General features: G+C 39.3%; 1 protein-coding gene and 1 non-coding gene across 5 annotated transcripts; one reads left to right on the top strand and one right to left on the bottom strand.

Annotated features, from left to right (window-relative positions):
- The first annotated feature begins 28,259 nt into the window (after window positions 1–28,259).
- LOC118492097 (protein PNS1-like) lies at window positions 28,260–34,729 on the top strand. 4 transcript variants are annotated; one of them, XR_004892522.1, is made up of 6 exons: window positions 28,260–28,418; window positions 28,495–28,869; window positions 29,552–30,466; window positions 31,115–31,348; window positions 33,346–33,561; window positions 34,421–34,729. XR_004892522.1 is itself a non-coding variant. In XM_035989882.1 (5 exons), exons 1-5 carry the CDS (start codon window positions 28,401–28,403, stop codon window positions 33,457–33,459), a joined length of 1,656 nt encoding a protein of 551 aa, XP_035845775.1. In that variant the 5' UTR covers window positions 28,260–28,400; the 3' UTR covers window positions 33,460–34,729. The 4 variants fall into 4 exon arrangements, 2 of the variants coding, with proteins under 2 accessions (XP_035845775.1, XP_035845773.1); XR_004892521.1 differs by lacking the exon at window positions 34,421–34,729 and adding an exon at window positions 31,945–33,199 and having other exon boundaries at window positions 33,346–34,327; XM_035989882.1 differs by having other exon boundaries at window positions 33,346–34,729.
- Window positions 34,730–44,448: 9,719 nt separating this feature from the next.
- LOC118482870 lies at window positions 44,449–44,555 on the bottom strand. The gene has a single exon (XR_004869092.1). It is a non-coding gene; the product is annotated as a small nucleolar RNA R71 (small nucleolar RNA).
- Window positions 44,556–72,089: the final 27,534 nt, after the last annotated feature.

Genomic DNA, 72,089 nt, shown 5'->3' with positions numbered 1-72,089 from the left:
AATTGAAAGACTCGCAAGAAGAAACCTAGCAAGCCGGTTAGAAGCAACTCTTGCTTCTAATCAAACCAACCAAACACCACCACTTACACCGACCATTGAAACCGATTCAATGGCAAACCACAATTCCAACCAAGAATTTAACCCAAACCAAAACCTCCACCCAAATCAATTCCAATCCCGAGGAACCTTTTATCCCGCTCAAGAACAACCGGGTGGTAACACCAATGCAAGACCACCCACTCCACCTTTCCGAAACCAAAACACCAACAACACCCAACGAACACCTCAACAACAACCTCTTCACCGACAAGCATCGTTACCTATTCACCTTGATGATCGGAATGTCAACTCCGATCGAAGAGGTAACCGTGATCGCGGCAATCCCGTAAATGAAGACCCGCTTTTCAACATCGACGATTTAAGGAATGCAATTCCCGATGACGAACCGTATAGTGTTCCCGGTTATCAATCGCCGGAACACGTAAGCATTCATACGGAAAATTCGGACGATGGGGGATATTACGATGATCGAGCTAATGATGATGAAGATTGGGGCTACGTGAATAGGGGAAACGTATACAATGCTCGAAGGTACGACGATGAGGAGTTTGGGTCTCAAAACGCCAATTATGTTGGGGAAGATGATTATGGGTACGGAGGTGGAAGAAACGATGGTTATGGGAACAACCGTCAACCACAAAACAACAACCAACGAAACCGGAATGAAGGGTTTTACAACAACAATAATAACAACAACAATGTAAACCCTAACCGGATTCCTCGTTTTGTGGGAGGTGGTAACCCGAGGGATAATCGAAGAGAGGAGCGAAGGGATGAAAGACGGGATAATCGAAGACCGGTCGATCAAGAAGTTAATGGGCCACAACGTCGTCAACAACCTCCACGGGGAGTAAATGACCGTTTCCGACCAATAGTGACCGAGAACAACTCTCCAATAGTATGCGAAAGGAGGATGTTTGATTGTAAGCCGCATTACATCAACATCCTTCCTCATTTCAATGGGAGGTCCAATGATGAGCCGTACACCCATTTAACGGAGTTCTCATCTATTTGTGATACTATTGGAGGACATAATTTCGCACTAGAGGAAGTGAAGCTTCGGCTATTTCAATTTTCATTGAAAGATAAAGCAAAACAGTGGTTCTTTACACTTCCGGCCAATAGTATTCGAACTTGGGAACAAATGCAACAAGCGTTTTTGGATGAGTACTATTCCATGGCCAAGACCGACGATGCTAGAGATGAAATTCGGTCATTTCGTCAACCTTCAAGTGAGCCTCTACATGAAGCATTCACCCGATTCAAAGAACTCATGAGGAGATGCCCACATCACCAAATAGAAAAATGGGAATTGGTGAAATGTTTCGTACGGGGTTTGGATGATGCAACTTGGAATCGGCTTGAGACGACAAGCAATGGTACACTCTTGAGCAACCATGAGGATAACGATTGGGAATTTTTGGAGAGGATGAGCAAATGATCCAAACAAAAAGAATCGGCCGATAGAGCAAAAAGGCATCCGGTTTCCCGATCACTTCCCGATCTCGATTCCAAGGATAGGATCTCCACTTTAGAGCGGGAAATAGCTCAATTGAAGAAAAAGAAAGAGGTGAACGCGGTTCAATTTGAAGTGTGTGAAGATTGTGGTGATATTGGGCATAGCACCAAGCAATGCCCAACGGGATCGAGTGACTAGACCGAGGAGGTAAATCAAGTGTATGGGGATCGAAAGCAATACGATATGAATTCCAACACTTACCATCCGGGTTTGAGAAATCACCCTAATTTCCGGTATGGTAACGCCTCAAATCAAATGAATCCGAATTTCCAATCGGGTAATCAAGGTGGTCAAGGCGGGTCCTCATACAACAATCGTCAAGGTGGTAACCAAGGGGGTTACCAAAGGAATTACAATCAAGGGGGTAACCAAGGGTATCAAAACCGTGAAGGTAATTATCAACGTGGTTACAACCAAGGCGGAAATGGGGGTAATGCTTCTAACTCCCAAGGTGATGATTCGATTAGTTCGAAATTTGATGCTATCATGAATGCTGTGAGTACTCTTACCAATTCACACCATGAGTTCAAAGCCGAAGTGAAGAAAGAGTTTGAAGTGAGGGATAAATCTCAAAAGGCATTGGAGAAGCAAGTGGGGCAACTTGCTCAAGAGATGGCTCAAATTCGTGGAAGTGGAGGAGGACTTCCAAGCGACACCACGGTGAACCCTAAGCATCAAGGGTCGAGCTCGAAAAACACACGTGAGGTACCAATAAACAAAATTTCTTTACGTAGTGGTCGAGTGATAGATAACGGTGTTGAGCCACCACCACCCAAGTTTGTTGAAGGGGTGGTGGAAGATGCGAGTGATGATGAAGAGAATAACGGTCAAACGGGTCAAAACAAAAATGATTTAAAATTTAATAAAGATACACCCGTTGCGACCGTTCCCATCCCAAAGGCTAAGGACAAGGGTGTGGAGGGTAATACCGCCCCTTTTCCTGAAGCTCTTTTGGGACCATCTAAGAAAGTGGTAAACAAAAGAGGCCCACATCAAGAAGAGATGTGGGAAATTTTTAAACAAGTTAAAATTAACTTACCACTCTTAGATGCTATCAAGCAAATTCCTTCATATGCTAAATACTTGAAAGATTTATGTACCCAAAAGAGAACTCACAAGTTTCCTAAGAAACTTGATTTAACCGAAAATGTGAGTTCAATTCTTTCGGGTGCACTTCCGCCAAAACTTCAAGATCCGGGGGCGCCCATTATTTCAATACAAGTTGGTGAATTTAAAATGACAAGGGCACTTTTGGATCTTGGGGCAAGTGTGAGTATCTTGCCGGGTAGCTTATATGACCAATACGATTTTGGTCCACTTCAAGTGTCTAACACCACCGTGGTGTTAGCCGATTTGACTCCTAAACTACCCCGTGGGATAGTCACGGATGTAATAGTCAATGTCGAGGACTTTTACTATCCGGTGGACTTTCTTGTGTTAGATTATGTATCTTTGGACCGAACCAAGCAACCAACGGTGATCCTAGGTCGACCATTTTTGGCAACATCATCACCATCGAGGGGGCAGCCGTAGAAGATAGACTTTGGGGGCTCGAATCAACACATCATCATCGATCTTCTACCACTCAACCAATTCGATCATACATTCAACCTCAGCTCGAGCCTGTGAAGATCAACCCACCAACATGCGCGGTTAACCCTCCAGTGGACACTTCGGGCGAATGATTCTTGTGAGACACTATTAATTCTAGTTTCTGTTTGTATTGAGATTTGGATTTGTAGTCGGGTGACAGCCGGCTATTTACATGATTATATTATTTGTGTGACAGACAAATCCTGAGTGACAGTCAGAGTTATAATTATGTGTTGAATCCAATTATGCTTTTGTTGATTGAATGATTCCTATGTATGCTTGTTTTAATATTTATCTGATCAATTAATATTAAGATTTTGAACTGCATAGGTAATTGGTAGATGTGACAGATTTACTATTCAATCAATAGCATCCAATAAAATCAGAACTAGGTTATTAGTAATTACAGAATCTGAATCCCGGAGTGGTCACGTTCCTATCTTTGTTTTCTCATTTTCACAATACTTATTCATAAAAATTACAAAAATAGATAAACTAGCAAATTTCATAAAGTAAATTTAGATTAGTTAAACGGTATTACACTGACCACATGCTCCTCTGGATTCGATACCTGACTTACCCTGTCTATAGGTAATTTTAGGTTTTTGCATAGACCCGACGACAGTCTATCAAAATGGCGCCGTTGCCGGGGTCGAGTGACTACACCGAGGAGGTAAATCAAGTGTATGGGGATCGAAAGCAATACGACACGAACTCCAACACTTACCATCCAGGCTTGAGAAATCACCCTAATTTCCGGTATGGTAATGCTTCAAACCAAATGAACCCGAATTTTCAATCGGGTAACCAAGGAGGTCAAGGTGGGTCTTCGTACAATAATCGTCAAGGTGGTAACCAAGGGGGTTACCAAAGGAATTACAATCAAGGGGGTAACCAAGGGTATCAAAACCGTGAAGGTAATTATCAACGTGGTTACAACCAAGGCGGAAATGGGGGTAATGCTTCTAACTCCCAAGGTGATGATTCGATTAGTTCGAAATTTGATGCTATCATGAATGCTGTGAGTACTCTTACCAATTCACACCATGAGTTCAAAGCCGAAGTGAAGAAAGAGTTTGAAGTGAGGGATAAATCTCAAAAGGCATTGGAGAAGCAAGTGGGGCAACTTGCTCAAGAGATGGCTCAAATTCGCGGAAGTGGAGGAGGACTTCCAAGCGACACCACGGTGAACCCTAAGCATCAAGGGTCGAGCTCGAAAAACACACGTGAGGTACCAATAAATAAAATTTCTTTACGTAGTGGTCGAGTGATAGATAACGGTGTTGAGCCACCACCATCCAAGTTTGTTGAAGGGGTGGTGGAAGATGCGAATGATGATGAAGAGAATAACGGTCAAACGGGTCAAAACAAAAATGATTTAAAATTTAATAAAGATACACCCGTTGCGACCGTTCCCATCCCAAAGGCTAAGGACAAGGGTGTGGAGGGTAATACCGCCCCTTTTCCCGAAGCTCTTTTGGGACCATCTAAGAAAGTGGTAAACAAAAGAGGCCCACATCAAGAAGAGATGTGGGAAATTTTTAAACAAGTCAAAATTAACTTACCACTCTTAGATGCTATCAAGCAAATTCCTTCATATGCTAAATACTTGAAAGATTTATGTACCCAAAAGAGAACTCACAAGTTTCCTAAGAAACTTGATTTAACCGAAAATGTGAGTTCAATTCTTTCGGGTGCACTTCCGCCAAAACTTCAAGATCCGGGGGCGCCCATTATTTCAATACAAGTTGGTGAATTTAAAATGACAAGGGCACTTTTGGATCTTGGGGCAAGTGTGAGTATCTTGCCGGGTAGCTTATATGACCAATACGATTTTGGTCCACTTCAAGTGTCTAACACCACCGTGGTGTTAGCCGATTTGACTCCTAAACTACCCCGTGGGATAGTCACGGATGTAATAGTCAAGGTCGAGGACTTTTACTATCCGGTGGACTTTCTTGTGTTAGATTATGTATCTTTGGACCGAACCAAGCAACCAACGGTGATCCTAGGTCGACCATTTTTGGCAACATCGAATGCCCAAATTAATTGCAAATCGGGCACGGTCGACATGACTTTTGGTAACCGTCGGTTGCGGTTAAATGTCTTTTCAGGATTAACGGATCCTCTAGTTGGCGATGAATGTTACATGGCGGACATCGTTGACGAGTGTATACCTCTATGTGACACTAGTGTCGAAGAGGAAAACACAATAGAGGAGTGTTTCATGTTTGACAGGTTGCAAGGAGAAACAAATCGTAGCATGGATGAAGAGATGAAAGAGTTGGAGGTTATGGCGGTAAAAGAAGGAAGACCCACTTGGACACATCAAGTGGAAAGTCTTCCGGAAAGCATAGACACGAAGTTGAAGCCGTCATTGGAAGAACCTCTGGCATTAGAGTTGAAGGTGCTACCCAAGCATCTTAAAGATGCTTATGTGGGTGAAGGTAGCACGCTCCCGGTCATTATTGCATCCAATTTAACCGGGGAGCAAGAAGAGAAGTTGATAAAGGTATTGGTCACCCATAGAGCCGCTATCGGGTGGACCATTGCGGATTTGAAGGGAATTAGTCCCTCGGTGGTGATGCACAAGATCATCACGGAAGATGGTATGAATCCTTCTCGCGACACACAAAGAAGACTAAATCCAAATATGCGAGAAGTGGTGAAGAAGGAAGTATTGAAGTGGCTAGATGCGGGTATTATATACCCTATATCGGATAGCCAATGGGTGAGCCCGACACAAACAGTTCCTAAAAAGGCGGGTATTCAAGTCGTCACAAATGTCACACCCCCAAAATCCACCTGCGGAGTATCACCGCTTGGAGGCGTGACATGACCAGGATCCTAACCACCAATCATATTGAACATGTAATATAGTTAAGTATAGCGGAAGCATTTTAAGTAACCCAAACAATAGCATGCATGATTTATCATAAGTGTTGAAATATCATTCACGACCCTTTGCCCACAACGACCTGCTCCTCCCTGTGCAAGCTCCATAATGTACCTAAGGTCCTGCAAGGCATGCAGCAAATAATCAACAAACTAGTTGAGCGAGTTCACAGAAAGTAAGTTCAGTAATGGAGTAGTATAGCAAGCATTGCGTTCGTTTATCTAATCATGCATCGTACTAGTTCGTTCATTGTTCATGTATAGTATTGGTTCGTATCGCGGGCCATTTCGGCATGTATGCGAAGATTGGGGAAGTTCTCAAGTATTCTAGACTATGTATATTTGTATCGCGGCCACCCTGGCATGTGTGCGAAGTTTTAGTATATAGTCGCGGCCTTTCCAAGGCATGTGTGCGAAGATCAGTCATAATATCGCGGCCAACCCCTGGCGTGTATGCGAAGATCAGTTCAATTGGTATACTAGTCTAGCCGTATCTTATCATTCACCACCCTCACCCTGAGGACTCATATCATTATGTTCTGTTAACTAAGTATGTACGTATAGTTTATTCAATCCCATTCCCACCCTGGGAACCCCATGCCTTGGCTGTGTGAACTCACCTTGGGTTGCTCGGTAGATACACAAGGAGTACAGGTAGCAAGTAAATGGTCAACCACGTCCTATCATGATTATCACATAAGTCAGGTTCGTATATAGCACGCATATTGTATCACATAGGTTAACACGTTGCAAGCATGCAAGGATTCATGGTAAACACGTACGCGTATCAGCAATCCGATAAGCAGTCTATGTATTCGGCCCAAACATAACCCGGCCCAATAATATTCACCCAACCTATCAGCCCAATCAGATAAGTAGTCCAAATAACAGAGGTGTAAACATGTCCAGTTATCCGGCCCAATCATTTGGGCTCGTGTCAGTGTGTAAGTCCAATCATGTGCACGTGCATGGTCCCGACTCGCAACAGAGAATACGAGTCGCAACAAGGGAGATCTCGACAGATGCATATCCTTCGAGACTAGGGTGGTCTCGAGTCAGGTCTCGAGTCGCAACGGGGTTACGAGTCGTAACTACTGGTCTCGGCTCATCATGGTTTGATTACGAGTCGCAACCGGGACTCGCAACCATGGTCTCGGTTTGGCATGGTCTCGTTACGAGTCGAAATCATGACTCGCAACCGTGATTCCGGTTGATGCTGATGGGGTCTCGACTCGCAACTGGAGGTGCCGAGTCGTAACCGTGTGTGCTATAAATTTTGTAACAAGTTTCCCTGTTTCATGCAATCATACATAATCAATTATCAGTTTCCAACTAACATCCCGTAATATCAGCAATTAGATCAAACAGTTTCGGAAACAGATCAAACACTGAAATTACCAGTTTCATGACAATCTTCAAACATGTTCATATGCTTAAACAAAACAGCCTAGATAACAATCAATCGGATCATCAAACAGCCTAAACCGAATCATGCAAAAACGTGTTGATTAACAATTTCATGACAGCCCATAACCATACACCAACCGGTTCGAATCAATCAATAAGTCGAGCATATAACGTAACCGTACATGTTATCCGATTAACAAACATCACTATTATAAGTACCCGCATCCAACATCAACAACCAATCAATTTTACTAACATACACCCTAGTTACATCACATAACAGAATGATAGCAATCATGGCATCACATATAATCGAACATGAATTCAAACAAACATACTAACCGGTTACAAGTAACGAGATGTGATCCGAACAAGAGGGTGATCGGATGGCCTTGTGCCGTCGGTTCCTAAACAAGCCGAGAGAGAGAGAGAGACGAGATAGAGGAGCTAGGGTTATGTGTGTGTATGATTTGCCAAAGTGTGTAAACAAAACCCTAAGGATGTGTGCATGTATATACGTATAAGAGAAGTGGGCCGAAACTCCCCACTTGGGCTACCTCATGGTCTCGAGTCCAACCATATGGACCGAGTGGGTTCTTGTAAAGGTTTTACTAATCGGTTCAATTAGTAACATATGAAATCACATTAAGTCACGTAACATGCAACATTCATTCAATCAATCAATATAATCACATAATCATGTAACACATAACATATCATGTATTCGTTCAAGTAACATAGTTCACGTGAGCATATAACGTCACACAAGATAAGTCTAAAGTACGGGTTGTCACATTATCCCCAACTAATAGGAAATTTCGTCCCGAAATTTGGTATGCACTCACTGAGGAAGCTAGGTAAGTTCAATCGTTTACTGGTTTTTCCTGGGGTGTCACATCCTCCCCCCGTTGATCTGGAATTTCGTCCCGAAATTCCGAAGTAGTAGCTTCAGCCTCAGTAGTGGTAGCATTGGTTTCGAGTAACTGGGGGTACTTTTCTGTCATCCTGTCTTCGCGTTCCCAGGTGTACTCTGGGCCACGTTGGAGTTCCAACGAACTCGAACAAGAGGGATTCTCTTGTGTTTGAGGACCTTCACATCCTGGTCCGTGATTTCAACTGGTTTCCCGACGAACTGCAACCGCTCGTCGATAGTTCGATACCTGAAAGACATTGTGAACTGCCCCGAGTTCAGCTGGTAGGTTCAATCTATAGGCTATCCTGCCTGTACGTTCTATGATCCCGAATGGTCCCCGACCTGATATTCCAATGGCTTTCTACGCTTGTCCGCGTAGGCTTTCTGACGGTCGCGTACTGCCGCCATGCGTTGTCGTATCTGTGCAATCTTTTTCCGTGGCATCCATTACAATCTCTGGACCCGTACTCTGACTATCCCCCACCTCTGCCCAACAAAGAGGTGACCGGCATCTACGCTCGTACAATGCCTCGAATGGAGCGGTTTGTATGCTGCTGTGCTCATGTTTAATCGTGAGTTGGATGGTTTGTGCATTGCTTGCCAAAGTTCTGGCGTGAATCGTGCATCGTGGTCCGAAATGATGGACGTGGGCACCCCGTGCCTCGAACAATCTTCTTTAAGATAGATGTCTGCGAGAGTGGAGAACTTGTCTGTTTCCTTAATCGGTAGGAAGTGTGCAGACTTGGTGAGTCGATCCACGATCACCCATATGGTATCGTTCCCATGCTGGGATCGAGGTAGGCCTGTAACGAAATCCATGGAAATTTCTTCCCATTTCCACTGAGGTATCTTAAGCTGCTGAAGTAGGCCCGTTGGTTTCCGATATTCAACCTTGACTCCCACACAGGTCAAGCATTTTCCAACGTACGTAGCGATGTGGGCCTTCATACTAGGCCACCAATAAGTAGTGCTGATGTCGTAGTACGTTCTATCCGACCCTGGATGTACTGAGTGGTAAGACTTGTGAGCTTCATCCATCACAAGTTCGCATAGACCGTCGTTAAGTGAGACCCAAATATGCCCCGTTACAGAGTAGGCGCCGTCTGCCTTCTGTCCTAATCGTTGTTGTGTGCCGCGTAAGGCTCCAGCCTTGACGTTTTCGGGCTTCTGTGCTTCTATCTGAGCAGTTCGTATCTGTGCTGGAAGGCTAGATTGGATCGTAGCAGTAGCGCTCGCACGCGCTAAGGTAGAGTGTCCTTCCGACTGAGGGCGTCCGCCACAACATTGGCCTTGCCTGGATGGTACTTGATGGCGCATTCGTAGTCGCTATGTAGTTCAACCCATCATCGTTGACGCATGTTCAAATCCTTCTGCCTAAGGATATGCTCGAGACTCCTGTGATCGGTGTAAATCGTGCACCTGGTACCGTACAGGTAGTGTCGCCATATCTTAAGCGCGAAAACGACAGCTCCCAGCTCTAAGTCGTACGCTGTGTAGTTGCGTCTATGAATCTTAAGTTAACGTGAAGCAAAAGCGATAACCTTGTCGCGCTGAAAGCAGTCTCCTGGGGCTCTCCCAGCAATAGGTGACACCCTTCTGTGTCAGTAGCGTAAGTGGCTGAGCAATCTCTGAGAAATCCCTGCATAAACCGTCTGTAGTATGTGGTGTAGGCTTGATTTCTGGTCGAGTCTACCTTGGATGGATTGACACGGATCCCATCCTTGCTCACTATATGGCCTAAGAAGTGGACTTCACGAATACTATGACGAACTTGTCTAGGTAGGGTTTGCACACCCTGTTCATGAGGTTCTCAAATACAGCAGGTGCGTTCAAATAATATCAAACCATCCATCATATCAAACACAAAGTATAGTAACTAAAATAGTCCATAAAACCCAGTACGAATCAGGTTCAAACCAAACTTTGTTTGAGTAACAGAGACATAATAAAGAAAATCCCAAAACGAGTTATAACTTCAAGCAGCGTCTCCTTGTCCTAGCATGAAAGCTCGACCCCTTGCCTCGTTGCCATTGTTGTTGTTGTTGTTCCCATTGCCCTGGTTATTATTGTTGTTCAGATTCTGGTTCAACTGTGGGCAATCGCGCTTGTAATGACCTTCTGCCCCACACTGGAAACATCCCCGATTTCCACGCTGTGGCTGCTGCTGCTGCTGTGGGTTCTGAGGAACTGGTGGTGGAAGTTGCTGATTCTGGTTTGCAGGTCGTGAGCTCCTGCAATCTTTGGCTTCGTGCCCTATCTTGAAACATCTCTGGCAACGTTCCTTGCGACACCTTCCACTGTGGTGCTTGTTACACTTATTACATAGTGGGTGTACTCCCCTGTATCCACCCTGCTCCTGACTGCCAGATGATTGCTGACTCGGGTTCTGGTAGTCGTTGGTTCTGCGCTGCTGTGCTTGAGACTGTTCGGAATCTCCATCCCATTTCCGTTTGTTGTCGCTGGGTGTAGCAGAAGTAGCAGTTGGAGTGACTGTAGCAGTAGCGTTGACACGCTTTGGCAGCTTATTCTGATCCACTGCCTGGTCGGTAATGCGATGAGCGAGGCGCTGAATTTCCTGAATGTTTTCAAGGTTAGCCGACGTCACGTGGCTCTGAATCTCTGGCGCCAATCCCTTGAGATACAACTCAATGCGCTTGTATGGAGGGTCCACCATAGTTGGACACAGAACTGCCAGCTCGTTTGACCGTTTCGTATACGCTTCGATCTCTGACCCAATCATTTTCAGATTGTACAGCTCGTCTTCCAGCTTGTGAATATCTTCACGCGTGCAATACTCACGCTTGATGAGTTCCTTAAAGTCGTTCCAGGGTGTGGCGTTAGCAGCTGCCAACCCTAAGATTTGAACTTGGGCGTTCCACCAAGTCAGTGCTATTCCCTCTAGCGTGCCAGTGGCAAACTTGACCTTGTGAGCCTCAGGGCACTCGCACATTTCGAATACGGATTCTAGCTTCTCAAACCAGTGGAGGAGTCCCACTGCCCCCTCTGTGCCGCTGAAGGAATTTGGACGACAGTCCATGAAGTTCTTAAAGGTGCAAACTTGCTGCGCTGGTTGACCTATTGTGTACGAAGAGGGCAAAGTTTAAATACAGGGCTAGCTTAGGAATGTAGGATCTAAAGATCCTAGTGTAAGTTATGACTACAGGGTATACTACCTGCTTGAGCAGCTGCAAGTGCCGCAGCAACTTGAGCTTGAACGAGAGCCCCTAGCTGGGCTTGAGTCATGTTAATCCTTCCAGACATGATCTTCATAGTAAGAGTAACGTAAATGAGAGTGGCTCGCGAGTAGGGCGATGACAGAAAAGTGTAAGCACGTAGGTGTTCTCATGTAATCAAAGCATGTGTATCTAAACGTAATGCGAGCAAAGTTCTAAGCAGTTCTAGCAAACAGGCAATAAACATAAACCTTATTACCTAAGATGTCGAGTCTTGCACGTGGAGCGAAGCGTCGTTGTGGATCGTTGAGAGCACTGTTCTGGTTATAGTCTGGTTTTAATAAAAACGTTTTCCCACATTAAAACCTAGTTCTCTATAACCAATGGCTCTGATACCAATCTGTCACACCCCCAAAATCCACCTGCGGAGTATCACCGCTTGGAGGCGTGACATGACCAGGATCCTAACCACCAATCATATTGAACATGTAATATAGTTAAGTATAGCGGAAGCATTTTAAGTAACCCAAACAATAGCATGCATGATTTATCATAAGTGTTGAAATATCATTCACGACCCTTTGCCCACAACGACCTGCTCCTCCCTGTGCAAGCTCCATAATGTACCTAAGGTCCTGCAAGGCATGCAGCAAATAATCAACAAACTAGTTGAGCGAGTTCACAGAAAGTAAGTTCAGTAATGGAGTAGTATAGCAAGCATTGCGTTCGTTTATCTAATCATGCATCGTACTAGTTCGTTCATTGTTCATGTATAGTATTGGTTCGTATCGCGGGCCATTTCGGCATGTATGCGAAGATTGGGGAAGTTCTCAAGTATTCTAGACTATGTATATTTGTATCGCGGCCACCCTGGCATGTGTGCGAAGTTTTAGTATATAGTCGCGGCCTTTCCAAGGCATGTGTGCGAAGATCAGTCATAATATCGCGGCCAACCCCTGGCGTGTATGCGAAGATCAGTTCAATTGGTATACTAGTCTAGCCGTATCTTATCATTCACCACCCTCACCCTGAGGACTCATATCATTATGTTCTGTTAACTAAGTATGTACGTATAGTTTATTCAATCCCATTCCCACCCTGGGAACCCCATGCCTTGGCTGTGTGAACTCACCTTGGGTTGCTCGGTAGATACACAAGGAGTACAGGTAGCAAGTAAATGGTCAACCACGTCCTATCATGATTATCACATAAGTCAGGTTCGTATATAGCACGCATATTGTATCACATAGGTTAACACGTTGCAAGCATGCAAGGATTCATGGTAAACACGTACGCGTATCAGCAATCCGATAAGCAGTCTATGTATTCGGCCCAAACATAACCCGGCCCAATAATATTCACCCAACCTATCAGCCCAATCAGATAAGTAGTCCAAATAACAGAGGTGTAAACATGTCCAGTTATCCGGCCCAATCATTTGGGCTCGTGTCAGTGTGTAAGTCCAATCATGTGCACGTGCATGGTCCCGACTCGCAACAGAGAATACGAGTCGCAACAAGGGAGATCTCGACAGATGCATATCCTTCGAGACTAGGGTGGTCTCGAGTCAGGTCTCGAGTCGCAACGGGGTTACGAGTCGTAACTACTGGTCTCGGCTCATCATGGTTTGATTACGAGTCGCAACCGGGACTCGCAACCATGGTCTCGGTTTGGCATGGTCTCGTTACGAGTCGAAATCATGACTCGCAACCGTGATTCCGGTTGATGCTGATGGGGTCTCGACTCGCAACTGGAGGTGCCGAGTCGTAACCGTGTGTGCTATAAATTTTGTAACAAGTTTCCCTGTTTCATGCAATCATACATAATCAATTATCAGTTTCCAACTAACATCCCGTAATATCAGCAATTAGATCAAACAGTTTCGGAAACAGATCAAACACTGAAATTACCAGTTTCATGACAATCTTCAAACATGTTCATATGCTTAAACAAAACAGCCTAGATAACAATCAATCGGATCATCAAACAGCCTAAACCGAATCATGCAAAAACGTGTTGATTAACAATTTCATGACAGCCCATAACCATACACCAACCGGTTCGAATCAATCAATAAGTCGAGCATATAACGTAACCGTACATGTTATCCGATTAACAAACATCACTATTATAAGTACCCGCATCCAACATCAACAACCAATCAATTTTACTAACATACACCCTAGTTACATCACATAACAGAATGATAGCAATCATGGCATCACATATAATCGAACATGAATTCAAACAAACATACTAACCGGTTACAAGTAACGAGATGTGATCCGAACAAGAGGGTGATCGGATGGCCTTGTGCCGTCGGTTCCTAAACAAGCCGAGAGAGAGAGAGAGACGAGATAGAGGAGCTAGGGTTATGTGTGTGTATGATTTGCCAAAGTGTGTAAACAAAACCCTAAGGATGTGTGCATGTATATACGTATAAGAGAAGTGGGCCGAAACTCCCCACTTGGGCTACCTCATGGTCTCGAGTCCAACCATATGGACCGAGTGGGTTCTTGTAAAGGTTTTACTAATCGGTTCAATTAGTAACATATGAAATCACATTAAGTCACGTAACATGCAACATTCATTCAATCAATCAATATAATCACATAATCATGTAACACATAACATATCATGTATTCGTTCAAGTAACATAGTTCACGTGAGCATATAACGTCACACAAGATAAGTCTAAAGTACGGGTTGTCACAACAAACGACGCAGGTGAAGAGGTCGCCACTCGGCCGGTAACCGGGTGGCGTATTTGTATTGACTATAGGAAGTTGAATGCCGCAACTTCCAAAGACCATTTCCCTTTGCCATTTATTGACCAAATAGTTGAGAAATTGGCCGGACAAAAATTTTATTGTTTTCTGGATGGTTATTCCGGATACAATCAAATTGCTATACATCCGGAAGACCAAGCAAAGACCACTTTTACTTGCCCATATGGTACTTTCGCATTTAGGCGAATGCCATTTGGACTTTGTAATGCCCCCGCCACCTTTCAAAGGTGTATGATGAGTATCTTTTCAGATATGGTGGAGGAGTCTTTGGAAATCTTCATGGATGATTTCTTAATATTTGGGTCATCGTTTGATACATGCCTTGACCAACTTGAAAAGGTTTTGAAAAGATGTGTTGAAAAGAATCTTGTTTTGAGTTGGGAGAAGAGCCACTTTATGGTTCAAGAAGGGATTGTGTTGGGGCATGTAGTGTCGAGTCGTGGGATAGAGGTTGATCGTGCAAAGGTGCAAGTCATTTCTACCTTACCTTATCCCACGAGTGTTAAGGGTATTAGATCATTTTTGGGTCACGCGGGGTTTTATAGGAGATTTATAAAAGGATTTAGTGATATAACCAAACCTCTTTGTAAATTATTGCTAAAGGATCACCCGTTTGAATTTAACCAAGAATGTCAAAATGCCTTTAATGTGTTGAAACAAAAGTTGGTTGAGGCTCCAATCTTGCAATCACCGAATTGGTCGTTACCATTCGAAATTATGTGTGATGCAAGTGATTATGCGGTGGGGGCCGTGTTGGGTCAAAGGGTAGACAAGAAACCGGTTGCCATTTACTACGCAAGTAAGACTCTCTCGGATGCACAATTGAATTACACAACTACCGAGAAAGAGCTACTTGCGGTGGTATATGCGTTGGATAAGTTTCGTGCTTACATATGGGGTACTAAGGTCATTGTTTATTCTGACCATTCTGCAGTTAGGTATCTCATGGACAAGAAGGATGCGAAGCCGAGGCTAATCAGATGGGTTCTCTTGCTACAAGAGTTTGACCTAGAGATTCGAGATAAGAAAGGGAGCGAGAATGTGGTCGCGGACCATTTGTCTCGGTTGAGTGTGGAGGATTCTTCCCGTGAAGAAATTAATGAGACTTTTCCAGATGAGCAAATTTTAAAAGTTGGAATATTACCATGGTATGCTAATATTGTCAACTATTTGGTTACAGGTGACTTGCCGGCTCATTGGGATAGAAGGAAGAGGTTGCACTTCCTGTCTCAAATCAAGTATTACATGTTGGAAGAACCGGACTTATTCAAGTTTTGTCCGGATCAAGTCGTTCGAAGATGCATACCCGACGAGGAGATTCCTAGCGTCTTGATGCACTTGCATTCATTTGCTTGTGGGGGCCATTTTAGTGGTCACAAAACCGGGCACAAAGTGCTCAATAGTGGCCTTTATTGGCCGACTATTTTTAAGGATGCTTTTAATTTCGCTAAAAATTGTGTTGAGTGTCAAAAGTTAGGGAGTATATCAAAAAGGGATGAAATGCCCATGCAACCGATCCTCATTGTAGATATTTTTGATGTATGGGGGATCGATTTCATGGGCCCATTCCCTAATTCGCATGGCAATTTATACATTTTGGTGGCGGTCGATTATGTATCCAAATGGGTCGAAGCGATTGCCACCAAAACAAATGACCACACCGTTGTTTGCAATTTTGTTCAAACGAATATAATTTCTAGATTTGGGGTTCCCCGGGTGATCATTAGTGATGGGGGATCTCATTTCAAGAACTTTAATTTTGGCAAACTCTTGAAACGGTATGGTGTTGACCATCGAATTGCTACTCCTTACCACCCACAAACAAGCGGTCAAGTTGAGGTTTCCAATAGGCAAATAAAAGAAATTTTGCAAAAGACCGTTCGACCCGACCGAAAGGATTGGTCAACGAAGTTGAACGATGCCTTATGGGCTTATAGAACGGCTCATAAAACACCTATTGGAACCACTCCTTATCGCTTAGTTTATGGGCGAAATTGTCACTTGCCAGTTGAGCTTGTGCATCGTGCTTGGTGGGCTATAAAAGAGGTTAACATGAAATATGACGATGCAGGAAAGGAGCGAAAGTTAAAGCTTTGCGAGTTGGAGGAGCTTAGGGAAGAAGCGTACGAGTGTGCCTCAAAGTACAAGGATGACATGAAGAGGCACATGACGCGAAATTGAAGCCAAAGGAGTTTGAAGTGGGTCAAAAGGTTTGGCTCTACAATTCGAGGCTTAAATACTTTCCCGGAAAGCTCAAGAGCAAGTGGATGGGCCCGTATGTGATTACACGGGTCGGAAGGCTTGGAGATGTTACAATCAAGGACCCAAAGGATGGGTCGAAGCAAACGGTTAACGGTCACCGCCTTAAACCATTCCTTGATGGTAACGAAGAGAAAAAGGATGCAAATGTGGAGTTGGTATGTTTCTTGGTAAGCGTGCCAACATATGAGGTGAAGTAAAAGGACCGGTAACAAGTTTTGTAAAGTTATGTATACCTATTCAATTGTTTGCTTAGTTGGATGTGAATCGTTTCCGGTTCATACTAACCTTTCTTGATTGTGTGAAGTTCGGGCACTCCAAACGGGTCATGAAGATACAAGGTATGTTTTAGACTTGATTTGGTGCATTGAGGACAATACACGACTTTTTGAGGGGTGGTAGGGCCGTAAACGGTTATTTGTTTAAAAATTTTAACTTATAAAAAATCACAAAAACATTTTTAATTGTTTTTAGGAATTTCTAATGTACATAGTCCTTTTATTAAACAATCATAATTTTCCTCCTATTTTTCAAAAAAAAAAAAATTAAAAAAGTGAAAATACAAAGACCGTCGCCGACGGTCTACCCTTGCGTCGCCCACGGTGCCTGTAATCTTCCGTAGCCCCAAATTGTCCGTAGACAGGGACTTAAGCCGTCGCTACCCAAGTCAACAAACACACACCGTCGCCGACGGTGGGTCTGTCCGTCGCCGACGGTCCCTGGGTGATCAGCCGACGCTGGTTCGTGGTTTAAGCTCATAATCGTATTAAAACCCTTTATAGGGTATCCAAACTTGACCCGAAACATCTTTTTACCACACATATGACCCGTACACCTTATCTAATGCCCCAAAACATCCAGTAACCTTCATCAATTCTGCATTCACGTTTCTTTCTCTCTCTCATACCCTTCTTCTTCCCCAACTCAACTCTAGAAACCCTAAACCTTCTCTTCTTCATAACTCTCTCAATTCTCCACCAAATCGCTTGATTCTTGAGTCCATCCTGAGTGATTTTCAGAGAAGAACAAAACCCCCATAACCAATTCCATCAATTCTTGCTTGATTGTAAGATTTCTGGACGTGTGTGTTAGGGTTCTTGAAGAGTGTTCATCCAAGTTCTTGTTTTTACACTTTTCTTTGGTTAGTCTTGTCAATCTTCACTAAAGGTATGAACTTTCACTCCATTTATGCATGATTTTCATATATTGTTGTGATTTCTTCCGAAATTTTAGACTTATTGTTTAAGAGAAGGTTGTTTATCATAATGTAGGATGTTTAAGCATAAATTCAAGGGTGTTTGCTTGATTTGGGTGGGATTTGAGCATGCTTAGTTTTAGTGATATGATTATACTAAGATTTTGGCATGATTGAACATAGTAGTGATGTTGAACATGGTTGAACCGAGATTTTTTTTATTGAAAAATCTTAGGAATAAACGTGTTAATCAATATAGATGATAAAATGAGCGACTTTAGAAGTTTAAAAAAGCGATTTTTCATCCAAAATTGGATTAAAGTTCAACATTACATATCATGTTCAAAGTTTGAGATTGTTGAAGGTTGGAATGTACTAATTGTTGTTATTGTTTGTCTTGTGATTGTAGTCATGTTGCGTGGAAGCAAGAAGGCAAAGACCTCCGGTCAAGGTTCATCTTCGGGAGCCGGTTCGGGCTCTGGGGTTTATCAAAGACGATGGGAACAACTTAGTAATGTAGAAGAAGGCGATGGTCAACTTGAAAGACAAGATTGGGCTTGGGAAGAGGCGAAGAATAGTGGGTCGGCTTCGAAATGGAAGGAAGAGAAAACAAAGGCTCTTTCTAGATACAATAATAAGAAGTTGGAAGCCAAGATGTGGAAGATGAAAATGGTTACGGGCATTTCAAAACCCGTACCCGACAGGGCGGTTTGTGAACGTACGGTGGATGTCGAAGAGTTTAGGAAGATTGGGATAGTGCAGAGGTTCGAGAAACTCGGTTGGGAGCGAGTGATTGATTGGTGTGATGACATCACCAATCGGGTATACTTGGCGGCAGTTTGTGAGTGGCTATCCACTCTTCGTTTTGAACATTCCCATAGACCAGCCCATAGGTGGAAGTTGATTGGGAACATTGGGAAAAATCAAATGGTGATGTCCTTCGAGCATATGAATGCTATAGCGAGGTTTGACTCGCTTGGGGTCGACGCATACGATTATTATGGGTATGATCAGTTTTTGGATAACAAGAGGAATGATGCTGACCCAGTGACTCTCTTGGAGGATACATTACCCGGTTCTGGGGGTTCAGGTAACGCAAGGGCAGATATGTCTCTGATGGGAAAGATATTGCAAGGTATCTCGTTGGAGAACATTATGGTACGGTTTGGAGACCGTGGAACGGTGAAGGAACCCGACTGTCGGGTGGTGCATGCATTGTTATATGGGACGCCCAAGCTCTCGTGGCGTCAAATTGTTATGATTAACACATGGGATACACGGGAATCGTTTAAACGCAAAATGATTCCTTACCCAAGATTGATCAGCGCCATGATTCTCCAACAAAATGCATTACCTCAAGACTCACTATGGGTATCCAAACCCATTGATCAATTCAACTTTGCCTCTATGAGGCGACATTGGAACATAACCGTGAAATCTTTTGGGCATTTGCACACGGTTGAAGATGAGCAAGGGGAGAGCTATCGGTTCAACGACAAGGAGGTTGATGAAGAAGGTGAGGAAGAAGGGGGCGATGAGGAGATGCCCGATGTTGAGGAGGACATTGATCCTTCCGGTCCACGGGGACCGAGGCGTAGGTACCGGAAAAAGCATAGGGAAATCTCTGCCAATGTGGCAGATTTTGTGAATCAAAGACAAATACCGTCGTATCGGTTGTGGAACCGTGCGGATCAAGCAATCTACGACAATGTGTCGGCGGGTATTGGTGAAGCAAGAGAGTACCATGCCAGTCGGAAAGAATGGGAAGAGGCGCAAGGGGCGTACTCACAACAACAATGGGGTTTTCAATCATCTTTCCGCGAGAGGGTGGAAAAACAGTTAGAGGAACAGCAACTGCAACATGCGTTACAACAATCTCAAATGGAACGCATGATACAACTGCAAGAAGAGGAAAGGGCCCGCAGACAAGCGTGGGAGGAAGAGGATGCTAGGCGCCGAAATGCACAGGCAGAGTTGGACCAACGCCGATGGGGGGCGTTGGCTTTCTCCAACCAGATGGCAATTAATAATTTCAAGGTACTCCATGACCAAGAACGCCATCAACGAGATTATCAAGCCGGGCTTCCATATGCTGAACATTCGGGGTGGACTGATTACCCCAACCTTCCTCATCCGCGAGGGCCTTCCGATCCAATCCCTCACTGGCCCGAAGCAGTCGGCTCGAGCTTCGTTCCCATGCCATACCAACCGCCGCCCCAACAAGAGTCAAGCCCGTTGGATAACTATAGGGATATGTTTGAGGCCCTTACTGGTTATCCGTACCAGCCGAACCCGCCCGTGAACCCTAATGAGAGATATCAGCGGTAGAGGCAAGGTACGTTTTTTGTTGTTGTTGTATATTATTAGTTTATTTTCGTTTTTCTCATTTTGATTATTTAAATTATTTCCTAGTTAAATGAACTTTGTGGGTGTGTTCCCTATATAACCCTCACGAGACCGACTCGTCCTCCCGAGCTATCGGGAGGTTTAAAGGGCTTGCGTGCATATGCTAAATGCCGTCGTGATTCCTACGAAAGTGAGTTAGGTTTATTGTTGTTGTAAATTATTTTTCCACATAAATCAAAGTAAAATAATGTATGACTTGGTAATAATTTCATAAAAGTGGTAGAACTAGGTAACTAACAAATTTTGATGGTTGTGAGAAGCATGCTTCTACACAAGGGTTAAGATTTGTAGGTACATTATGTTCGTGAGACGACCGCTTTGTTGAAAAGATGAAGAGCACACGAGGAACTAGCGAAAAACCAGGTGCATACGTTTCTTTTTATCTTTGATTTTTAGTTAGCAAATAAGTGGATTGTAAATTGTATTTTATTTTCCGGGGTGTAATTTTGGGGAGGTTAGCCGTGTCACATCCCTTGTGCGTTTTAAAACTCTAGTTCTTACACATTGAGGACAATGTTGACCTCAAGTGTGGGGATGAGGGAGTAGTAAAAGTTTTCGATTTTGACCCGTTCATTTAAACACTACACATTGAGGACAATGTTTACCTCAAGTGTGGGGATGGGGGAAAATTTCAAAAATTTTTTCAAAAATGTCTTGTTTTCAAAGCAATCTCAAAAGCACAAGTAACCAAGTCAACGAGGGATGTCACAAACCATTTGGTCTTTTGTCATGGTCAAGTTCAAAATAATAAGCATATCGGGTATTTAGCGGGTGGTTATTTGAGAATAATTCGCCTAAGGAACTAGCAATGTATGCATATCACATATCATACCCTTATACGTGAGGTTTGAGCCCTTTATACATCATAGATTCACATTCACATGTTTCTTTGTTTGAGTGGGCCATTAGTCGCGTATTGTAGAACTTGCAACTTTTGATACATTCGAGACTATAGATCGAATACAAGCATGAGAATGATTAAGGCATTAGGTAAACCTTTTCCTTTTAAACCATTTATCTATCCTTACCCAAACAAGTCCCCTAGTCGCCCAATTTGAGCCTAAACTTTTCATTTGACAACCCACTTAGCCCATAACCATAAGCCTTTTCTTTTTAAACCCGTGTGATGAAAATTCGATTATAGGAACTTAAGTTTGTATAGTTGTGATTCATTTGTATTGAAAAAAAAATATTTTTCAGAAAATGTTGCGAAAAAGAATGAAAAAGCATTGAGAAAAACACAAAAAGATGTGCTAGTAGTTTGTTGAATAAAAGGCGAAAGTTGTTGCCTCATAGTTGATGTTTATATTTAGTCTTGTTAGTTTAGTGGTTTGTAATAAAAATCGAATTTTTCATCACCTTAGTCACTTTAAAAATGTCCTATTCCTACCCTTCGCCTAGCCCCGTTACAACCCTTCAAAGACCTTTTGACTTGTGCTTAGTATTTGTGTTCGATAGTGGAGAATGATTGAGTTGCAAGCCTATGCGGGTACGTGTTCTAATCGGTTTTGAGCGATTAATTGTTGAAATGCTAATACATCATATATGTTAGCGAAAATTTTAAGCCGAGTGGAGAGCACATTGTGAGGGATATGCATAAGTTGTTAGTTTTACGGGCGGGTTAATCTTGGGTAACCATTTGTGTATCTAAAGCACGTCACCATTAAATACATTGAATATTGTAAAGAGTTTGAACTTTAGCATGACATTAGACCTTAACCTTTGTCTCGGGAATGGGATGTATATTCATTGTTTGACCCACGTGAAAGTGAAAAACAGATTTGCTTGAGGGCAAGCAAAAGACAAGTGTGGGGATGTGATACGTGGTTGAAAACCGGTGCTTGTTATTGTTTAACTTAACGTTTTTACGTAAGTTTTAGTTTCGAATAGCCTACTTTTAATCAAGAATGTGTTTTGCAGGTTTGATGGAGTTTAAGGAGCTTTTCGGGAGCTTTACGGGTCACCGGGTCGCTAACCGGAGCATCGGAACGCAGTACGGATCACACGGGAGCGAAACAAGGAAAATCTGAAAATGGAGAATTGAGAACCCGTCGCCGACGGGCCCCAAGCCGTCGGCGACGCCATCAGGAAATGCCCGTAGGCACAGTTTGCCCGTATCCAGGTACTTAGGCCGTCGGAGAAATGAGACCAAACCAGGACCCGTCGCCGACGGGTTGAGGGCCGTCGGCGACGGCCTTTCAAATCCTGAAACGCGAAATATGTTGGTTTAAGGGTTAAGCTCGATGGTGATTGGATATTCCTCATTCAATTCGTAAGTTACAGATTTTTGGGAGATTTGAACTTCAACTTGGAGCCATTATCACCAAACCACTTCATCTCTATTCCATCTACCATCCATCCTACAACCCGAATTCTCATCCGAATCCAAACCCTAGTTCATCACCATTACAATCATTCTTCCACCTTCCATCCATTCAATTTCTCCACCACAAACCCTAATCATTCCTTCACCTTAAAGCTTCATGATGATCCAACTCAAGTCTACAACATCCGGTGATCAAGTTTCTTCGATCATGCGCGGCTAATTCCTTGGAGGTTTCACCCTGGTGTAGGTTAATTGTAAGTCTAGGGTTAAAACATTGTTCTTGGATTGATTTTGTGACAAATTGCTTCTTGATTTGAAACTTATGATAATTGTCTTGCATTTGTATTGAATTCGTAAACCGTCGAGTGAAGATTAAACTTGACTTTATGAAATGTTTATGTGCAATTATGCCTTGTCTAGGTTAGAGTTTACATGTTCTTGGTAACGAAGTGCATTGTGGTCCGTTCTTTATAACATTGATAGCTCTTGGCACCTAAGCCGTGTAACACTAAACTCGTTAATCGTTTTTGCAATTGAATCAATCTTAAAACGTGTAGGAACCCTAGGAATGCAATTACCGAACCGGGTGTGAACCTTGTTTTCTTATTTTTGCTCAAACAATCATTTCCACTTCTTGCGTTTAGTAATCGTGGGTAATTAATTTAGTTAATCATTTTAGTTATTCTAATTCACAACTTCCAATCAAACAAAAACATACAAAAACAATATAGCAAGCTTCATAAAAGTGACAACTATTCATAATTCAATCAAATCCGCACACAAACCACATACTCTTCGTGGTTCGACCCCTTGCTACCACTAGCTATTTGTTAAGGGTAATTAGGGTATATAAATATTATCTTTGACCGGAGCGCGACACTCCGATCAGACAACTAAGTATGATGGGAGGAGCGGCATTCGCGAGCACATCATGATGATGAATGACATGGCCAATAAGCTGAAGGGGCTGGAAATGGAAATCAGTGATGGTTTCCTTGTTCATTTCATCATTACTTCGCTTCCTTCATCTTTTGAAGCATTTAAGATCAACTACAACACTCAGAAGGAAAAATGGACGATGAGTGAGCTGGTCGCCATGTGCGTACAGGAGGAAGAGCGCATGAGGATGGATCGCACTACTGATGTTGCCAACTTCACCACCTCCAACTCTAAGAAAAGGAAGAACAATTATCAGAGGAAGGATGCTTCAAAAGTCCAAAGGCCTAATCCCAACTCTAATACAAGTGCACCTTCCAGCTCTAAGAACTCCTTAGGCAGTATCCGCTGCAAGTTCTGTAAAAAGACAGGACACATGCAGAAGGAATGCCCTGACTTTAAGGAGTGGCTGGCTAAGAAAGGTAACGATTATTTTATGATACTTGAGTCCTATAATTTAAGTGTTCCTGCTAATTCTTGGTGGTTTGATTCTGGTTCTATGGTTCATGTTACCAATTCTACTCAGGGATTCCTTTCAATCCGGAAGCTGGAAAGAAACCAAAGAACGCTTAAGGTTGGGGATGATCGAGAATTAGAAGTGAAGGCCATTGGAACATTACAATTAGTTATGAAAACTGGTTTATGTATTAAACTTTATGATACCTTATATGTTCCTGAGGTAACTCGGAACCTTGTATCAGGACCAAAGTTAGACATGGACGGTTTTATTGTTTCCCATGGTCATCGCAAACTCTCTATCCATTATGATTCTGTTCTTTATGGTACTGGTGTTCTGGATGGAGGTCTCTATAGATTAGAACTAGATGATGGCTTTTCCAAATCTTTGTTGTCATATAACATTAATGAATCACTCACAAAGATGGAAGAGAAACGAGACTTAGAGACTTCATCCATGTTGTGGCATCAACGTTTAGGCCACATTTCAAAAGAGCGATTAAATCGTCTCGTAAAGGATGAAGTCTTACCTCCTCTCGATTTCTCTGACTTTGGAACATGTGTCAAATGTCTTAAAGGTAAAATGACATTAGCGAATAAGAAAGGTGCCACTAGGAGCTCTAATTTATTAGAACTCATTCACACTGACATTAGTGGTCCCTACCAAATCGCTGGCATAACAGGACATACTTCATTTATCACTTTTATTGATGATTATTCTCGTTACATGTACTTGTATCTTATTAAGGAGAAATCTGAATCTCTAACAACTTTTAAAGATTATAAGGCTGAAGTTGAAAAGCAATTAGATCGTCAGATTAAAGTTGTGAGATCAGATAGAGGCGGTGAGTATTATGGAAGACATACTGATGTGGGTCAAGCTCCTGGTCCATTTTATGAGTTTTGTAAGGGCCAGGGGATTGTGAACCAATACACCATGCCTGGTACACCTCAGCAGAACGGTGTCGCTGAAAGAAGAAACCGTACCCTTATGAACATGGTGCGCAGTATGTTAGCCAACACTAACTTACCATTATTCCTCTGGACTGAAGCGTTAAAAGCAGCTGTTCATATACTCAATAGAGTTCCTTCTAAGTCTGTCCCTAAAACTCCTTATGAACTTTGGACAGGAAGGAAACCGAGTCTTAAATATATGAAAGTATGGGGCTGCATTGCTGAAGCAAAACTTTACAATCCTTTCCTAAGGAAACTTGACCCTAAGACAGTTACCTGTTTCTTTATCGGGTACCCTGAGAACTCGAAGGGTTATCGTTTCTATTGTCCTTCCCATGTCACCCGTATTGTTGAAACCAAGCGTGCTGCGTTCCTGGAGGATTTCAAGGTCAGTGGGAGCAGTACCAACCCTTACGAAGAATTGCAAGAAGTACAAGACGCGGGGGGGAGAGACTCGTCGCTTACCATTACTCCGATTACTCCTCTTGTACCCAATGCAACTATTGTTCCTGAAGCTACTGCACCAACTCCAAATTCACCTCTACAATCAGAACCCATTATACCTCATGACGAAGGCACATCAAACACTCAAAACCACGACAACGCTGAACCCGATAATCCACTCAGGAGGTCGTCCAGGCAAAGAAGGCCTCCTAATTGGGATGATTATGTTACCTACCTGACTGAAATGGATCCCGGAAAGCTCAATGATCCTATCTCTTACAATGAAGCCATTAGCAGTGATCAGTCTTCTGAATGGAATAAAGCAATGATTGATGAGCTTGAATCCATGAAGAAAAATGACGTTTGGGATTTGGTAGAATTACCCAACGGAGTCAAACCCGTAGGATGTAAATGGGTGTTCAAAACAAAACTAGATCCGAATGGGAACGTTGAACGCTACAAAGCGAGATTGGTTGCAAATGCTACACTCAGAAAGAGGGAATTGATTATCAAGAGACGTTTTCACCTGTCTCTCGTAAAGATTCATTAAGGATCGTCATGGCCCTAGTAGCTCATTTCGATTTAGAGCTGCATCAGATGGACGTCAGGAGCATCTAGTCTGTAAGTTGAAGAAATCCATTTACGGGTTGAAACAAGCATCACGTCAGTGGTACCTCAAGTTTGATGAAGTCATGAAGAGGCAAGGTTTTATGAAGAATCAAGTGAATCAATGCACCTACCTCAAGATGAGTGGGAGTGACTTTACTATACTTGTCCTTTACGTAGATGATATTCTATTGGCAAGTAATAGTTTAGACATGTTGCATGAGTCGAAGCGTTTACTCTCGCATAACTTCGACATGAAGGATCTCGGAGATGCTTCTTACGTCATTGGCATCGAAATTCACCGAGATAGACACAAGGGGATCTTAGGATTGTCCCAGAAGGCTTACATAGATCGTGTCCTTACACGTTATAACATGCAACAGTGCAAACCCTCCGTCGCTCCAGTAGTTAAGGGAGATGTTTTCGGTTCATTCTAGTGTCCGACAACAGAGGTTGAGAAGGAGCAAATGAGCCAGATACCTTACGCGTCAGTAGTCGGGAGCTTGATGTATGCTCAAGTCTGTACTCGTCCAGATATCGCTTATATTGCTGGAATGCTAGGCCGTTATCAGACTAATCCTGGCTTAGATCACTGGAAAGCAGCTAAGAAGGTACTTCGATATCTGCAAGGGACGAAAGACTATAAGCTGACTTATAGAAGAAGTGATCATTTAGAAGTGGTGGGCTATTCTGATTCTGACTTTGCCAAATGCAAAGATGACAAGAAATCCACTTCGGGCTATATCTTTATGTTAGCAGGCGGCCCTATCTCTTGGAAGAGTCATAAACAACAGTTGACCACAACTTCCACAATGATGGCAGAGTACATTGCTGTTTATAACGCAACCTGTCATGGAATGTTGTTTAGAAACCTGGTCACTGGACTCAAAATCGTTAATTCCATTTCTAGACCACTGAAGCTTTACTGTGATAATTCAGCTGCCGTTAGTTTCTCGAACAGTAACAGTTCGACTGGAGCTGGTTTATATCTCGATACGAAATATCTATTTGTACGTGAACGTGTTGAGGAAAATAATCTTTGTATCGAGTATATTAGTACTAAGGATATGCTTGCGGATCCGATGACTAAAGGTCTCCCTCCTAAGGTTTATGAAGAACATGTTCGGAATATGGGATTTAGTAAAGACCTTATTTAAGCATATTGTACTAGCTTATGTTTTATGATTAATGAAATTTCCTCAAGTTTGATTTTGTATGTCTGTTAGAATATGTTCAACCGGTATAACGGCATATAGACAAATAAAAAGTTACAAATCAAACAAAGGGCTTACGCGTATTTTGATCATGACGACTAGGTTTTAAATTAAGGCTATAGTATGATTAATGGGGGTCCTGAGTCGCATAATGATTCAACGGCTGTATTTTTCTGCTATAGTACTTGTTTAAGGCTAAAATGAGTGTTAACTCCTGATCAGGCTTATCTAATACTCATAGTAAATGATTACTCGGCTAAGTGGGAGAATGTAAGATTAAATATATTACGTATTAATATTTAATCTATAGCCATCATAATTATTTGCATTATAGAGATCAAAATATATTAGAACCTATTATTTAATTAGTTGGTAATTGTTGATGGACCATATTACCCTTAGTAACTAATTAGGTTTCCTCCTGGGTGCTTATATAAGGAGAGTTATGTGGAGGTCAAAGGGTTACTCAGTTACACAATTACAAACACCCCATTAGACCATAACATCAATAAGTTCGGCCTCCTCTCCAAAACCGATACCCCTTTTCGGTTTTCTTAGCCCTATCATCAGTTAGCATCCTAAGGAGGAACCAGATCACCTTGACAAAGATGTCGAACTCCATGTCGTCTTCTCTCACTGGATTTTCCTCTGCACTGTCTGCGGTGACAGGTATGATTTATATTGTTTTCCTTCATGTATAATCAGAACTGAACAAACATGTAAGTTTCGTGTGTGGATTTTAGTCGGCCCGGCTTGGGTCGGCTTTTGCTTTTTTAATGAAGTTTACTTTTCAAAAAAAAAAAAAAGTGAGTCTAGTGTGATCCTAACAATAACTTTACGTGGATAATTAATTAATACGTAATACTATTTTTACACACATTTGTTTATTTTTACAAGAACTATATCTTTACGAACTTACTTCCTAAATGCATTTTTAACTCGTCTACAATAGCTCGCGACATATCTCTAACGAAGTTAACGAAGAGGGACCAATTTGTTAGCATATTTAACATTATAGCCAAAAGTTGAGAAAACAAATTATCTTGTGCCAAAAACACAAGTTAGATGATAGTCTAGACCAACTTTGTAATTTACTTTTCTTCGCCCTTTTGATGTGATGTAAAAGCTTTTATGAAAAAACAACAGGACCAAAACACAACAAACATCCCACTCAAAATATACAAACAAACAAACAAATTCTCAACCTCCAACTCCACCGCAGCCGCCACCACCGGAAACCGGTCCGCCGCCGCAGATGGGTGTTGCAGAACCGGTAATTTACCTCTCACTCATCCCCTCACCTCCATTTTCTTGTTCTAAAACCATTCTCTCACACCTAATTTTTGCAGGTTGTAGAGAGAGAAACTGAAGAACATGTTGATGTTGATCACCACAAACAACAGGATGAAATCAAACAAACCCATAAAGATTTAGAAAAAGGTGAAATGGGTCATGATCATCAACAACAACATGTGTCAAGAATGCAAAGATTAAGTGCCACTAATCCATTAAGACTTGTGATGGATAGTGCCACTAGAGTACCACCTACACCCACCTTTAACCGTGGCCCCACCACCGCCTCCCACCACCCACCACCACCACAACCACCACCACCCGCCACCACCCACCCCTCCCCACCACCACCCACCGCCAACCCCCGTGCCATCCCCACCCCTATCCCCATCCCCATCCCCACCCCTCTCAACACCACACCTACCCCTCAAGTATGTGCTATAAAAATTTAATCTTTTTTTCAGTTTTTTAAATTCTGGGTTTTCTTAATTACATCATTTAAGTTAATGGGTTTTCGTTTAATTTAATCTTTTTTTCAGTTTTTTAATTTCTGGGTTTTGTTAATCATCATTTAAGTTAATGGGTTTTCATTTAATTTAAATCTTGTTTGAAGATTACTTCGTTATTAGCAATCTTTGACCACAGTCAATTCAAGAATGTCCTACAAAGATTCAATCTTTTCTTCAGTTTTCAATCAAATATCTGTTTTTTAATTATGGGTTTTGTTAATTACTTCAGTTAAACTAATGGGTTTTCTTCTAATTCAATTCTTTTTATTGATTACTTGATTACCAACAATCTTTAACCACACTCAATTTAAGAATGTCCTACAAAGTCTCAATCTTTTCTCCATTTTTCAATCAAATTTCAGGTTTTTAATTATGGGTTTTGTTAATTACTTCAATTAAAATTAATGGGTTTTCTTCTAATTCAAATCTTTTTATTGATTACTTGATTATCAACAATCTTTAACCACACTCAATTTAAGAATGTCCTACAAAGATTCAATCTTTTCTCCAATTTTCAATCAAATTTCAGGTTTTTAATTATGGGTTTTGTTAATTACATCAATTAATTTAATCTAACTCAAATCTTGTTTATTTATTACTTCAGTTTCAGCCATCTATGACCACACTCAACTCAAGAAGATACACCAACAAGATATCCCTTTTCTTGTTCACCCTGCATTTCTTAGTTGCAGTCTGTCTGGTCTTCTTCTTAGTGTTCAAAGGGGTTCAAGGACTAGTACAAGGAGGCAGTGCAAGAAGAAAAGAAAGAAGGGTAATTCAGTACTTTCTCCCACAAGTTGAAGCAGCATCACTATTAAGCATCACATTAGCATTCTCATGGCAAAAAGCAGTTAGGGTTTGGCCTCATTTCATGGTGCAATTCATCCTATGGAGCTCCTTCCTCATGACATTGTCAGCAGGCATCCTCCTAATCTGCATCCAACGCCCGAGCACCGATGGAGTCGGTGTCGTGTTCATACTCTTCGCTATCGGTAACGGGTTGTACGCGTGTTGGGTGACCCAAAGAACCAAGTTTTGCAGTAGGGTTTTCTTGAAAGCGCTTGAGCCCGTATCGAAATTCCATGATATAAACCGGCCAACGTATTGGATGCTTGGGATTGGGTTCGTTTGGATGTCGATTTGGATACTTGCGGTGATCGGGGCTTTGAATTTTTATTTTCCCCCTTTGGTGATTATCTTGTTGGTGTTGAGCTTGCTTTGGACAGCTGAGGTTATGCGAAATGTTGCGAATTTGACGATTAGTCGGGTGATCGCTTTGTTTTATCTTCGTGGAATGCAATCGAATACGCAGTTTTGTTTTCAACGCGCACTGTCGAAGAACCTTGGGAGTGCTTGTTTGGGTTCTTTGTTTGTTCCAACGATCGAAGCTTTGAGGATTGTTGCTAGAGGTCTGAATTTGCTTGAAGGAGAAGATGAGTTCATGTTCTCTTGTGCACATTGTTGTCTTAAAGTTATGGAAACAATTTTCAGATATGGCAATGGCTGGGCTTATGTTCAGGTAAACTATTTATTTCAAAGTTTATTTATTTTTATTTGCCGATGGCATCTTGGCCTACTGGCATTAGGTGTTTACCCTCACCAAATTATTGGGTGTTCGGATCTTACAAAGTGGGCAATAGGTGGATTTTATGAGTCGGATTTAGAGAAAGTTACGAGGATAAATTAAAAGACTGTAGTTGGACTGAAGTAACAACAACAACAACCATACCCAATAAATCCCACAAATAGCAAGCTACTTACAGGGTCTGGGGAGGGTGGGATGTAGACAGACCTTGCCTCTATCCCTAGGGATAGAGAGGCTGCTTCCAGAGAAACCGTCGGCTGTAGTTGGACTGAAGTGAAAAAAATGAGTGAAAGGGAGAATTTGATCAAGATGAAAACCATAATTTACACTTTTCTTTAAATTAAAAAAATATAATGTTTTAAATATGTATGGTAGTTTCATAAGTTATGAAGTTGATTTTAATGCTTTCCTCAACATTCTTGTCACATTTTTAGGACCATTTACTTGTAAGTCGTTTTCTCATTAAAGCATTCTACCTAAAAATGGAAATATTTTACCTTTTTTTTTTGTATTTTCATAGTGAGATTGATATTTCGGTATACATGGTTATATAATTTGAAGTTTTTTATATATTCGCGACAGATCGCAGCGTACGGAAAAGGGTTCGTAAAAGCATCACAAGACACTTGGGAACTCTTTGAGAAACGAGAAATGGAATTGATCGTCGATTCTGACATCACTACCGCGATATGCTTCCTCACCGGAGTTTGTAGCGGTTCTATATGCGTCATTATGGTGGCTGCGTGGACTGCCGCCGTGCATGTAACCTACACCGCCACCATCTCTCTCCTTGCTTTCATCGTCGGGTATCTAATGGTTAGTTCCACCTCCGTCTCGGTTAAATCTCATATATGGTATATGTTTAAAGACACAATGGTTTTATTAGCGACGAAACCATAACCTTTCAACTTGCTCATAGTAGAAAATTTTCACTTATTTCAACCTTGGTTTTAAAAATGTGCTAAACGCGTGAGGCGCTCGAGGTGATCTAGAAAACACCTTTCGGCCTTTGATGCGGCACCTCATGCACATCTTAGTGTAATAACAAAAAATTAAGGATAAAATTATGAATGGTTTACTTGATAAAAAGGCTGATTATGTAAAAATAAGAGAGATGCACCTTTCGGTTGTGAATAATATTATTTAGTTTTACATGTAACACCACCAATTTTTTAGACCTAAACGTCTTGGAGCGCCTCACGCTTTTTAAAAACCAAGGTTTCAACTAATCTCAACGCGATAGAATTCTTTTTGGAAGGCGGGGAGTGGGGTTTTTACTTTTTAAAGTGTCCAAATACAAGAAAACGCACTCTTATTAGAAGGTTTTTATCACAAGGGCGTCGCATGTTGGATCCCTTGTAGTTCCACCTATGTTGTTTCTAACTGTTTTCTTTATACTATTTACCTTCCAGACGAGGATCGCGATGGCATTACCTCACGCTTGTGTGAGTTGTTACTATGTGTGTTACGCTGAGAACCCTGATAATAGGTTGTTTGACGACACCATCCCAAAACGGCTCGATCTGATTAAATCTAACCGAGATGTGGTGGTCCCAACGCCTCGAGTTCCTCCACGTTTTAGAAGATAACATATGCTTTTTAAGTTTTGATCTTTTTTAGTCAATTAACTATAAATGGTGTATTCTTTTAGCAATTTCTGTTGGAGGAAAATAAAGATCAGTTAAGTTTCTGTTAGAGGAAAGATTAAGGGGGGTGTTGGTACATATAGCAGGACCATAGGGGAATATTTGTATGTTGGATAAGATTGAGGGGTTAGTTAGAAATATATTTGAAAAAATATTTTTTTTTTAAATAGAAGAAAACTATAACAAGCAATTATAAAAACAAGATAATGGTTAGAGCATGTTTTGGACACGTCATGTACGTGTCATGCCGGATGGTTCGTACTATAATAAAATATTTAATTTATTAAAATATCAATCAAGATCGTATCCACTTTTCTTTTTTTAATCCACTTGATTTGGTAGAATGGTGAGTCAACCATCATGGTTAATATGGTTAATAAATTAAGGGTTATTGGATTTTAATAAGGGATAATTACTAAAATAGCTATTGAATGGTTAATTTTTCAAAAATGGACAACTGAAACGAGTTTCGCCACGACTTAAAAGATCTTTCCTCAATAACCACTTATCTTTTGACACGTGTCGACCACCTTTATCTCTCCTCTTTTTTTTTTTTTTCATAAATGCAATTTCTCAAAGACGTTTCTCTCTCCCCTTTTTATCCTTATACACTTTCTCTCTCTAGAAACTATTTTCAAAGAAAATGAAAACTTTAACACACCCATCATTAGAAAACAAAGAAAGAAGAGTCCACACACACAACCCATCATCTCTGTCTCCAGCGATTTCAGATTTTCCGTCAACGATGCCGGAGCACACGACAACAATTGATTACGTCATGGAGGCCGCCTCCGGTCCTCATTTTTCCGGCTTGCATCTCGACGATCGATTCCTTTCTTCTTCATTTACCGATTCAATCAAGAAAACCAACTGTTGTGAAGTAAAGAGACTGATGATGATCAAGAAAACAAATCAAAGAGACTGAAAATGATCAAGAAAACAAAGCAAAGCAAAGATTTTATGAAGAGAAACCAACTGTTGTGTATCACTGGTTAACTGGGTTTGGGGTACAAACAATAATGTATGATGTACAATTCGTATAATTTATTTGGTTGAATTTCTTGATTTAAATATGCATTCTTGTTTTTGTTCCAACCTTTATACTAATCTGGTAGTATATATTGTTTTTCATTTGATTACTCAATCACTTATTACAGTTTTATACAGTTTTCCAGGATTTGGTTCAGAGATTCGGATATCAGTTTTGAAGAGGAGAGAGAAGAAGTCTCTTCAAATAGGAGAGAGAGAGAGAGAGGAGAGAGAAGAAGAGAAGAGAGATGATAGGTCTATCCGATGTACTCTGCATTTATGAAAAAAATGAGGAGAGATAAAGGTGTCGCCACATGTCAAAAGATGAGTGATTGTTGAGGAAGATCTTTTAAGGTGCTGTTTGTTTTTTCTGCTGGAAAACCTCTTCTGCTGCAGGCCACATCTGCAGGCATCTGCAGGAGAAGAGGTGGACCAAATGTCTTCAGTCTGCAAGGAGAAGAGTGTTTGTTTTTTTTTTATATAAAACCTCTTCACACACAAACACACACAGATCTCTCTCTACTCTCTCTCTACCACCGCCATCTTCACCACCGCCATCTTCACCACCGCCACCACTTCACCACCGTCATCATCACCACCGCCATCTTCACCACCGCCACCATCTTCACCACCGCCACCACTTCACCACCGTCATCTTCACCACCGTCATCTTCACCACCGTCATCTTCACCACCGTCATCATCACCACCGCCATCATCACCACCACTTCACCACCGCCATCATCATCACCGCCATCGATTTAGGGTTTCGGAGGTGGAGGTCGATTTGGGGGTTTTGTTTCTGATCGATTTGGGGGGTTTGTTTCGGAGGTGGAGGTCGATTAGGGTTTGCAGAGGTCGATTAGGGTTTGCAGAGGTGGAGGTGGTGGTCGATTAGGGTTTGCAGAGGTCGATTAGGGTTTGCAGAGGTGGAGGTGGTGGTGGCGGAGCAGGGGTGGTGGTGGTGGCGGAGCAGGGGTGGTGGTGGTGGCGGAGCAGGGGTGGAGGTGGAGGTGGTGCCAAGAAGAGGTAAACCTCTTCTTGGAGAAGCTAAGGTCTCATCTCTTCCCCAAGAAGAGGTTGGGGAGAGGTAAAAAGCACTTCTCGAAAAAAAAAAAAAACACTCTACAGCACCTAAACCTCTTCCCGCGTCTGCACGGTGCAGACAGAAGAGGCCAGGAAGCTCTTCTTCCAAAAAACAAACACCACCTAAGTCGTGTCGGAACTCGTGAAAAGGCTCGTGGAGCCGTTTCAGTTGGCCATTTTTGAAAAGTTGACCATTCAATGACTATTTTGGTGATTATCCCTTTTAATAATCCAAAGTTTCATCAGTTGGCCTATAATAATCCCAACTTGAAAAATTCCCTGTAACAATTCCAATTTGTAAGATTTTGGCCCCCAATGATCCATTGCTAACTGGGTTAGTTTTTGATGACGTGGACGCTGATGTGTAAAAAAATAAGCTGATTCATTATGTGGATGATGATGTGGATATTGATATGAAAAAAATATATTTTTAATTATATATATACATACAAAGACACTCACCATCTTCACCACCACCACTCCACTACCTCACTACCACCAAAACCACACAACTCCCACCGCATGTAATACCCCTAAAAATATAAACCTTTTATTATAAATTTGATGTCGATAATAAATAAAATGAACTAACTAGGAATAAAAATAACCTAGTTAGATAGAAGTCTTGTAATGACATGTGAGTGGGTTAAAACACTTAAAATAAAAGCCTGATAATAGTTGAGGGACCAAAGGTGTTAAAACTGAAACTAGTTATATTAAAAACAAAATTTTAAACACCAAACACACACTGGTGTGTGTGTCTAGTCGATCAAACACAGGGGCCGACCAAGAGCTCACCTCCAAACCCTAGTTCTTGCAAAATTTGCCAAATTGAAGGATCAAATCAGTTCCAAAACGAAATCAGAGCATAGATTAGTGATCTCCTCAGTGAAGGGATAATAAGGTATGTGAAATTTCATCGAATGATTCCATCTAAAATTCTGAATGAATGCTTGAAATTCGAAATTTGTGTTGCATGATTGTTGTATGGGTGAATTTGGAATGAAATAATGTCTAGGAAACCCTAGTCATTAGATTATTGAAATTATGCTCATTACTTGTTAATTCCATGATCACCAATGTTGGTGGTTAGTGGGTTTTGTAAAAGCATGATAAACACTAGGATTGTAGTTACCATTCTAGTGTGTTTTGAATTCTATGAAGCAATTTCAGGTTTGTTGATGTTAAAATTGATGTGAATTTGCCTAATTGATGTTAATCTTGGCTAAATGACAAGTTATGAACTTGATTATGAATTGTGTGAAATTATGCCCTTAAGGTGTTTGTAAAAATGCCTAAAAGAAGGCTTAAAAACTGGAAATTTGAACAAAAACGCATATTTGTAAATTATGGCGAACTAATGCGTTATATGTTAAGAAAAGAGTTCTAAACGGTTTGCGGTTGAACTCTATAGGAAAGGAAACCGAAACGTTAAATGGACAAGCCGGTGGTGACGCGCGTTTGAAGGGTGTGCTTTGAAGGTATGTAACTTGTTTCGTTATATTATGTAAATTTGATATTTTAGTCACTCAAAGTCGTGTTGTAGAATAAGGATTTGTACTAGTTGAAGTGACGATGATCACTACTTAATTGAATGAATCAAAATTAGATTAGAAAACGTTTGGTAGTCATCGAAAATGGAGGATTCCATAAATGAGCCAAACGGGTCGATTAGATGTTTAATTGAAAGTGATAATGTGTTTTGAATAGCATTTAGCGATAATGGATCACAAGAGCGTGAAACCATAGATTTGGTAATGAAACGCCGGTGATCGTAAACCCCACACGTTGGGTAAATACGCCTTAAGGTTATAATAATAGTAGTAGTACAAATAGTGCAAATACTATGCGGGTCGAATAAATAGAAAAGGGATTTATAGACTTTCAGTCCGTAAATTCGAATTTTTATATAATAATCATGATTGATGTGTTGGTAATTTAATTACAGACGCGTAGGAAAAAGAATCACCTAAAACGGATTCCTAGATAGAAAGTTATGCAAGTTTGAAGTTTGTATTGTGAAAATTGGTGTTGGGCATGAAATGCAGGTCTCAAACCTGCACCTGCTGGAAAACGAGTTCCCCCGCGGCACGCGCCACGAGACATCAAGCCCTGCGCGACACGCGAGAGCGCTCGCAGGGCGCGAAAGATCCAAGTGAATCTGTCGCGTGGCGCGACAGCCTACATTTTCGAAAATTTTTATTTTTTTAATTGTTTGACATTGGAACTTGTTTATATGTATTTTAACATTGTCAAAACTAACATTTAAAGTGGTTTTGAAACTAGGTGATGTTGGACTCAATCCGGATGGCGATCAAGCATGTTTTCAAGAACCGAACACAACCTTTTGAAGCTTCCGCGTTTAATTAACCTTGTTATAGGCAATGTATATGTTGTAGACACTTAACTATTCGTTTTTGGGTGTTTAAATTAGTTAGTAGTTAACTAGAATGCTGTCACTAACCAAACTTCTGTTTGGTCTAAATTATGAAATGAAGTATTTTGGTTTTAAAAATGTGTATTTTATATTAAAATCTTATATAAATGAGACGGCTGTTACACCACACAACCACCATCTTCAACCCCCTCCGACCACCCAGCTCCCACCACACAACCACCATCTTCAATCCCCTCTGACCACCACCGACCATCCATTCCCACAATCCATTAATCTCCAATGAAATCAGAACCTCTGCAACAACAACAATGGAATTAACCCTATTTCCGCTCCACCACATCGATATCCGCTCCACCATATCGACCTCTGCTCTAACAACAACAATGAAGTTAACCCTATTCCCACGGTTCTGGGTCCTTCATCGGTGACGGTTAGGTCAAGTTTGAGAACCGCCGATACGGGGGTGGTTGTCGGTCGGGTGACGAAGGTGGGGATGAATATGAGCTGGCGATGGTAGGTGATGGCGGAAATGGCAGTGGTGGTGGGTGGAGATGACGACGGTGTTGGTGGAGATAGCAGTGGTGGTGGAGGAAGTGGATGTGGTGATGGTGGTGGGTGGAGGTGGAGGTGGTCGGAGGTGATGGTGGTGGGTGATGGTGGTAGATGATGGTGGTGGCAGTGGAGGAGGAGGAGGATGAAGTGGAGGTGGTGATGGTGCCACATAAGCATCCAAGTTAACAAATAATAAAGTTGTGTCCACGTCATCAAACACGTCAGCAAAAAACTAACTGGGTTATAACCCAGTTAGCAAAGGATCATTAGGAATGCCTACAAAGGTAAAATGAAGACATCTATCAAAAATGCATTTTGAATATTTGGGATGCCTCCAAAGGTAAAATGAAGACATCTATCAAAAGCCTAATAGATTATGAAAACTATGGAAAGAATTATAATTGTCAAAATCTTTGAAAAATGCTCTACTTTTATAGAAAATCATTTGATATGTATAAAGTACCTTTCCAAATCTTCACTTTGGCAAAGTGAATGAGAACTATGACAACTCCATCACTTGAATAATCTTGAAGAAATGTGGAAAACTGTTGTGAAAATTTATCCCACAAAGTACAACCAATCGTCTATCCGTTGTAACCAGAATAAAAGGTTATTATAAAACATAGTGGCATATACATAATTATGGTTCACCCATATTAAGTGTTATATTAAATACTTTAACATCTAAAACATATATGAACCATCAAATGTAAACATCATTTTCATAAAAAGCATGGTATGTAAGCCCTAAAAAACATAGGAATAATGGAATTTAATAATCCCAACTTTCACTAGTTGGCCGGTAACGGACTCAACTTCAAAAATAACCATTGGCGGTCCCACCTTTTGACATTTTGTAAAACATTGGACCTTTGCTAACACCGTTAGACTATCTCCAATGGGAGATCCATAATCCCATCCAAGATGACTTGGAATAAATCCTTGGTTAATGTGCTAATTTCTTTATTTTATACTTTTTCTTTCCAACATTTATTCAAGAAGAATTAAATTATTTTACTAACTTCTCATATAAAGGCATACATTTATTTAGCATTAAGAGTTTACCAACCTTTAAAACTTAAACTTCTAAAACAAGAGAATTTTTTTTGAACGAGTTTCATATTCAATGACCATTAATTCATGTATTTATTTACTTTTTATTTTTGATATTAATTATATTAATTATCTAATCATTTAATTATTTAAATCCATTTCAATAATTTAAGTAAGTAAACTTAAAGAAAAAATGGGTGATGATGTGGAAAATGTAAGGATATGTAAAGATATATCTATAAAAGATATATATATATATATATGTTTTCTTAAATATTGTTTACTTTTTATTTTAAATATTATTTATTTACGTATATTGATTGTATAATCATTTAATTATAATACATTTACATTTTAATAATTTAGATAATTAATTTTAAATAAAAAATAGGTAATGATGTGGAAATGTAAGGATATTTAAGGATATTTGTATAGTTGGAGATAAAATTATGATTTTTAAGGATTTGTAAGGATATGATGTGGCAGCTGACTAGGCAACTAAGGGCGCCTAAGGGCACCCTTAGCATTGGAGATAGTCTTATAACGTTGACGACGTGGCATGATGACGTGTCAAAAAATTTTAACTGAGATGATTACATGGCAAGTTGATTGATTATGTGGGCCTGGAATTAATAATGTGGCATTTACAATTAATTAAAACTATCTAAATAATATCTACCCCCACTACAATCAATGCTTAAAACGCTTCACTACTCTCACTATCATTTAGACCACATAAAATTCAAGCCCTAATTTCATCCTCTCTCGTTACGAAGAACAAACCCTAATCTCTCTCACTATCGATCAAACAAACGAAGAAGCGATCATTATCAATGGCAGAAATCATCAAGATCAACGTATGGACTGGTGGGACACTCGAAGTTGCAACTCCGAATATGAGGTATGTTGGTGGTAAATCCACACTTTTAAGCTTAGATGTCGACAAGTTGTCGTTTTTTGAGCTAGTAGACTATGCAATGGAGTATGGTTCATACGATTCCAAGGATTTTCATCTTTATGCAATGGAGTATGGTAGATTGAGCAGGTTAGTTAGTGACAAAGATGTCATGGACATGGCATTGTTTGTAACGGATGATGAAATGGTTAATGTTTATGTTCAAATAGGGCCAATAACAAATCATCAGGCACAGTCTAGTAGCCAGCCCACTAATTCTGAAGCCCAACCCAATAACCAGCCCATTATAAAGCCCAGTTCACAGCCCAGATCTTCTAGGTTAAGCATGAGCCCTAGTAAACCTATAAGTGGTTATAGGAAGTCTACTGCAAGCAGACTTACATCTCCAGTTGCATCTCCAATTGCATCACCAAGCAAGAGTGTTAGGTTTGCTGAACCTCCTGTAACACTTGAACCAATTGAAACAGAACCACCTGCTTCAACATATGGTGTAACAGCTGAGGAAAGTTTGGATGAAAAGGGAAGGTCAGAAGATTCTAATTCTGATGATGTGAACTATGAACCGGATTTGGCTGATGATGGGACTGATAAAGATGATGAAGAGTGGTTAGGGTCAGTTGCTGCAATAAAAAAGGCGAATAAAGAAGAAGTCATGTCCAAACAGAAGCTGGTTGCTGAATGTTTAAAACAAAATGATGATGTAGCAGGTAAGTTGAATGATGCAGAGTGTTCTCATGTAGAAACATACAGCTGTTATGAAGATTCCGATGCTGATCTTCCAACACCAGGAGAAAGTGAAGAAGATGACATAAGAGGTAAGAAGCATAGACAAATTGGAGTACTTTTAAATGGGTAGTTGGGATAAGGTTCCCTACTAGGGATGCCTTCAAAGATGTTGTGAGAAGGTATGCTATGTCAAATGGTAGAAACTTGTACATTTCTATTAGTAACAAGAAGAGAGGTGGTAGATTAGGTGTCAGTTGTGTGACTGGGTGCCTATTCAAACTATTTTGTTCATTTCATGAGGGCAAGGATTGTTACATGGTTAAAAGGGTAAAGGATAAACATAACTGCCAAAGGAATATGTTAAAAAACAGGCAATTGACTGCTCACTTTATAGCAAATGAGATCCTGCAAATTTTCAAGTCCAATCCTCAGTGGTCAGCTAAACAGATCCAATTGGCAGTTAAAGAGAAGTACAAGGTGTTGATTGGTAAATGGTTGGCATATAAGGCTAAAACTTCTCCACATAATAAGCTTCATGGTTCAATGAGGGAGCATTACAGCAAGCTTGGGTCATACTTGGAAGCCTTAAGGGTAGCAAACCCTACTTCAACCTTTGAAATGTTAACTGCCCCACCAGGCTTTCTTAACCAGGATCCAGACTTAGACTTGGAGACATTTTTTAGGATATTTGTGTGTTTTGATGCATTGAAAAAGGGGGTTCTTGGCAGGTTGTAGGTAGTTGTTATGCCTGGACGATTGTTTCCTTAAAACTTTTCTAGGGGGTATGTTGTTGGCTGCTATAGGAAGAGATGCAAATGACCAAATGTATCCTCTAGCCTGGGCTGTAGTTGAGGGTGAAAACAATGATAGCTGGGAATGATTTATGGAGGAACTAAGGAAATGTCTAGATGTGCATGATGGTGGAAAGGATTGGACCTCTGTTTCTGACCAACAGAAGGTATGTCTAGCAGTTATACTTTACTACAATTATTAGAATCCATTATTACTATAATTGCATAATTGGTTGGTCTTGTTTGTCATAACAGGGAATACTGAATGCAGTTGCTTTGGTGTGGGGTAATGCTGAGCACAGAAACCGCGCAAGACATATTTTTGCTAACTTGCACAAGAATTTCAAAGGTGATAAGTTGAAGGAGGTTTATTGGCAAGCATGTAGATCTTATAATGAGGCTGACTTTCTTGAAGCTATAAAGGAAATGAACAACCTGGATCTTGAAGCAATTGATGCATTTATGAAGCAAAATCCTAAAGGCTTTGTGAGGTGTTATCTTCAAAATGATAGCAAGTGTTGTGTTATAGTCAACAACATGGCTGAGACCTTTAATGGTACCATAGTTCAATCTAGGGCAAAGCACATTATCCATATGTTAGAGGATATAAGGGTTTCAATGATGACAAGGATAACTACAAAGCATTCTGAGGTGGGCCTAAACAATCAAGGGGTAGGCCAAAGGGGAAAGTTGTTAAGGTGAAAGTTGCTGTTGGTTCTAAAAGGAAAATGGCTAAGTCAAAGTCAAAGGTTAGATCAAGTCAAGCATCACAGAATCCCACACAATCAAGCCAACCATTTGAGTAATCAACTGGTTCAAAAAGGGTATGCAGGGGAAGGCTGCAGGGGAAGGATGCTTAGTTGTTGAAGATGTCATGCTATTTTGCACAGTTTGATCAGTGAATCTTATATGTTTATGATGTTCATGCTTTTGTATGTATTAACTTTGTAACTATCTTGATGAGTCCCTTTTGAACAACTTCTACTAGATGCATCAAGTATCTTGTGAACATCTAGCTTATCGGATCATTCTGTGGCTTTAATGTTGATAGTTGTTATGTTGCAGCATTACTATCTACCTTTCGTCCAGTTTTGGTCATTTTTTTGTGTGTCAATGATGTGCACAAAATGTAACATATAAATTACATCAATTGTGGCATAAAACTAACCCTTTTTTAGTACTAATGTTGGAAAAGGTTTGTTTTTGTCTTCTTTTTGTATTTTCATGATTAAATGAGCTCAAATAAACAAAAGAAGCAAAAAGGCAGCTAAATCTAACACAAATACAAGAAAAGGAACAAATGTGGCATGCCCGACCCCTGACAGCATCTTCCCAAGCAAAACAAGAGAACAGAAGGCTGAACACGCCCGGTGCTCAGTGAGCACGGGGGCGTGCCCAAGTGTCAGCAGAAAAGACAAAGTTGTAGAAGCTTCTATCGCCCACCACGGGGTCGTGCTCAGCGAACATGGGACCGTGGTCAACTATAAGATTCGCAGAATCCAGGAAAATCTTGATAGTACAGATATGCTTCTGCACACGGGGTCGTGCTCAGCGGACACGGGGGCGTGGTCAACTAATGCAGACAAACTGCAATTAATGAAGAACGAGAGAAGGATGGACACGGGGCCGTGCCCGAGCTTCTGTTCAGCCTATAAATAGGGGTGCTTGGATCACTTGCAACTCATCCCTTGGCACCCTACCTCTCTCACGCTTCACCCACCACCCACCACCAACACAACACCATCATCCACCACCATCATCCATTGTCCATCATAGAGTGTGTGAGTCATCTCGGGATCCAAGATTGATTGTAAGAGTTCTTGACAATCAAAGGCCATGTTTGCCTAAGTCTCTTACATCACTTGGTGAAGACAAGTGTTTAGTGTAATACTTTTTATTTTTAATCTTTTTGCACTTTCTATTTGGTTATGTATTAATGACTTTAATAACTAGTTTCTTATGTTGAAGGTGATTCTTCCTTATCGTTTGTCCGTGGTGTCTTGGCATTATTTTACTGTCTATATAAAATAAAAGATTTTCACCATTCATATCTCCACGGTCTATATGGAGATATGTTGGCTACCTGGTCGGGGGTTAAGGGAACGGTTTGGTAAGAGTTTTGCCATTGTTTAGTGTATAGATCCTGCAAAGGACCTGGGTCAGATTTAGTAGGACCTCTTTCAATACCCTCATAAGTTAAACTACTATTAAAACTTTAACCCGGCTACTTAGGACTGTATCCCTGCTGACTCAGACTACTTAGCCGAGGGTAACGTCACCTTCAAAAGAGGGGCCTACCACATTATGCATTAATAACTTAATTAATTATGTTTCAATAATCCGACCCTTTAGGATTGTATCCTTGCTGACTCAAACTACTGGGTTGAGGGTAACGTCACCTTCAAAAGAGGGGCCTACTACAATAACTAAGATAATCTCTTAAAATGTGCAAAAGTGTGGAAATAATCAAAGGTTACACTACACACGAGTCGGATCCAAGTGATTCATCTTGTCTATCTGTTTTTATTTTTATTTTATTTTTCAGCATTTTAGTTAGTTTTTTTTTTTAGTTTAAAAACCTTTTTTCTAACTTTTGATTTGATTAGACGTTGAGGATAAACCGGTACTAAAAGCTCTTGTGTCCTTGGACAACCTCGGTATCTTACCAACACTATACTACGTCCACGATGGGTGCACTTGCCCATATGTGTGTTTAGTGTTAGTAAATATCGTGTTTTATAAATTTAAAACTTGGCTAAAAAGTGTAAAAAGGGCTTAAAATATACACCTAATATATATAACACCTTGCACACATCAAGTTTTTGGCGCTACTGCCGGGGAAACAAGGATTTTAAGAAAGTTAGGAATCAACGGCCTAATCGTTTTTCTAAATTTTTCTTTTATTTTTTAGGATTTTCGTAATTTTTCAGTTCCTGCAGAGCTCAGCACGGGTCGTGTCTGGTCGGACACGGGCCGTGTTCAGCATTGTCACTGGCAGTTTTTATTTTCCGAGTTACAGAGAGCTGAGCACGGGGCCGTGTCGGTGCAACACGGGGCCGTGTCCAACTCCCCAGTAATAGGGGTCCGGGAAACAATCATTGTACCTCCGACCACAGGCCGTGTTCACCTGAACACGGGGCCGTGGTGAATCTTCTGACCAACATTCCTTTCTGTTTTTATTGCAGGACTTGGAACTCCGGCGCCACATTCGCATTCTCCACATAGTGTATGAGCTCCAGTTTCAGTAGAGACATAAAAGAACCCCTAGACGAACCCGAACGCTTTCTACGCAAACGACTCAAAGCTAAAAATCAAGAGAAAGTTTCGGGGGACCCACTTCCAATGGCGGACCAACGTACTCTCATGGATTACCTACGTCCCACCGTAGGTAATCTAGGCGCCGCTATCAATGCGCCGAATGTCGAAGCCAACAACTTCGAACTTCGGCCACATTTGATACAAATGCTTCAGAACTCCGCAACCTTCCATGGGCTTGCGAACGAGGATCCCCATCTACATATTACTAATTTCTTAGAAATATGTGATACCTTTCGGATCAATGGAGCATCCAACGACGCCATCCGCCTTCGAATGTTTCCATTTTCACTAAAAGACCGAGCTAAGGCTTGGCTCAACGCCCTCCCAGTTGGCTCAGTAAACACCTGGGATGAACTGGCCCAAAAGTTTCTATATAAGTATTTCCCTCCTGCTAAAATGGCTAAATTAATGACTGAAATTAATACATATTCACAAGAGGATGGGGAATCCTTATATGAAACTTAGGAAAGGTTCAAGGAGCTACTAAGAAAGTGTCCTCATCACGGTCTTGCGGTATGGCAACAAGTATCCACGTTCTACAATGGGTTGTTACCACACACAAGACAGACACTTGACTCTAGCTCCAGGGGACTTTTAGGTAATCGCCGCCCAAATGAAATATATAATCAAATTGAGGAAATTGCTCAAACCAATTTTCAGTGGCATACCCCCCCCCCCCCCGAGGCAATAAATCTATTGCCCCGGACGCACATAAGGCTGATGACAGCACTTCTTTACAAGCCCAAATCGAGGCCCTTTCTTCAAAAATCAAAAAACTAGAAATGACAAAAACCGCCTCGGTTATGGCTTGTGAAGGGTGTGGTGGGTCACACGAAAATTGGAGTTGTATGAAAGAGTTAGATGATCAAACAGAGTCGGTAAACTACATTGATAATAGACCTAGGCTGTCGGGTCCTCCAACGGGTAACTACAACCAAGGATGGCGTAATCACCCTAACCTTGGCTGGAGAGAACCCGGTAATAGTAGTAACCAACAAAACTTAAACCAACTAACAAACTTTCAACAACCAAGAAACGAGCCACAAAATTTCTCTCAACAACAAGGTGGACGAGAAAGGCTTGAAGATACTGTATCTCGCCTCATCTCCGACACCGAAAAGAAAAACTCGGATCGATTTCAACAGTTGGAATCGAATTTTAGAAATCAACAAGCTAGTATACAAAACATTGAAAAACAATTAAATCAACTAGCTCAAAATTTCTCCGAGAGACCACAAGGCGCGTTACCAAGTAATACCGAAACCAACCCAAAAGCACAAGTCCACCTCATAACATTGAGAAACCGTACCGTGGGTTCCGAAGAGGCTCCACCACCGCCAACTGAGAGAAGCACAACCCCACCCCAACAAGAGAAGGCTTCTCCACCAATTCAAGAGCCTACCAAGGCTCCTCCGGTTCCATACACTGGTCGATTAATTCGTCAAAAGACCGATGAGCAATTCGCAAAGTTTAAAGATTTATTAAAACAATTGCATGGTAATGTTCCATTTATCGAAGTCCTAACTCAAATGCCTAAATATTCAAAATGTATGAGAGACTTCCTCACTCATAAAAGGAAAATTGAATCATTGCAATTAGTTAACTTAGGCGAAGAATGCTCCGCCTTACTACTCAACAAACTCCCGCAAAAGAAGATTGATCCTGGAAGCTTCACATTTCCTTGCTCAATTGGGGAGTCCCCCATTCGCAATGCACTAGACGATCTTGGGGCTAGCATAAACCTCATGCCCGCTTCAATGTTCAAACGACTCGGCCTAGGAAAAACGAGCCCTACAAAGATGAGCATACAACTTGCCGACCGATCCGTCAAATATCCACAAGGTGTCGCTGAAAATCTATTGGTCAAGGTCGAAAATTTCGTATTCCCGGCCGACTTTGTCATACTAGACATGGAAAAAGATGCTGAAGTCCCTCTCATCCTTGGGAGGCCATTTCTAGCCACAGCACAAGCAGTGGTAGACATGAATGACGGAACACTAACATTGAAGTTTGGGGAAGAGGAAGTAAAGTTTGGGGTTGGTTATAGAGTAGAAGACGAAGATCCGGTCAACTACATGAAGGTCATCGACTCAAGCTTGGATGATGCTCTCCGACGGTGCATGGGATGCAAAACATCCCACTTGGGTAACAAATGACCAGGCTTTGGGTCTAGCCAAGGACCCTTATAAACGTGGCGCACCACGGAGGCATGCCGCGGAACTATCCTTAGTTTAGATTAAGTTTTATGTTTTCTAGTTTAAATTTAATTTTCAGGAATAAAACACACTCGAGATGGTAAAGGATAACAAGGGAAACTTGCACCAGCACCCCATGCACGAAAACAGAGCCATCCGACAAATTTTCTTCGTTACAGCAAGTTCAGCACGGTGTCCGCCCGACACGGCCCCATGCTGCACAATCTGCAGAAAATGCCCAGTTCAGATAACTGGACACGGGCCGTACTCACTGAACACGGCCCCGTGTCCAGGCTTCTGTTTCTTTTTACGAACTTTTGTTACTGGCACTTGAACACGGGGCCGTGCCCGGACACCACGGCGCCGTGTCCAAAGTACCAGTAACATGAAATTTTGCTTTTTCACACCTTTTTACACATTCAATCAACCTAAAAACTTATTTTTGGGACACATTGAGGACAATGTGTAATTTAAGTGTGGGGGGGGGATGCTAAAACTTTGGATCTTGCAAGTCCTAATTAACAAGCCTTACACAAAACTTTATTGGAACCGCTAATCACCCCAAATTTTTTCAAAAAATTTTTATTTTTTTTACTTGTCTAAGTTTAAGTTGGGAATTTCAAAATTCTAAAAAGGTTATATTTTTATAAATTTACAACCGATAGCGTCGTGATAAAAAGAACCAACATAAGAAAATTATGAAACGGCATGACAAACTTAGTTAAAATTTGATTCTATATACTTGATCACATAAAAACCCATTCCCACAAAAGCAAGTTTTGAGCCTTTATTGAGCATACAAATACATATCTTTAAACTAAATGCTCATTTTTCGTTTCTTGTGTGAATAGCCGCTTGGTTCTTACAACTCTAGAACTTGCCACGACAATACATTCCCGGTCCTTACCAACTTAAACCTGAGTAAGTAAATGATGGAGGCATTAGGACTAACCCATTTTATTTCTACACCATTAATTTTCTTTTTTTTACCACCTACCCAAAATCCCCCTAGTTAACCCCTTTGAGCCTAAACCTTTTCGTTTCTTAACCCAATTCAAATACCCTTTCACCCACCTAAACCCTTTTCCTTTTAAACCCTTTATTTTAGTAACAAAGCTCGGTTTCTCTTATGACTTGAAAAAAAAAATAAAAAAATAAAATAAAAAAAAATAAAAAAAATGAATGAGAATGAAGCCAAAGAAATAAACAAACAAGTTTATCAAAAATAACTTTGTTTGAAATGCTTCATCAAAATAAAAAAAATAAAAAAAAAGTTTTGAAAAATATCAAGTCTTATGAAAACCGACGCTTTTTACACTTTTCGCCCCTTTACTAACCACTAACCCAACCACCCACCTTTAGCCCAAGCCTAACCCTTCATCCAAAAACCTCTTGATATTTACAAAGGTCTATAGTTAAAAAAGAGGAGGATTGATTGCTTGGCAAGCTTATGGTAGGAGTAAGTTCCATGCTGCTCTCGAGTGATTTACTAAAAATACACCTTCGGCCGAGTGTTGAGTGATCCCCCGTGAGGTATGTAAACTTGTATATAAATGGAATTTTAAAAAGGCATGTTATGCCCTAATAAGTAATTTATCTTATGAAACATTTTTAATAAATCATGACGAATAGGATTGTAAATAAATAAAAATAAAACTTAATAACGAACCTTGGAAATCCCGACACTCTATGACAAGCCCAAAAACCTTCTCTTCTACCCATTCCATTTGGGAGTGTAAAGCCACATTATAAAGAGTTTTGCTTGAGAAGAAGCAAAGATTCAAGTGTGGGGGTATTTGATGTGCACAAAATGCAACATATAAATTACATCAATTGTGCCATAAAACTAACCCTTTTTTAGTACTAATGTTGGAAAAAGTGTGTTTTTGTCTTCCTTTTGTATTTTCAGGATTAAATGAGCTCAAATAAACAAAAGAAGCAAAAAGGCAGCTAAATCTAACACAAATACAAGAAAAGGAACAAACGTGGCATGCCCGACCCCCCGACAACATCTTCCCAAGCAAAACAAGAGAACAGAAGGCTGAACACGCCCCGTGCTCAGTGAGCACAGGGGCGTGCCCAAGTGTCAGCAGAAAAGACAAAGTTTTAGAAGCTTCTATCGCCCACCACGGGGCCGTGCTCAGCGGACACGGGACCGTGGTCAACTATAAGATTCGCATAATCCAGGCAAATCTTGATAGTACAGATATGCTTCTGCACACGAGGTCGTGCTCAGCGGACACGGGGGCGTGGTCAACTAATGCAGACAAACTGCAGTTAATGAAGAAAGAAAGAAGGATGGACACGGGGCCGTGCCCAACGGACACGGGGCCATGCCCGAGCTTCTGTTCAGCCTATAAATAGGGGTGCTTGGATCACTTGCAACTCATCCCTTGGCACACCATCTCTCTCACACTTCACCCACCACCATCACAACACCATCATCCACCACCATCATCCATTGTCCATCATAGAGTGTGTGAGTCGTCTCGGGATCCAAGATTGATCGTAAGAGTTCTTGACAATCAAAGGCCATGTTTGCCTAAGTCTCTTACATCACTTGGTGAAGACAAGTGCTTAGTGTAATACTTTTTATTTTTAATCTTTTCGCACTTTTTATTTGGTTATGTATTAATGATTTTAATAACTAGTTTCTTATGTTGAAGGTGATTCTTCCTTATCGTTTGTCCGTGGTGTCTTGGCATTATTTTACTGTCTATATAAAATAAAAGATTTTCACCATTCATATCTCCACGGTCTATATGGAGATATGTTGGCAACCTGGTCGGGGGTTAAGGGAACGGTTTGGTAAGAGTCTTGCCATTGTTCAGTGTATAGATCCTGCAAAGGACCTGGGTCAAATTTAGTAGGACCTCCTTCAATACCCACCGGTATTGGATGGCTGGGGTCCAAACTCTTTGACCCCCTCATAAGTTAAACTACTATTAAAACTTTAACCCGACTACTTAGGATTGTATCCCTGCTGACTCAAACTACTTAGCCGAGGGTAACGTCACCTTCAAAAGAGAGGCCTACCACATTATGCATTAATAACTTAATTAATTATCTTTCAATAATCCGACCCTTTAGGATTGTATCCTTGCTGACTTAAACTACTGGGTTGAGGGTAACGTCACCTTCAAAAGAGGGGCCTACTACAATAACTAAGATAATCTCTTAAAATGTGCAAAAGTGCGGAAATAATCAAAGGTTACACTACACACGAGTCGGCTCCAAGTGATTCATCTTGTCTATCTGTTTTTATTTTTATTTTATTTTTCAGCATTTTAGTTAGTTTTATTTTTTTAGTTTAAAAACCTTTTTTCTAACTTTTGATTTGATTAGACGTTGAGGATAAACCAGTACTAAAAGCTCTTGTGTCCTTGGATGACCTCGGTATCTTACCAACACTATACTACGTCCACGATGGATGCACTTGCCCATATGTGTGTTTAGTGTTAGTAAATATCGTGTTTTATAAATTTAAAACTTGGCTAAAAAGTGTAAAAAGGGCTTAAAATATACACCTAATATATATAACACCTTGCACACATCAGTCAACATGTATGGTCAGTGGTGAGTTTGGTCAATTTTTGTTAGTTTTGGTCATTTGCAGGTGTAGCTTGTCAATATGTATTGTATATGCAGTGGGATGTTTTGGTCATTCTTTAGTGTTGGTTTAAATATGGTCAACATGTAGTTTGTATGCACATTTGTAATGTTGGTTTGAATGTGTTCTGAACAACCACAAAATACATAGGCGACTAACACTTTGCATACAATGGCAACAACCAAAATAACTAGCATTACAAAATCATTAGGCAACAACCACATAATACAAACACTGCATACATTTCCAGGGATTCCCATTTCCTATCACAAAATACTAACAATTGCCAACTGTTTATCTAAGAATTATCCAACTTCCTATCACAACAATGGCCAAACAAAGCAGATTCTTCCAAGTTTATTTTTTATTTGCAAGTTATTGTTTCAACATCTTGTTCTCTTCCTGCAATTTGAGATTCTCAATCTCCAATTCTTGTTCATTTCTTCCATGTTCAATACGGAATGCTTTGATGTCAGATTTCCACATGAAAAATTTGCAGTCTTGTTTCTATTAGAAGATAAATAAACAAGTTAAATGTGAAATTAGAACCAAAAACCCTAATTTAACATCCTAACTTACCGGCCATAAAGCGCAACCATAAAATGCTTCCCCACTTCGAGCACTTCTTCGTCCAGCAACCCTAGATATGGCTAGGATATCGTGATTGCAGTACACATTTCCGTCTATATCGACTTTGAACTTTTTAGGGGTTTTCTGGGTACCAGAGGTTGAAGACGATGAGCAGTTGAGTTCCATCTTATGGTTGTTTTAGGTTTTAGGGTTTAATTGGATTATATATGATGGCAGGAAAGATATAAAATAAATAAATGTTATTATAAATGCCACATATTCAAGTTCAGGCCCACATAATCAGCCAACTTGCCATGTAATCATCCCAATTAAAAATTTATGACACGTCATCATGCCACGTCATCAACGTTATAACGGTGTTAGCAAAGGTCCAATGTTTTACAAAATGTCAAAAGGTGGGACTGCCAGTGGTTATTTTTAAAGTTGGGTCCGTTGCCGGCCAACTAGTGAAAGTTGGGATTATTAAATTCCATTATTCCAAAAACATATGTAATACTCTGTAGGACCAAAGTTATATGTTGTCTACTTCAACTTGATCCCAGCAACCAACAATATGACACTAAGCTTTCCACAGATCCAGGTTGGTCCCATAAAATTTGTATTTTATGAAAATAAACTTTCATACAACAATTATATTAATACTACATCACAGTTCATGCAATAAATATAAAATCAATCGGAAAATATACAACCAAATATTTATGAAATAACATTAGGTCAGATCCTGATTTAGAGGGAATGCATCAAAATCAAACAAAACAAGTTCATTATGTAGCAGCATAAACAAAAACATAAAAAAAATAAAGATAAGAAGTTGTAATAATCAAAATACCTTCTCATCCATCAAAATCATCCTTCCACAAACGTAATATTCGCACCTTTAACTTCCATGTATCTTTATCAGTAGAGATTTGCCCAATATAACTAATTGCATCATTATCCATTGTTGATACGATGCAAGTACAATAATAATCGTTGAGATTTTAAGATTAAGAAAGAGGTAAAAGAAGAGAGATGATGATGATATCTAAAAATGATGATGAAGTATTTAAAGAAGAGTGGATATAGGATGCATTTCTCCATACTCCATTTGGATCTCCAGAGAAGAGAGGGCGTGCAGAAGAACCAGGGTTTAATGGAGAAAGTAATTGTTTTAATTTATTTTTGTTTAACTTATTGTTTTAAAATTTGAAAAGGGGTGCCAATGATCTCTAGATCAAGTGGTGGAGGGCTTGCATTTCTCTTGAAAGATGCAGGTTCGACTCTCACTTGGTGCAGACTGAGGCACTAGTGGGTGTAGGATCGTTTTCAGACCCGAACGAGTCGATCAGAAGAGTTTTACTCAGTTTGAACGGCGGAAACCGACAAACTGAGGTCAATTCAGCAAGAATACACTTTAAACTGTCGATTTGATTGATATAAAGCTGTTGTACAGGATGACGACACTTCGGCAGCACTTCGTTGTTCAACCGGAAAACTATCCTATGATTTCGCTTGGAAGACACCTATTTATAGATGATCAGATTCCACTTGAACATGACATGTTCATTTCAAGCGGAATTAGAACTATTAACTCAAGTGAAATCAGCACATGACCATTCGAGCGGAATCAGAAAGATTAGGTTTCGCTTGAAATGACCAAATGTCATTTCAAGCGGAATCACCACTAAAAACTACTTTCTTGATTTCTGAGCCCTAATCTATCTAGATCTATACAAGACTCGATACAAGACGAAGTCGACAGACGGATGCACCAATAAACTCCCCCTCGGATGTTGACGGAGTGTTCAGTGTCGAGTCTTCGGTTGTCAAACCTTCAATCTTTATCAGTCTGCTGGCTCTCTCCAAAGTATTCCTTATTGTAATCATCCTCACTCAATCTCTATCTTCTTTTTTCTATCTTCAGAATCTCGATCTGTCTTTCTACATCTTTACACTTCCTCTCGATGTCTTCAGACTCCCCCTCTCAATTTGCTAGGATCGCAGTCTGGAAATCATCATCTTCAGGTATCGGAACCTATCATTTCCTGCATAAACTCTACCAAACACATAAGTTTCTCAAAATTTAAAGATTTAAAATTAGAAACCATTTGCAGGAATCATTCAAAATGATTTATACTTTAATGACCACTATGTAAACATAACTTCTTCATACACTCTCCCAAACCTGTTCATCAAGTTTAGCACTTGGAATTTTGAAAATCAGCTTTTCAACATCAGTTGTAGAAAATCTTTTTGTATTTTTTCAAAATTTTATGCTAAAACACTCCAAAAATCTTTTTGGATTTTTGAATGAATATAAATGCAGTAAAGAAATATATACAAACAATATTTTTGTGAGTTTGTGCAAGAGGATCATATCAGTTTTTGAGACAAATCACTAACACCGTTAAGCTTGATTTCACTTTAAGTTCTAAACAATTCACCTAGATTGTCAGTATACTGATCCACTTAAATTTTTACACAAATTTCAACTGTTCCGAGATACGAGATTAATGTCTTAAGGACTTAAACTTATTCACGTGTCCCACCACTTGAATATACTCCCGTATCCAGATCCCAATATTCAGTCTTACAGGTGAGTATACCACAGATAATATCTGTAAAGGGGTTAGATGTGAAACCGTGAGAGCTCAGGTCAGAACTTCCGTTCAGTAAAGAGATGACGGCTCGACTTTAGGTGTGTCCCCTTTAGAGGATCTTTTCTTCAACAGCAATGATTATCAATTTTATTGTTTCATCATTTTTGCTGAGGGCGATGCTATATTTCAAACAACGCGGAAAGTATTATACGGGGACTAGGTCAGAATTTCCATTCAGCAGAAGTCCCGGAATAATACCCCAGATATCTCTGAGTATAAAGACCTAGTATTTCAGAAAGAGGGACATTTCAAACGAGATTTTGGGGGTTACCTATATATCCAAGAAATGTTTCCCACGAGATAAGCAAATTTGAAATTTAGATTTATATCTCGTCACAGTCTACTAAATGTGTAAAAACCTACTGGCACATCCATAGTGAGATTGTTTATCACATTTTTAACTTTACATTTCTTTAGCGTGTTGTAATAGTCCACTGATGTACTATCATTTCCTCTTTTATGCAACAAAAACTCATTTTTCATTTTATCATGTTTTTGACTTTTTCAAATTTTCTAATGTTTTTGGATTTTCTGAAATTTTTAAAATTTACTCCCCCTAAAATTCAAACACATTTAAAGAAAATTTAAAACAAACTGTACAAAAACATGACAACATGATGTGAATCGCCTCAATTCTCCATCCACTTGGCATAAACAATCAGAACTCCCCCTCTCAACAAACTATTTTCCCATTATGATTTCAAAACACTTAAGTTTGTTTTAATCAAAATGGTTTTTCCGGAAAATTAGTTTTGTTGATTTTACCACTTGTAGTAAATGAGGATCAAATCATCACATTGTTTACCAGTCTTTATAATGATAGTTATATCAAGTTCAATTTAATGACCTTGATTAACCATTTGTAAGATTAACAACCAAACATTTAAAAAAAATGCTTTTCAACCAATTATCACTTGTTGGTTGAATTCTCAAGATGCCGATTCCTACTCAACACTTACCAACTTGGGAGTTCCGGCAAATCACATTTCTCAATTTTAAATTTTTAGAAACATTTTCAAGAATGATGCCGATTCATGCTCCACGATTACCAACTTGGGAGCTCCGGCAATTCAGGTTTTTACTCTTTGAAAAATATATCCACCCAAGCCTGACCTTCCTTGGGTGAAATAACCTCTTCTTCACTGTTACTTTCAACAGACTTGTGAACACTCTTTTTAGAAGCATAGAATTCTTTGACACCTTTGGCCTTACCATTGACCATTTAGCCAAAAATGTGTTTCACATTTCCGTTAAAAGCCTTTTCAACATCAAACTTATTCTTTTCAGAATAAAATTGATTTGAAATTTCAACTTTCCCAACTTTCTTCTTAAAATTTCAGCTCGCAGAGGTGGAAAATTCACATCATCCACAGTCGGAATTGATTTCTCAACTTTTTCTTTGACACGTGACTCCTCTGATTTTGTGGAATTAGATTCATCACCAGAACTGTTTCCTGAACCCTTAACCACCCATTTCTGATTTTTCAGATTTTCTTTTCTTTTCAAAACATTTCTTGAACATTCACCAACCTCAAAAAATGAATTTTCAAAACCTGTAAATTTTCTGGTTGTAAGTTCAGTTTTCTCAACAACTTTTTCTTTTAGTTTACCAGAAACTCCCTGTTTTATCTGTATTGTCTTTGGACAATTTCTGGCAATATGACCAACTGTTTTACATTGAAAACAGGTTCTCGTCTCTGTCTTCTTCTGAGCAACACTTTTCTTCATGTCCTCTTGCTTCTTTGCAAGGAATTCTTGGTTTGTCTGCTTTCTGAATGCTTGCTCCTTTTCAGACTCTGATGATTTTCCTGAAACAAACACAGTTTTTGGTTTATAAGCTTTTTCATTTTTATAATTTTTCGGTTGATTAAATCCAAGACCTTTCTTTTTGAAATTACCATTATGGTTTGATTTCTTTTGAAAACTATAACCACAACTGCAACCCATTTTCTTGTTTATTCTTTGTTGATCTCTTGAAGTGTATTGTTTAGTTTTTCCAGAAAGATTTAAATCTTTTATTTCAGAAATATTAATTTCTGTGATTTTGAAAACCTTTTGAATCATTTCAATTTTAACACTTCTTATTGGAAAAATCTCATCAGAATATAATTTGTCAGAATCTTTCAAAGTATATGCTACTTTTACCTGTTCGTCATTCAAATTAGATTTTGATAACAAAAACTCCTTATTATAAACCCGTTTGTCCCTTTTGATTGTTGATTTTGATGTGTCGTACTCAGACTTTGACTTGGATTTGGACTCCGTTTCTGACTCCTCTATATCATCTTTATCCAACACCTGATCGACCACACTTTTTATCAACTTGGACTCATAATCAGTGTCAGACGATGTGAACGTAACATCAATATTTTCTAGCAAATTATCTGACGACCCAGACACCCATTGTAAATTTGTTGCCTTTTTGACTCTATCGGAATTTGGATTTCGAGGAGAATATCCATTTTCGACCGGGGGTGGACATCTATTGTAAGCAACACTTGGTTTCTTACCAGAAATTTTCATTTCATCATCTTCTTTTGTTTCGGACTTCTTTTCTTCCGAAGTCTTCTCTTCCTCAAACGTCTTCAATCTTTCCACAATTGGGTAAATCCTGTCAACCACAAAAGTAGAACATGAGTAACTTTTCAATAAATTGTTAACTCTTTCAGTTTCAATTCTTTGTGTTGCCAACTTCAATTCTAGCTCAGCACACTTCTCTGTGTAGTAGTTGACATTGTCAAGCTGTCTCATGTATGCTCCTTTGAGTGTATTCATTGCTACAGCTTGTTCACTACTTGACTTGTTGTATTTATTCATTTCTCTGTTCAAGGTATCATATGATTCTTTCAACCTTTTTATGTTGTGAAGCAATTCATTGTTTTGCTTGATCTGAGAAACACAATTTATACACTTTTCAGGAACTTTGACTGCCTTAGCATCTGTTTTGATTTTAAATTCTGGAACTTCTTTAACTATTCTCACTGGAACTTCTTCTTTAGTCTTTTTCTTTTTCTCAGCTTCAGCTTGTTCCTGTTCTTCTTCTTCTTCTTCTTCTTCTTCTTCATATTTTTCCCATTTCTCCTCTTCAGCTTCCCTAATTTTTCTGTATTTTTCTGCCCAATATTCATTAGAAGCATTAGCAACAAAAGCTTTTGCATTTAACATCTCTTTGGTTATGAATTCTTTGTCTGGGCAATAATTGTCCCAACTAAAACCTTCAGACATTTTTTCATCTTCTTGATCCGCCAAACATACTTTACTATCCTTTGGAATGTATTTATCCCAACTGAAATCACTATCCTTGCCCTGATTAACCAGACATGCTCTTTTTGAATCTTCAATTTCTTTTCTTCCATGTGCAGTTTGTGCCTGTTGTTGATGATGTGGCTGTTGTGTAACTTGATGATAAATCGCCTTTTTATAGTAGTCGTTGTTTCTGAAAGGATTTTGAGCTCCACTTGCTTCGCGATTTGTGCACTCCCTTTTGAAATGCCCCTTTCCCTGCAACGAAAACAAGTAACTTTAGACTTATCAAAACCTAAAGTTGAAACATGTGCCTCACGAAAATCATCTCTGCCTGTAATTTGTTTAAACTTTTCAGCCCGTCTCAACACACTAGCCATGCACCATTTTATATCCATCAATTCCATCTCTTCAGCATCAATTTGATCGTAATCCTCTTTCGTGAGCATTGGATTCCCTATCCTCCCTGCAACTAAGCCTCCATAGGATTCAAGCACTGTTACCAACAAAGACATGTGACTTTTAGCAACTTCCTCAGTATAATTCTGATCATTTTCAAGATTTAACGCAATGTTGCATTGAAGAACTTTGCCACTCTTTGTTGTAGAAAAATGTGGATCAAAAGTTGGAAACGAAGAAAATCCCGTTTTGCTGCTTGATCCCTGAGATGAACTCTCAGAAGAACCTTTTGCATTAAAAGCAGTTTCAACTTTTGGAGAAAAATTTATCTTATCACTAACACCACTTTTGAAATACAATCCGATGTCTTGTTCTCCATTATAGTTCTTCATCCTAGCAATCTTTCTTTGCTCCATCTCTTGAGCTTCAAGATGTTTAATAAACTCACCCAGTGTTAACTTTTTATATTCTTTTCTATTGTTCCTCAACATCATCAGATACGTTCCCCAAATATCATGTGGTAACGCATCAGATAGTTTCTCAATCAACTCATCTGTATCCTTTTTGATGCCTATTTTTGTCATATTTTTTACCAAGTTACAATATCTTTCAATGATCTGCTTGGTATTTTCTGATTTCAAACCCCGGAAAAGATCAAATTCTTTCTTCATTAGTGACATTTTGTTCTTGAGCATATCATCACTTCCCAGAAATTTTGCGTCTAATTCATTCCAAATCGAATAAGCACTTCCATCATGTTGAAAAAGAACCAGTATATCCTCTTTAATTGCTTGCTGTAACAGACTAACCATCAATTTCTCATCTCTATACTTCTTTTTCTCATCAGCACTCATTTCTCTAATTGGCATTATCTGATTGTTGTTCTTTGTGGGTCTTTCATATTGAACTTCGGTATGTTCCCAAGCATCCAAATGATAAGCTTCAACGCAGTTACCAAAACGTTCGGACCAACCATTATAATCATCAATATCCAAAAGCTTAGGTGGTTTTTGTGATGTCCCTGTTTCATTTTCAAGTAATGTACTCTGAGTAATATTCATTGGACCAGCAAAGGCATTATAAAACTCGTTCTCAATGTTTTAATTTTCAAAAGTTCACAATCTGCCAATTTCAAGCAAAATACTCCTTACAAGCGAAATCAACAACAATACACTTTCAAGCGGAATAGGTACTTTGAAGCGGAATCACAATGATTGTTCAAGCGAAACAACTCAAGCGGAATCACTGAATTCAAGCGGAATCAGTGAATTCAAGCGGAATAAGCCAAAATCTCAAGCGGAACCCCGGTTTCAAGTGAAATCACTCCACTTTTTCAAGCGAAATCAGGATGAATTCCAAGCGAAATCACAATGACGTCATCATTTCGAACATAATTTCAAGCGGAATAGCAAAAATATCAAGTTTTAGATCGATTTTAATTCTGAAACTTTCCAGGATTTATCAAAACATAATTGCGCGTGACATGTGAGAATTTGAGCAAATTTTAACCGTGAAAAATTTTTCAATTTGAAAAAGAAGATGTAGAGAACAGAAAATACAGCTGAATTGGTATGAACTCTTCCTCCTGAGCTCTGATACCACTTGTAGGATCGTTTTTAGATCCGAACGAGTCGATCAGAAGAGGTTTACTCAGTTTGAATGGCGGAAACAGACAAACTGAGGTCAATTCAGCAAGAATACACTTTAAACTGTTGATTTGATTGATATAAAGCTGTTGTACAGGATGACGACACTTCGGCAGCACTTCGTTGTTCAACCGGAAAACTATCCTATGATTTCTCTTGGAAGACACCTATTTATAGATGATCAGATTCCGCTTGAACATGACATGTTCATTTCAAGCGGAATTAGAACTATTAACTCAAGCGAAATCAGCACATGACCATTCGAGCGGAATCAGAAAGATTAGGTTTCGGTCATTTCAAGCGGAATCACCACTAAAAACTACTTTCTTGATTTCCGAGCCCTAATCTATCTAGATCTATACAAGACTCGATACAAGACGAAGTCGACAGACAGATGCACCAACAGTGGGCAATGATAGGAGACACAGGGAAACCTGGGTTGGATCCTTGAGCCAAACGGGTTTTACCGGTAATTTCACTGTCGTGCTACGGGCGGGTGGGTTACCGGGTTTTCCTCGGAATTGGTGGTGGACTCGGGTTACTCTCGGAGTATTCCGCTTGTCCAGTGGGTGCCCCGAGAGTGCTCGGGATTGAGTTTGTTGGCCGTTCAAAAAAAAAAAAATTTGAGAACGGGTGACATCATGGATTTAAAAATTGACATCATCATTTAGAAATTTCTGTCTTAGATTGGGTGAATTTGGCTTTATGACATTAGCGTTAATCCCTAATTATTAGATAAAAAGATAAGTATCTCTTTAAAACTAAGTTACAATCATCATTATTCTAATAAAAAATTGTTTAGTTTAACTGTAACTAGGTTATAACCCTGTGTATTACACGGGTCGAATAAATGAATTTTACATACTAAATAATAAGACAATATATCTTTAAAAACCTCTTTTATTGCACGGGTTAAATAAATATAATTTTATATATTAAATAATAAAAAGTTATATCTATAATAACCATATTGTACGGGTTGAATAAATATAATTTTATATACCAAATAAAAAAGTTATATCTTTAAAACCGCTTGTTTTACACGAGTTGAATAAATGTAATATTGTTTACCAAATAATAAAATAATACATCTTTAAAAAACCTCATTTATTACATGGGTTGAATAAATGTAATTTTATATACCAAATAATAAAAAAATAAAATCTATTTGATACCAAATTAAACAAAACGTTCAAATATATAGTTAATATCAAGAGTAAATTACGATTTTGGCCCATGCGGTGATATTACTTTTATCCTTTTAGCCAAGAAACGAATCTTTTAACATCTGAGCCCACATTTTTTTTCTAACCCTTTTGGCCCCTACCAAAAGGGTTAGAAAAAAAGACGTTGCAGTCCAAAAGGGTTAGAAAAAAAGACGTTGAGGGCTCAGATGTTAAAAAATTCCTTTTTGGGCTAAAAGGGTAAAAGTGATATAACCACATGGGCCAAAATCATAATTTACTCTAATATCAAATTAGATAATTAAGTTTGAATTTGAAGTAAATAGATAAATATAAAAGTAATAGAGTAAACTGCCATTTTGGTCCCTGTGGTTTGGCCAGTTTTGCCACTTTAGTCCAAATCTCAAACTTATTACATCTGGGTCCCTGTGGTTTGCATTTTGTTGCCATTTTAGTCCAAATTTCAAAAACCCCATTTTTTGACTGTTACAACCTCCTATTTTGTCCTGTAGTGTAGGGGCATTTTGGTCATTTTGCTTTTATTTTACATTTTCTTTATTAACATCATCCCCAATTAAACAAATAAATAAATCATAATCATCATCATCATCCACTGAGTCTCTGTTTTTTCTCTCTAAATCGATCAGATCCAGATCCACGATGCTCTCTAAATCGATCAGATCCAGATCCACCATCGTCATCGTCATCTCCGGCGTCGTCCCTACCGAAACTCAGATCCACCATCGTCATCGTCATCTCTGCGTTCCTCTCTCTCTCTCTCTCTCATGTTTCTCTCTCGTTCGGCTCTCTCTCTCTCTTTCTAGTTGAATGTTGTTTGAAGGAGATGATGTTGTGATGTAAGAGAGAGAGAAAGTGAGAGGTGCGGTGGTTGTAGGGGGTGCGAGAGGATGGTGGTGCTTGGCGGCGAGAAGGGGGTGGTGGTGGTGGTAGGTGGTGGTGCTTGGTGAGATGGTGATGACGTGTCGTTTGTTGATTTATGCAAGGTTACTTGAATCTGTGTTGGATTGGTTTTTGTTACTTGAATCTGGTGGTTACTTGAATCTGTGCTTTTTAATCATTAACTTGAACCCCCTGCATCTGCTATGATTTATCGCTGTTGTTGTTCTTGCAGTGGCATTATTATTTATTAAGTTTGTTTCAAGGCTATGATGATCAGAGTATTCTGGTGGTGGTTATGATTTTTTTTTGAGTAAACTGCAAGGCTGTGATGATTTCACCTAATCCGAGTCAAAATTGGGTCAACATTTGAGATTTTCCGCAGCTTGGCGTGGTAGAATCGGAGGAGGGCAAGTGCGCTTGCAACCTCTGTTTGCAGCCATGGCGGTTTTGATTTGTTGTTGGAGCCTCATTTCTTTTTACAAATCGGTTTTTGATTTTCTTGAAGATGATGTTCTTGATTTTCTGGATTTTCTGGGTTTTGATGATGATGTTTGATGATGTTCTTGAAGATACAGATCTGAGCCTCGTTTCTTTTTACAAATCGGTTTTGTTTTTGTGATGGTTTCTGGTTTTGTTCTGGGTTCTTGATTTTCTTGAAGATGATATTCTTGATTTTCTGGGTTTTGATGATGAAGTTTGACGATGTTCTTGATTTTCTGGGTTTTGATGATGAAGTTTGATGATGTTCTTGAAGATCGATGTTATTAATTACTGAAATGTTATAATAAATTAACATGGACCAAAATGCCCCTGCACTACAGGACAAAATAGGAGGTTGTAACAGTCAAAAAATGGGGTTTTTGAAATTTGGACTAAAATGACAACAAAATGCAAACCACAGGGACCCAGATGTAATAAGTTTGAGATTTGGACTAAAGTGGCAAAACTGGCCAAACCACAGGGACCAAAATGGCAGTTTACTCAAAGTAATAATTAAACTAAATAATATTTAGTAGGAGGATTATCTATAATTAATTAGAAGAGACTAAATTAAAATTATAATTATCAATAAGACATGACCTAAGAGCATTCACATCCAAATAACCAAATTATGTGTGTGGTGTTTTTAAAATATAAAGAGTATAAAAAGTGGTTGTGAGTGGAGAAGAGAGAAAATGTTACTGTTCATCTGTATATTTGGGGGGACACTGTTCACCCCCTATAATTTTTTAATATATTTTGAAAGTGGTTGTGAGTGGATGAGAGAGAAAAGATAATGATAAAGGTATAAAAATATTATTTAATTGAAAAATGAGAGAGAAAATGTAGTGTTTTTTAGTGTAATTTAGGGTAAAAATATGGTGGATTGAATGTGAATACTCTAATATGATGACAAGTGTCCTCAAAGTAGTTTCTTTTATTATATGTATAGATTATCTAGATCTAAAGTAAGTTACAGTTATCATTATTCTAATAAAAAAATTGTTTAGTTTAACTGTAACTATCTAGATCTAACAAATTTATTTTTAAATTTGTTAAAGATCATACACTTATCGGATTTACTTGTGGGATAATAGTTGGATCTTTAACCTTGTTAGTGGAGTACCCTTGCAGCAATATCTAGAAGCTCTCAATGCATTTTTTAAATAAAAGTAGCAGACTTTGAGCTTTTGAAGTTTGATGAGTGACTAACTGGCCAACCGTTGAATTTTGTGAATCTTTAAGCATTAGTTGATTTTTGTATTTCTAATTGGTAATTTTGCATTCATTAGTGATTTGTATCCTACAAAACCTGAAAATGTAATGAAACTTAACATTGTAGTTAAGAAAAGTGATATCTTTTTTTTATAGTAAGCTTAGGGGCTGTTAGTTTACCTCTTAATGGGCTCTTAATAGTTCAGACATCTTACTGTTTCAGCATTTAATGGTTCAGAGTGTTTGTTTCGCGAGCAAATTTCTGAATGGTTCAGTCATTTGCCTCTAATCTGAATTGGTCAGATATTTGTCTCTAAACGGTTAACCATTATACTGGCTCTTAATGGTTCAGACCTCTTACTGGTTCAGCACTTAATTATTTAGATCTCTTACTGGTTCAGCACTTAATCATTTAAAAGTTGTCAAACAACCCCATACTATAGATTACATTAGACATGCTTAATTAAAGAAATGATAACTTCCGGAAGAAAAAAAAACTAATAAACTAATATTTACACAATCTCCTTTTACAGTTCACTAACCCACTTACATCACGTATCCTCACCCCAAAATTATATGAATACACTACTGATAAGGTCAATTAAACTTTTTAACTCTTAAAATCATCAAAGTTCAAAAATCATTGATTGTTATGATTTTTTTTTCATAATTAGTTAAATGAATGATCAAAATTAAAGAACTATAGAGCTTTGTTAGTGATTTTCAAGTTTAACATTATTTGTTAGTAAATTATTAAAATAAACAGTAACTAATTATAGTTATAAACATATTTTACACATCTAAGATAAAAAACTATATTATTGTAAAAGTGTGAGCATCATTGGACATGCATATTATTTATTGGTTGGTGGGGATAAAATAGTTGTACAAATACCCCACTAAGATTGTTCAGAAAGTTGGGTATTAGAAATGTGACAAATCTAGCATTATTAAATTTCCACTACCGGTAGTAGTTGTAATATATTACATTAAATATTACTCCAAATCGTAGCTTCATTAAATATCTAGTGTTATTATAAAAAAATTCAATTACATAGATATTTGGTTTGTCATAATATTCATGGGTGAAAGTAAAATATACACATCATCTACATCTACAATTACAATCTACATCTACAGTTTATAATAAACAAAAACTTTGACCACTTGACAGCTACTTACACTACTTACTGTCACGTGGTAATGGCTTACTCCGCCTTTATTGTCTTTAAGCGAGATTACACCACCGCACTTCATTCTCTTTTTTCTCACCAACAATTTACTTTCCATATTATTTTAACCGGTACGCCTATGCTCACTATAATCAGTTTCAGTTTTCATTTTCTTGTTCCAAACCCTAATGTTTTTCTTCAAACGATCTACATCACTCCAAAGTTGATTCAAAAGATTGTCTTCGTGGCAAGCTTCTGCTTCCTTTTCGACCCTAATCATACAGGGCATCGATGGCGATTTTATTTATCTATGCTTCATCCTGTAATCTGATTCAATCAAATACCCGTTACCTTCTATCTTCGTTTAGGGTTTTCAAATCCTCTTTTCAAAGGTGAGTTTTTTTTTTTTTACCAACGATATAGCATGTGTTCTTTAATTTAGGGTTCTTATTTAAGGTACTTCGCTACAGTAGATTTGATATATTGGTTCATTGATTGTTAGGGAATTTCAGTTTGCCGGATGATCAGAGAGGCGTGATGTCACTCTCAGATCAAATTATTTCGGTGGTTCACCCGAATAATTCAATCGGATACAACTCTGATTTTGAGAAAATGAACCAGTGTATGTGTTTATGGAAATTGTCTGAACCAGAGAAATGTGACCGAGAAAACTGTCTACGAAAAATGGGATTTTTGGGGGTGTAACTGCCCCAGCCAGGGGCTCTGCCCCTTGGACCCTGCTCCCAGGGGCGCTGCCCCCTTGGAACCCGCGTAGAGTACGGGCTCCGCCCGTACACTTCGAATTATAATAACTCAAACAAGCGTGCACTCCCGCACCTCCTAACTTGCTTGATGTGTATTATTATTCGCTTTGATCACCAAGTCAATCCATGATTACACTAAAATATCTAACATTCCTCCCCCATTTTAGCATACTCCTTGATTAATTTAAACAAATTCACAACAATCAAACTTATGCATAAATGAAATATCGCGACGATTGAATTTCACATTAGTATATTACACATTCCAAATATTCGAATATAGGGGTGTCGCTAAGGATTGAACCCTTTCTATTCACTGGATACATGAAGATAATATACACCCAAGTTTACATACCCTAATGTTCTTTTTTGACACTATTTTTACTAGCCTGTGTCCCATCCTTCAATGAACATATCAAAGCCAAGTCCTAGCTTCTTGAAGCGGCTAAACTTCATGCTCATATAGGTAGTTCTTTAGTCTTGCACCTGCATATGCAATTTTTCAAAGAACTATTAAGAAGAAAAACCTTCAACCTCCTTTAATTTGCAGGTCTGAACACATACCTTGGGATGATGCTACTAATGTGTTCCAATTTCAAGATGTTAAACTTTCCACATTGAATTCAGCACCTAACGTCATATTAGGTGGGAATTGGGTATCTTAACACGAGAAATCTCATGTGGACTTTAATCCCATCCTTACAGCGGCCTTGTGCACAAGATCTCTACATAACTCGTTGGTTAAGTGGTTGGCTAAATTCTGTTGAGTTCTCACAAACTCCACCGATATCACCCCATGCATGATGAGCTCACGAATCATGTTATGTCTAACACCTAAGTGTCCAGACTTCCCATTAAACACTTGGCTATATGCCTTAGCCAAGGTAGCAACACAATCACATCTAATAGATATTGGTGATATAGGTTTAGGCCACAATGGAATCTCATAAATCAAGTTTCATAGCCACTCATCTTCTTTACCAGTTGCGGCTATTGCTTCAAACTCAGATTCCATTGTCGAAGATATAACACCTCCTCCAAGCAGAAAAGTCCATCCACTTATGGAAGAATGATCTTCCTTGTTGTTAATCCAGCTTGCATCCGAATAACCTTCTAAAACTGAAGGAAATCCGGTATAAGTCAAACCGTATTTCATGGTTCCTTTCAAGTACCTAAATACTCGATTCATTGCTTGCCAATGACTTGCACCTAGATTGCTAGTATACCTACTAAGCTTTCCAACAGCATAAGCTATATCCGGTCTAGTGCTAATCATGGCATACATGAGAGATCCAATGGCCCTTGAATATTCAAGTTGGCTTACAACTACACCTTCATTAGGTGAGAGCTTAAAAGCAAGATCCATTGGAGTGCTAACCGGAGAACTATCATGAAAATAAAACTTTCTCAATATCTTCTCAATATAATGAGACTGAGAGATAGATATGCCATTGTTCTCCCGTTTGATCCTTATACCAAGGATTACTTCCGCCTCCCCCATGTCTTTCATGTCAAAACAAGTTGACAAAAATTTCTTTGTTTTATCAACTTGATCCTGGTCAGTACTGAAGATCAACATGTCATCTACATATAGACAAATTATGACTCCTTTCCTAGAATCATCAAATTTGCTATATACACACTTGTCTGCTTGGTTTAATACTGTCACACCCGTGTCAAAGGCGGAAGCGCATAGTGTGCCTTGATCGGTTTCCAAAGCATACGATGTAAGTAAACAAACTATATGATATAAAACATACACGATGTTCATCCATTCCATAATGTAAAGATACAAGTCATAAGTTGTTTTGTAGCAAAAGACGACATAAGATTATAAGTTTTACAAACAAGACTTGTTCAAAATAAAGTTTTTGAAATAACGAGGTTTTACATCCTATGTCCCGTTCGAAGACGAGATATATGGATCAAACCCTCCAAAATACGGATGACATCGTCTTCATAATAAACTTGAAACTTCATAATTTGTTGCACCAAGATCCACTTAGTTACCTGAAATACATGTAAGTTTGAAAACATCAACAAAAGTTGAGCGAGTTCATGTGTTTTAAGTTCGTAAGCATCAAATGAATCTGTAAAACATTTGAAAGTTTAAGTATCGAAATCCGGTATGTAAAGCGTAAATGAACATGTTGATCATTAATGTGTAGCTAGGACATTAATATGTGTGCCGACATAGGAAGCTACCAACCCGTAAGCGATTTAGTACCGGTCCACCCGGCGAGGGTAACAAAGGAAACTCCATGTGGCCACACAAGGACCCATGAGTGGGGCTCGCCCTGTACCCGATAGATCTACCCCCTTTGTTCCGTGGTCTTAAACAAGATTAATGGTGCTTTAAGTATCAGCCTATTCGCACGTGAGCTACTAATTCATTTTGTAGCTTAACCATACCATAGTAACATGTATTTCCCCCCGAGAGTTATAAAACCGAAAATGTTTAAAGAAAAAGGGGACATGAACTCACAGTATTGCGTCCAGCAATAAGTTCTAGCAACTGTGTTCCATAAGCCTGAGTTAACCTACAAGGGTTCTAACTCGTTAGACACGCCGGTCTCTTCTAGACCTTGTACTCGTTGTTCATCTTGAACGTTATTGCATACGATTTGTTTTTGAAACACTTGTGTATTCTAGATATGTTGGCATTTGTTTCGTATGTTTGTTTAGTGTATATATATATATATATACTTCTTGAGTTCATAATGTGTTAAAACGGGCATCGCCCTTCGTAAGTATTCGTGCTTCGCACGAGTATATGTGGGTCTAGCCCGTATAAGTCCTTGTGTCTCGTACAAGTATAAGTGGAATAGCGTCTTTGTGCCGCGCACGACGCAAGTTCATTGTATGAAATATATATTCCTCAAAAATATATATTTTTTAAGTTTGGTGAACGTTGTTCACATGTATACGTATGATCGGTTTGTTTTAGATATATATTTGTTTCACAAATATATATATATATATATATATATATATATGTATATCTCCTCAAGATATAGTTGTTAAAAAATATTTATTTTAACTTCGTATATATGTTAATGTACGTATACGGTATCCCTTGTGAGTGTACGCTTCAACAAGTGTGCATGAGTACGTCGCTATGACGTATTTCTACATGTAGTATACCGTATTTATACGTGTGGTATACCGTATTTATACGTGTAGGTATACCGTATTTATATGTGTGGTATACCGTATTTATAATGTATTTTTACAATATATATTTATAAAAAATATACATGTATTTTACATTGGGCCTAGCCCACTTTTTGTGTTATTGGGCTTAGTTCATTCATTTGTCATTGGGCCTAGCACACATCCTTAAGTTATTGGGCCTAACCCATGTTATTATTTTATTTGGGCCTAGCCCATTTTTAGTTATTATAAGTTGGCTTGTTTAGTGTTTATGGAATGGGCCTTTGCCCATGTGTTCATGGTATTGGGCCTAGCCCAATATTTATCTTATTTAAGCCCAACATTAATTGTTTTAGCCCAATATTACATAAGTTGGCCCAATTTTAATGTTCTTGAATTTTGTAACATTTCACTAAGTATTAAGTAACACACAAGTAAACTTTTATAATTATACTTAGTGTTATTTTCATTGTTAAACTTTCCGGTTTTTCGTTGCCATTAACATATGTATGAAGTGTCTAAAAATATTTCATTTTTAGACTTGTCGTAACGACCGGTTGATATATATTGTTTTTGTGTATCGAGGTTGTCGAGCGTCGTAGTAACCTTCCGAGGTGTCGACACGTCCGTTTCGTCGATAAATCATAAGGTGCCATCCGATTTCGGTTCGAGATTCGTCGTCCGATGTTCGCGCCTTGAGTTTTGGTATCACACAAGTGTATATTTTTAGTAAGCGCGAAGGTTCGCTGCCGTTGTTATATTCGCGAATATTCGTGAGGTTTTCGTTGTGGTGTAAGTGTATATTTTGCAAGTATTGTATGTATTATTTTTGGTATGTATTCCTCCTACTACTAATACATACACACATTATACAAGTAATATACACCAACAGAGTATTTAGCATATGTATATATAATTTTCCAAAAATTATATTTATTGTTTTATTTATAAACTTTACCCACTTTTATGTTATAAAAATATCTTTTTGAGTTTATATAAACTCTTGGATGGTTAAGACTTAACCATCGTCATTAGGGTTTGTATAATCATCATTAGGGTCGTTAAATTAAGCTTACTTATCACGATTAACCATGTTAATCACCCCGTTAATCTCTTTTTAATCGCGATTAATATTTTAGAAAATTTTCACCATAGTTTCCCCTAAACTATGGCGTTTTCCCCACGTTTTAAAACGCGTTTTTAAGCATGTTTAGCACCCTTAATCATGATCCATCCAAACCAAGTTTCATTCCATCAACTTTGCATGAAGAATCCTACTAATAATATCCTTATTTCCAAGAACTTTTTGTATATTTTTAAACACACTTTTAAAAATATATGGTGTCATTTTTAGATTATATTAACAAGATCCTAAACAAAAATATTATTTCTTAAGAATCCCCATGTTGTTCTTCCTTTTTAACAGCTTGTTAAGACCATTTTTTTAACCTAATCTTAGTGAAAATCATGGTCTTTAATTTCTACAAAAATCATATACAAGTTGTAACTTGTTTTTAGATTGTAGTAAAGTTCATGGATCATAAGGATGATGATCTTGTTAAGATTTAAAAATCAACATGTTTAAATCTTCATTTTTGTTCTTAATCATGCAAGATCATCCATGTAAATAACCTACTTTAAACAAAATCAACAAGATCATAAAACTCATACAACCCTAAAGCACAGAATAATCACATAATACTTCGTGATTAGTAAGTTGTTAAGCTTTGGTTTAGGGTTTTAAGTTAGATTTTTCTTGATTTTCAAGATGATCAACATGTACTTTCTTAATCTACACTTAATAACAAGCTTAAAAATGTTAAGAAAGTGGCTTAGAACTTTGCACAATCTTAGATTGAAGATTAAGAAAGAATAAGCTCCAAAGTGTTCCTTAATGGCCCTCCATGCTTGCAAAGTCTTTAAACCATCTTAAAATGACTTAGAATGGCTAAATGTAGTGTGATTAGTGGATGAAAAAGATAACAATGAGGGGGGTTTGGGCTGCCGAATTAGAGGGAAGAAAGAAGATAAATTGTTGTTGAAATGTGGTGTAGGGAATGTAGTAGTATGGTAGTGAGGTTATAATTATTGCACACTTTCTTCACCATACTTCCAATCTTTCATGCCATACATGTATATCTAGATTTTCAACACCAAACAATTGGGTGGGGACCCACTTGTTGTCGTGAATCATGAAGGGAAGTATAAGATCTTTATTTTTTTTACATAAGCATACATATATATATTTATATATTAATATGTTATCTTAGATATTTAGGTAATTAATTTAGTTAGGGTAATTAGGGTGTTAATGATAGTTTAGGATTATAAACAAAGTCTAGTTAGTTTACTAGTTTAGTGGGTATAGGTTTTAGATGGTAAAAATTGCTACTAGGTTGCTCGTCGGTTCGATATTGGGTGTTATATAAAAAGTGTTATATCATACCGGGAGCGATGGTTTTATTTTACCATTGATGTTGTGGCGTTTATTTAAGGCATTTACAACGCCAAAATATCGCTAGCTAGTTCGCTAGATGATTCGTTTAGTTGTTAGTGGGATAAAAAAATATCATTTACTAGTCCGTCGAATAAAATAAACGGACAAGTTGTGCAAGTAGCGACGTTGTACCGGTAGCTTGTGTTTCGGATAACCCATTGATATCTCCAAGCTTTAAGGTGTAGAATATTATTTGCAAGTTCTACGGACACTAAAATGATGTATTTTAGTGCTGCGGACAATTTATTTTTGTTACAGTTTTGGCGCGATTAGGACGAATTTTTAACGACATGTATTTTTCGGAAAGTTAAAGTGTTTTTACATTTGGCATCCCTAATTAGGGATTTTTATTTGTATTTCATCTACCAAGTGCGTTCATGCCCTTCGTCGCTCATTCCGACAGTTTTCGAAACTTGCTGACATGAATAGTGTATTCAGGTGAATAGTGTTTTCAGCATTTTGCCAACATATTAGGACATAGTTTGTAGTTTTCTCGCGACGTGGCGATTGTATAATTGTTGTTTGGCATATATAACCATGTCCTATGATTTCTAGACTTTGTACGACCTAATCATGCAATAATTAAATCGTAATGAACGTAATTAAGCGTTAAATCAAGTGTTTAAGTTGTACGGAATTACCCTTATTTTAGCCAGTTGTCACATTCTCCCCCCGTTAGAAGAATTTCGTCCCGAAATTCAAGTCGTGTTACGGTTGCAGGGGAGTCTTGAAACATGTGAGGGTACTTGGATTTTATTTGATCCTCACGTTCCCACGTATACTCGTGATCGTGACGCGAGTTCCAGCAAACTTTAACCAACTTCCTACGACTCCTCCGTGTCTTGTGGACTTTCCAGCCTGTAACCTCAACAAGTTCTTCTGTAAATTGGAGTTTGTCGTTAACATGTATCTCGTCCGCTGGGATGACGACCGTTTCTTGAGTAGGACTTTTCTTGAGATTAGACACGTGACATGTGTCGTGTACACTGCTGAGCTCTTCTGGTAGCTCCAGTTTATAAGCAACTGTCCCGATCTTTTCCAGGATTTTGAAAGGTCCAATGTAGCGTGGATTCAACTTTCCACGTTTACCAAATCTTACTACGCCCTTCCAAGGCGAGACCTTCAACAATACCATGTCTCTGACCTCGAAAGCTAATGGTTTGCGTCGTTTGTCAGCATAGCTCTTTTGTCTATCGCGAGCCGCCTTGATATGGTCTCGTATTTGAATGATCTTGTCTGTGGTCTCCGGACCAATGAGTTGTTTATCCCTGGTCTCCGCCCAACATAACGGGGACCGACACTTTCGTCCATACAAAGCTTCAAACGGGGCAGCCTGAATGCTAGTGTGATAACTATTATTGTATGAGAACTCCACTAAGGGCAAGTGGGTATCCCAATTTCCACCCAAATCCATCACACAAGCGCATAACATGTCCTCCAAAGTCTGTATCGTTCGTTCACTTTGGCCGTCCGTTTGAGGGTGAAAGGCTGCACTAAGATTCAGTTGTGAACCAAAGGCCTTCTGAAATGATTGCCATATCCTTGACATAAACCAACCATCTCGGTCCGATATAATAGAAACAGACACTCCATGTCGTGCCACGATCTCTTTGATGTATATTTCAGCCAATTTCTTAGTGCTATCTTTCTCACTGATCGGCAGAAAATGCGCGGACTTTGTAAGTCGATCTACAATTACCCAAATCATATCATGGCCTCTTGAGGTTTGGGGTAACTTAGTAATGAAGTCCATCGAAATTTGTTCCCTTTTCCATACGGGAATTTCAGGTTGTTGCAGTAAACCTGAAGGCTTTTGATATTCCGCCTTAACCTTGGTGCATGTTAGACATTTTCCGACATTAGTAGCAATGTCGCCTTTAAGTTTAGGCCACCAATAAAAGTCCTTTAAGTCTTGGTACATCTTATCCGATCCCGGATGTATAGAGTACCTTGACTTATAAGCCTCGTCTAGTATAATCTTTCGTAGATTGCCCAAGAATGGTACCCAAATTCGTCTAATAAAATATAGCGTTCCATCCTCCTTTGGCACCAATTGTGCCGCCATTCCCCGTAAGGGTTCGGCTTGAATATTTTCTAGTTTAAGTGCTGCTTGCTGAGCATCGTGAATCCGAGAAGTGAGGTTAGTTTATATGGTCATCTCTTAGGTTCGCACCCTTAGAAGTTTTGCACGTTCCTTGCGACTCAAGGCGTCCGCCACAACGTTCGCCTTGCCCGGATGATACTTTATCTCACAGCCATAATCATTCAATAACTCGACCCACCGTCGTTGCCGCATATTTAAGTCTTTCTGATCAAATATGTGTTGCTAACTCTTGTGATCTATATAAATTG

Source organism: Helianthus annuus, chromosome 1 (genome assembly GCF_002127325.2).
Source record: "Helianthus annuus cultivar XRQ/B chromosome 1, HanXRQr2.0-SUNRISE, whole genome shotgun sequence".
Taxonomy (NCBI): domain Eukaryota; kingdom Viridiplantae; phylum Streptophyta; class Magnoliopsida; order Asterales; family Asteraceae; genus Helianthus; species Helianthus annuus.
This window is presented reverse-complemented; position numbering and strand designations above follow the sequence as displayed.

Excerpts from the sequence above, each read along its gene's own strand:
- LOC118492097 (XM_035989880.1), top strand. Across the intron at positions 28,870-29,551 it reads ACACCACACCTACCCCTCAA|TTTCAGCCATCTATGACCAC; the intron begins GTATGTGCTATA and ends TTATTACTTCAG. Across the intron at positions 30,467-31,114 it reads ATGGCTGGGCTTATGTTCAG|ATCGCAGCGTACGGAAAAGG; the intron begins GTAAACTATTTA and ends TATTCGCGACAG.